General features: G+C 32.9%; 6 protein-coding genes and 3 long non-coding RNA genes across 9 annotated transcripts; 3 read left to right on the top strand and 6 right to left on the bottom strand.

Annotated features, from left to right (window-relative positions):
- The first annotated feature begins 2,867 nt into the window (after positions 1-2,867).
- Positions 2,868-4,068, top strand: LOC108487202 (uncharacterized). The gene has a single exon (XM_017791481.2). It carries the CDS (start codon positions 3,048-3,050, stop codon positions 3,987-3,989), a length of 942 nt encoding a protein of 313 aa, XP_017646970.1. The 5' UTR covers positions 2,868-3,047; the 3' UTR covers positions 3,990-4,068.
- Positions 4,069-16,051: 11,983 nt separating this feature from the next.
- On the bottom strand, positions 16,052-17,656 carry LOC128295501 (uncharacterized). The gene is made up of 2 exons (XR_008285960.1): positions 17,533-17,656; positions 16,052-16,324 (listed from the first exon to the last, which is right to left on the bottom strand). It is a non-coding gene; the product is annotated as an uncharacterized LOC128295501 (long non-coding RNA).
- Positions 17,657-24,766: 7,110 nt separating this feature from the next.
- On the bottom strand, positions 24,767-26,196 carry LOC128295439 (protein MAINTENANCE OF MERISTEMS-like). The gene is made up of 3 exons (XM_053031018.1): positions 25,583-26,196; positions 25,362-25,398; positions 24,767-25,216 (listed from the first exon to the last, which is right to left on the bottom strand). Exons 1-3 carry the CDS (start codon positions 26,194-26,196, stop codon positions 24,767-24,769), a joined length of 1,101 nt encoding a protein of 366 aa, XP_052886978.1.
- A 1,054-nt stretch (positions 26,197-27,250) lies between these two features.
- On the bottom strand, positions 27,251-31,593 carry LOC128295438 (uncharacterized). The gene is made up of 8 exons (XM_053031017.1): positions 31,579-31,593; positions 31,162-31,443; positions 29,585-30,478; positions 29,193-29,444; positions 28,799-29,054; positions 28,496-28,642; positions 28,110-28,228; positions 27,251-27,607 (listed from the first exon to the last, which is right to left on the bottom strand). Exons 1-8 carry the CDS (start codon positions 31,591-31,593, stop codon positions 27,251-27,253), a joined length of 2,322 nt encoding a protein of 773 aa, XP_052886977.1.
- A 204-nt stretch (positions 31,594-31,797) lies between these two features.
- Positions 31,798-35,595, top strand: LOC128295199 (uncharacterized). Its single transcript, XR_008285541.1, has 3 exons — positions 31,798-34,628; positions 34,721-34,874; positions 35,312-35,595. It is a non-coding gene; the product is annotated as an uncharacterized LOC128295199 (long non-coding RNA).
- A 4,794-nt stretch (positions 35,596-40,389) lies between these two features.
- LOC108477951 (flavanone 7-O-glucoside 2''-O-beta-L-rhamnosyltransferase-like) lies at positions 40,390-41,328 on the top strand. The gene is made up of 3 exons (XM_053031016.1): positions 40,390-40,414; positions 40,532-40,989; positions 41,062-41,328. Exons 1-3 carry the CDS (start codon positions 40,390-40,392, stop codon positions 41,326-41,328), a joined length of 750 nt encoding a protein of 249 aa, XP_052886976.1.
- Positions 41,329-48,264: 6,936 nt separating this feature from the next.
- On the bottom strand, positions 48,265-49,744 carry LOC108483623 (protein LURP-one-related 8-like). Its single transcript, XM_017787118.2, has 2 exons — positions 49,157-49,744; positions 48,265-49,070 (listed from the first exon to the last, which is right to left on the bottom strand). Exons 1-2 carry the CDS (start codon positions 49,430-49,432, stop codon positions 48,708-48,710), a joined length of 639 nt encoding a protein of 212 aa, XP_017642607.1. The 5' UTR covers positions 49,433-49,744; the 3' UTR covers positions 48,265-48,707.
- A 6,927-nt stretch (positions 49,745-56,671) lies between these two features.
- LOC108483266 (uncharacterized) lies at positions 56,672-57,396 on the bottom strand. Its single transcript, XR_001871034.2, has 2 exons — positions 57,199-57,396; positions 56,672-56,909 (listed from the first exon to the last, which is right to left on the bottom strand). It is a non-coding gene; the product is annotated as an uncharacterized LOC108483266 (long non-coding RNA).
- Positions 57,397-66,017: 8,621 nt separating this feature from the next.
- On the bottom strand, positions 66,018-68,226 carry LOC108485098 (uncharacterized). The gene is made up of 4 exons (XM_017788952.2): positions 67,701-68,226; positions 67,313-67,423; positions 66,429-66,509; positions 66,018-66,307 (listed from the first exon to the last, which is right to left on the bottom strand). Exons 1-4 carry the CDS (start codon positions 67,959-67,961, stop codon positions 66,233-66,235), a joined length of 528 nt encoding a protein of 175 aa, XP_017644441.1. The 5' UTR covers positions 67,962-68,226; the 3' UTR covers positions 66,018-66,232.
- Between the last annotated feature and the right edge of the window lie 3,863 nt (positions 68,227-72,089).

Raw genomic sequence — 72,089 nt, 5'->3', positions numbered from 1 at the left:
ATTGTAAAATACATGTGTAAAAATAATGTAGAATATATATATATATAAATACTTAATATTTAAGAATATAATATAATATAATATTATTATAATAATTAAAGTAAATAAAAGAAACAAAAGATAGAAAAAGAAACAGAAGGTTGAAACAAAAAAGAGAAAGAAAAGAGAAAGAAAAAGAAAAGGGAAATTAGGGTTCTAAGGATTCAAATTCAAATTGGTAAGTCAATTTAGTTCCTTTTATTGTAATTTTTGAGTTTTTATAATCTTAGAACAAAATACTTCTTGATTTATGTTGAAATTTTAGAAGCTGTGAATTTTTAGATGTTTATGATGAATAAATTGAAGTGTTAGGGGTTAAATTGATAGAATTTCAAGTTAGAATTGAGAAAAAGGATTGAATTGTAAAAAAAAATTGTAAGTTTTGAAGAATAGGGACTAAATTGGGAAATTTTAAAATTTAGGGTTTTAAGTTTAAGTAGAAATTGAATGAAAATAAAGAATAGCTTGTGAAGAAAATAAAGTTAGATTTGATTAAGGATTAAATTGGAATTTAGGCAAAAGTTGAGTATAAATTGAAATATTCAATGTGAAATTGTGTGTATTGATGATTTTTAATTATTTTAATTCTGTAGCTAACGTAGAGACCTCGATTAGGAAAGGAAAAGACAAGGTTAACGCAGAGTAACTCGAAAATTACGGTTTGTATTTCTATAATCCGAATTTAATAGTTAATTGTTGAATTTATTACTTAATGAATATGGTAAGTAGATTTAGGTAAGTAATTAATATTGTGATATTGAATTGAATGGAATTGAATTTTATGAGCATATGTAAATAGTTGAATTGAAATTATGAGAATTTGTGATTGGTATGGATTTTGATTGAAATTGAATTGAGAAATTTGGAATTGAAAACCCTATTAATTGTATCGGGCTAAGTCGAATATAGTTGGCATGCCATAGGATTGGAAGTGTTCAGGGATATTTCGACCACAAGTCGATGAGACGCTGGGTGTCAAATTATTACTTCGGATAAATTCGATAAGGTACTGGGTACCAACTTACTTTGGCATGGCCGATGAGACACTGGGTGTCAATCTATTACTTCGAATTATTCATGAGGCACTGGGTGCCATATTGGTGTGTTTTGGTTAGATTCATGTATCTGCCAAAGCCCGAGTCTTGTTAATAGGGGTGAATAAATAAATTGACAATATGAATGATATTGAATTATTTTGATTAGGAAAATGAAATAGATATTGAATTGAATTGTTCAAATGGATAACATGAACAATGAATTCATGGAAAGATTATTGATATTGATAGATGATTGTGAGAATCAAGTTGAGAAAAGTTATTGAGATAACTATTGATGAAAATTGAATATATGATAATGATTTATCTATGAATTGATTAATTGAATAATTAAGGATATTAGATGATTAAATGTTCATGTTTTATCATTTATTTAAAGTATTCGGATTATAGAAATACCACTGAGTTTATACTTAGCGTACGGTTTATTTTCCGTGCGTAGGTTAGGTTGAAATCAAATTGTCGAATCAGCATCCATCCGAGATCCCGAATTCAAGCGTGGTGAAGTATGTTTTCTTTTGGTAATGGCATGTACCTAGAATATTTTATATTTGTCATTTGAGGAAAATGATTGTAAATAATAACATAAGTTGAATTGGTTGGATATATATGTATCTGAATATATGTGTTATGTTATGACTATTAAATGGTAAGTTTGTTGAAATTAGTTCGATCTTAGATTTAGTTCAAATGGTGATAATAATGGATTGATTAGGATATTATATTTGAAGTATTTATGAGAGTAAATTGGTTAGATCATTAGATTGGTTGTTTTAACATGTCTGAGTATATCTGATTGTGGTTTGAATTGGTTAGAAGATTGGTTAGATCATTAGATTGGTTGTTTTAACACTTCTAATAGTTTTACAAACTATTTTTTTTTTATAATTGTGATGCTACTGCTATCATTAAATACTATTATCATAAAAAAAATTTTGTTGCCAACTTGGCAGGTTCAACATTTGATACCTAAAATCCTGTCTTCTTCACAGATTTTATCAATGCTTAACTGCTTGCTAAGTCTTGGTTACTTGAGAGAATAAGCTTACATTTTAGCATTTCCTTGACGTATATGCATGTGAGCTCATTTTAGCCTAATTACCGATATCAGATAATTGTCTTATCCCTTTTGTTAGAAAGCTAATAAATCTCATATGACATTTGCCTCTTTTTTATTTGGTTTTATTTACTTAGATGCTTGTATTGATATGCATCAATTATGTCTTGTAATTTCTAATATATACATGTATATATATAAATAATTAATTGAAGCATTTATAGATGAACTCTTTATGCCATGAAATTAATGCAAATATACTTTTGTTTCTTTCCTTGTACTTCATGCCATGAAACTCCACTTGAGATTATGTTGTTATCTTTTATACTAAGATGAATTATTATTTGGTCGATGGTGTTTATATTATTTTAATAATGTTATATTTATATAGTTTCGAATCATGATATTAAAATTATTGAATTTTTTTATATTTATACGAGTTTGAATTAAGGATAATTAATTTAAAGTTTTTATATTTTATTTTTATTTAAGAATTTTGATTTTGAATTTGATATAACGAAAAGCTTAATTGACATTGATTATCACAAAAGCGAAGGTTGGGGAATTAAAAGCATAAGTTTTTCCTGCATCTCTCTTATGTTTCTTTAACTGTTGATTGCATATTGGGAATGGGAAGGGATAGGAATAGGTAAAATTACAATTTCATGCAAGTCTTTTCATTATATAATGTTGATATTTAATGCACATATGAACTTGTCTGTTTATTTCCTACACATAAATTTGCTTCTTTAAAACAATCACCCAAAACGGAAAATACCCATCTCTTCTAACCTTCACATCTTTCTTCCTCTCCCTTCAAATCCCCAAAAAAAACCATTTTGTTCCCAGTTTTCAATATATCATCATCTTTAACATTTGTTGTTCATTATGCTACAATGAGAGACATTGTTTCTTGTTTCAGTGAAAACGCAGTAAACGTTTCTCATTCTTCATGTTCTTCAAGCCATTCAAGCAATGATGCTTGTATGCTCTCCCCTACATTAATAGTGCCTTCAATCCAGAACGAAGTCTCTGCTATTTACAAAGTCATTCTTTCTACTAAGAAGCCACTCTTGGTTCGGGTCACATGGTGCAAGAACCAAACCGGTCAGGGCCTTATCTTAAACTTTGGTGACGACGATGAAGATGACCCTTCAACCTGCTTTAAACTCAACACCAATTTGAGGTTTTTCAGGAAGAAGAAAGGCAACAAAGTGATCGAAGCTAACCATTCAAAGCTTGAAGTCTTTTGGGATCTTTCCACCGCTAAATATGATGCAGGACCCGAACCGGTTAACGGGTTCTATGTGTTAGTCATGGTTGACTTAGAGATAAGCCTTGTTTTAGGCGACATTGATGAAGAAACCGTCACCCAAAAGTTCAGAAAGACGACCCCAGTTGCTAAAGTCTCCCTCATTTCCCGACAAGAACATTGTTCAGGCAATACCCTCTACTCCACCAAGGCTCAATTCTCTGATACGGGCATTGTTCATGATGTTTTGATAAGATTTGGTAGGGAAAATGAAGGCCTAAAGCACCCTATTTTATCAGTTTACATCGATAAGAAGATAGTGATTCGTGTGAAGAGGTTGCAATGGAATTTTAGAGGAAACCAGACCATATTTGTTGATGGGTTATCAGTTGATCTGATGTGGGATGTTCATGATTGGTTCTTCAAACCTGTCACGGGTTCTGCAATTTTCACGGGTTCTGCAATTTTCATGTTTAGGACAAGAAGTGGATTCGATAGCCGACTTTGGTTGGAGGAGAAGTTGTTGCAGAAAGATCAAGATAGACATGGATTCTCATTGTTGATTTATGCCTGTAAGAACACATAAAAAGAAGCACACTTTGTTCCATGTTTTTGTTTGATTTTTTTCTTCTTTTTGAAAAATCAGAACTTACCTTTAAGTGTTATTCTAGGCATGTAGTAAGCATAGTTTAATCGATTTATACAATCAATATAATAGCAAACAAATATGAAGATAAACATGGTTTTTCTCCATCAAGCATTAAATAAAGTTTGAACGAGCTTTAAGCATGGTTGGACTTGGCGTTAGCCAGTTTTCAGCAATGACAATGGTTCTCTTGGCCCTCTACAGTTTAATATTTGGTCCACAAGTTGAAAATCTCGAGTTTCTTCGTCGGACCAATGATAATAAACATGATTCAATTAAAAGAGCGTCAGAATGGCTCCACCTCCTTGCTTTTTACATGTGAAATTTTAACGAGGACAACTAAGAAAATCCGATATATAACTCTGAAGAGATGAGTGATGTGTAAAGCAGACAAACTAAGAAAATCCGATATATGACACAGATTTGTGATCTGCTGGCATCTTAAAAAGAAATTCTAAATTTTTATGACAGTTGAGTTGATTTTTCTGGTATTGTTGGGGAGACCTAGTACTCACATTAACTCAGAATTAGGGAAAAAACACCAAATACGATATATAACTCTGAAGAGATGAGTGATGTGTAAAGCAGACAAACTTAAATTGAGGTGTCCAACACCATTGATCAATGTTCCAATATTGCATTATGTAATGTTGGAGGGAGAAATTTTCAAACATCCATCCAAAATGGCAAAAGTATGTGATTCTTTGATATATGTGCTTTTGTTAGTATTTTTTAGCAGAGAATTTATCATTATTTTTTCTCTTGAAACCCAAGAGTGATGCTCTATTTGGGATTTGTTAGGAATATTTTATGTATAGATCTTGGATTTCATTAAAGTCAAGGAAATAATGTAAGCATTCCCAAAGTTTTCTTTGAAAATTCTATCTTATTTTAACATCCAAAGGCAATGAACTTGAAATTTTGCCCCTTCCACGGAGGGTGGGGTTTGAGTTTTTGGTTATGTTAGCATGCAGAAAGAAATAAAAATTGATTTTCCACATAATTTTTTCTTGTTAGGGTGAAGAATCACTTAGAAAAAGGTACAGACATTAAATTTATGACATGTTTGTATGATACAACTGAGCTAAGTTTGGAGTTCCTTTTTCGAAATTTGGACCACGGGTCATAATTCCTCTTTCATTTTTCTTGTGACTTGCTTTTATTTTGAACAATCCGTGAGAGCTTCAACACTCTTGAATGGGTAAAAACAGGAAATGTGTTTTGGTACTGGTCTGTTACATCTCCAACACTGGGTCCAACAAGTTCATTCAAGTTGACAATATCAAATTAATTAGTAATGAAAGCAAAATTAAAATAATAATAATAATAACAAAATAGTCTCTAGTTTGACCAGTTTCATTGTTTACAATTTTCCAGGACAGTTTTCGGGGCAACCAAACACAACATTTCCAAACTCAAAGAAAACTTTAGAAATCCATTGCAATTTCCAGAAGCAACATCGTGATCGTGACTCTTTAACCAAACAGTTTCACGTCTCACCCGTGCACTTCGCATTGAAAACCTTAAAGGATATCTATCTGCTCAATGTTCTTGTTTTCTTTTTCTTTCCCCTTCTATCTCATTCAATTTGCTTTTAACTGAAAAGTAAATGCTATCATTGTAAAGATTTTGACAATACAATGTTTCTTTCTTTTCTTTTCTCTGACTTTGTCTATGTTTCTCTTTACTTTAAGTAAAAACCAAAGATGATGTTGCAGTGCCTGCAAATGGATGCCATCATTGCCATTCAGGCATTCTAGGAATAGGCAAAAGGACTAAATATACTAAAAATTTACGTAAATGTTGAGTTGTAGGTTAATTTGCAACTGCTAGTAGCAATTTAAAATTTAAAAAAGAAAAAGCACACAATGAATACGAATCCATAGATTATGGGGTTTTGTTCAAAAATAATCCATTAAAGAGATAATTTAAGCTCAATTTCATTTAATTTGTTGCAACTTTACTGTCATATAATTATAATGGTTGAACTCATACATGTTACTCTCATGAACAAAACCGTGCCATCTTAATTTCAACACTAACATAAGTTTTGTCTTCAATATACAGCCATTTTTGGCCTTCATCAATTAAGTTAAGTGTGATGAGAACAAGACCTCTAGAAATTTGGTTCATATCAATTACCTATAATACTAAGATATTGTTTTAGTTAAATAAAAACTCTTTTGACCGCATATCCCTTGAGCATAAAATGATAATTATACTAGATCATTTCGAGTTTCTTTATTTGATGAAACATGTAATAATATTTGAAAGAAATGTTAGTTTATATCGATAAATATAAGATTAGATATTGGGTAAGTTGTAATTGAATTAAGTGACAAATGTAGAATAATAATAAATACAAAAACTTTGGTTACATTGTTCAAAATTCCACTTCTACAAAATATTACATAGAGAATAGTCCACTATAAAAATAATAATACAATATATATTAGTGATTAAATTACAACCTTACTTATACATTCAACTAAAATGACTTTCTCACTAAAATTAATTTGAATGCACAGTTGGCTTGCTAGCCATAATTTTATGAAGCACTTAAAAGCTCAAAAATCCTTAAGCCTGATGGAGTTTCTATGGGTTAAAAGTAATATTATGCTCTCAAACTTGTTCACTATTCTAATCATTCAAATTTAGTTTATATGGAGGGATGTCAATGGAGTACGGTGGATACTTATTCCATTTCATTATTGATGTATAAATTTGAAAATTGTCATTATCTTTACAGCTCCACCTTCTTTCCATCTTAATTCGCTTCAATTTAATTTTTGTTATTTATCTTTAATCTTTTCAATCTTTTTAAAATCAAATAAATATTTAAACATAATTCTTCAAAAACATAAAATATATGATTTTTTCTATATTATTCATCATTTTTATATTTTTAATAATTTATATATAAAAAATAAAATAATAATTTTATATATTATATGGGGACGGGACAAACAATTATCAAACGAAAAAAACTCATCCTGCCTCATCCCACATCTACTTTTCAAATAAAAAATCTAGATTTAAAATCCATCAGGATTGATTTATGTTATTTCAAATGGACATCACCTAACGAGTCAGTGAGTTACTGGGTTGATTTATGTAGTTTGAAACAGAGTTTAAATCATGGGTATGATAAAAGAGTTGATAATAAACAGTTGGTAATGGATTTGCCAGGCCCACCAAACAGGAAATCAAAACCTAATAGTAATACTAAACAAAAAAAATTGCAAAATTAACATGTGGAAGGAGATACGTTAGAGATAGAAAGCGATAAATAAAGTTAATATTAATGATTTTAAAAAATAATCATATTTTATACTATAAAATATTTATATTAAATATTTATAAACTGTAATATATATTTGTTATTAAAACATTACTATAAATATTTTTAATAATATATTAAAATATTATTTAAAAACTAAATTTATTTAGTTAAAATTTTAATAATAAATAATTACATTATTAATTAAATGATTTATTAATAATATAATAATATTATACTTGATTCAAGTTAATTTTCATATAAAAATAATATTACTTATAATTTTTTTTAAAAAATGACTTACACATTAATATTTATTAGATGTTATTATTATAAACCCTAAACTCATACTTATAGGTCTTTAATGTCAATATCTTAGGTTGATTACTTAAACTAGTTCAATTTTGTCATTAACATTAATGTATAATTAATTGAAGAATTAATTATCTTAAGTTTGTAATACTAGATATTATTAATATAAACCCATAAATTCATATTTAACAATCTTTAACCTTATGTTTGGATTGCGATAATAGGAAGGGAAGAAAAGAAAAGGAAGGAAAGGAAGATCTTTTTCTTGTTTAAATAAATATTTTAAGGTAAAATATAAAAATAGTTACTAAATATGAAGTATGCCTCGCATTTTGGTCAAATTAAGAAATAATAGAGAGTGACATTGTGACAGAGAGCCATGCGATGTCACGACGACGCGACGATGAAATAGGGGAGAAGCAGAAATGATGTCGTGATGACACAATAGGGGACGTGGCGACATGTCATGCAATTTTCACAGTTTTCTTCTCCCAATCAAATTCTGATTATTTGTCTCAGTCGTACTCTGATTAGTGTAGATTATTTTAAGATTATTTGACCTACAAATTTAGCCTATAAATAGATCATTTTTTACCCTAGAAAGATTAACCCATAACACATTTAAGTATTAACTTTTACAAGCTTTCAGGGAATTTTGTTTTGAGGGTTCTTATTTTCAAATTTTGGGGTTTAGTTTTTTATCTTCATCACCGTACTCTTCATTTTTTCCAATTTAATGAAATTATCTTTACCAGTGATTTTTTTATCCTCTTCAGAGGGATTTTTCTACAAAAAATATTTGTGTTCGATCTTTTCATTTTTTTTCATTATTTTTCTTATTCGTTACTTACATGGGTTTATCCCCAACACTAAACTATTAGTTTCGTTTTATTTTAATCACTCAACTATTAATTTGTTAGTTGTGGTTAGTTTTTTTTTTTTTACGAAAAGCTGATGTGATTTTTTTTAAATTTCCATGTAATTTTCTCAATTTTCTATGTGGGTAAATATTTTTTTTACTTTTGACCAAATATTTTTTCTTCCTTTCTTATGTTGTTTGATAAGTGCTAAAAGTAACATATTTTAACCTCATTCTTAATGCATTTTTGGGTGATTATTTGATGTAAATTGTGAATTTTATACTCCTAATCCCTTAAATTCATGATTTTATACTTAGGAGAGCATTTGAGAGCGAAAAACGAGAGAAAATCGGAGCAAGCTACAGTAGCCACATGGGCTACCACACGGTTATATGGTAGGTCATGTTGATTGCACGGATTTGCACTCTGAACAGGGGAAAATCACGTTTTTTAGGTTTTTTGGGCATTCTAAGACGTATATATGACAAAAATAAGAAGATAAGAGAGGGTCATCATAGATATTCAAGAAAATAACTTGAAAAACACCATTGAAGCCGATTCTAAAGTAGATTTCCATCAAGATTAAAGATTTCCATTTGATTTCTAAGGAGATTATCTTGAATTTCTTTATTTCTTTCGGTTATACTGTGTCTTGGATTTTTTTATTTTCAAGTATGAACTAATTTTCTAAATACCTAGGGAGATGAACCCTATGATGAATTATGTCATTTGGTTTTTATTTTACGCAATAAATACTTAGATCTTGTTCTCAATTATGTGTGCTTAATTCTTGGTTTAATATTTCTAAATTATTGATACATATTTGATGTGCTTAAATCAGATAAGGAATAGACCCTATTTAAGAGTAGATCTAGCATAATTGAGTGGAGTTGCATGCAATCCTAGAAATAGGATGAGATAAATCTACAATATTAGAATCAAATCTTGTAACACCCCTCGCCCGCATCCGACGCCGGGACGGGGTTCGAGGTGCTACCTGACTTTTACTAACACTTCCATACTAAACAGGGCCATGAAATCTCAAATAATTAAAAACTTTTCTTTTCACATGCAATCTATCCCTTATGCGAGCTTACGAGGCCCAATACATGCATTCGGGGCGGTTCGGGAACCAATCGAGAACTCATGAAAAAACTTAGAAAAATCTCTTGCGTTAAGGCTTCACACGCCAGGTGCTCAAAGTGTGGCCGAAATAGGCTAATTATCAAGCCTTTTGTCACTCTCACACCACATGCATAGATACATACTTATCCAATAACATACAACGTGGCATAAATGAGCTCTTAAACATCTACAAACATGTTATGCTCAAGTTATTTTCTTATGTAATAAATATTATAGAATTTGCCCATATCATTACCACATACTAGACATAACTATCATTACATCACAAACCATTCATGAAGCATTATTAACTATTTACCAATCACTTAATCCTGCATTAGTTACTAGCTCATCAATGAATCTCAATTCAATCTCTAGGCATACATGTTGTAAGCCACATCACAAGAGATAATAACATACATGCATAAGAATAATCATATGGGCCCATAATGTCATTAGCCGACATAGGCCAATTTACATAACTAATACTACCTTAATAACAAGCCAATGCCTTTGGCTAAATCATAATATTACATACTCACATTAAAACCCTATACATGCCATAGACTCAATCACTTGAGTTTACTTACTCGATAACGTTAACTCGATAGGGTGATAATATCTCTGACGGCCTCCAACCCGAGCTAACCTGGAAACTCTAGAAAACATGGGAAAGAAGGGGGGTAAGCTTTCGCTTAGTAAGTTCATATGAAAACAATTAGCAACTCATTAACTTGTTTTATCAATGTTTACAACATATTTTCAAGTTCACTACAAGCTGTCTTTCTGAGCAACGGTCACTAAATTATTTATATCTGGAGCTACGAAACTCTGAATTAAGTTCTGTTAATTTTCCCTGAAACTAGACTTATTTTATTTTTTTCCATAAAATTTCCAGAATTTTTGGTTAAGCCAAATAGTACAGTTTATTAGTTAAAGTCTCCCCTGTTTCAGGGTATGACCACTCTGACCCCTGTACACTAAAAACCGAATTTCTCCCTGTACAAAATTCCAACGACCATGCCGTTTATTCCCCATAAAAATAGACTCAATAAGGAATCCATTCATGTAAGGTATAACTCTTAATAATTTTTGTACAATTTTTTGTGAATTTCTAAAGTTAGAACAGGGGATCTCGAATTCATTCAGACCCTATTTCACAAGAATTCAAATATCAAACAATATGGAATTCTTTTTCTTCCTCTGTTTCTTTCATGTGAAAATAGACTCATTAATCTTTAATCTCATATTTTATTCTGCCTCTAACTCATTTTCCACTATTTTTAGTGTATTTTCAAAGTTATACTACTGCAGTAACTCAAATCTGTCAAGGCTAAATTACTCATTCATGATCATTGTTCATAATATTAATACAACACCATTTTATCCATCATGGTAAGAATACATATTATGCATCATAGATCATCACATATCAAGGCATTCTCATAGGATTAGTATACATACTTGCACAACTCGTAACATAACTCGAGTGCATACTCACCAATGACTTACTTCATTGAGACCATCATTAACTCTTTCCTTGGATTGCCCGTTGAACACTTGGAATACTAATTAGATACTGAAAAGCCTTTGCACATAAGTGCTTCAATTGTAGCTAAAGCTACCTCATATCTCATGACATTTCAATGCTCACTCTCGAGCTAGTCATCTAGACTCATAATTCCTAGTGACATGTCACTCAGATCCTATTCTATTCCTAAGGTTCAAACGGGATTTTTCCTTGTCTATTAAGGCTTTGTCTTATCATATTTCTATTAATTACATACACATTAATATCTGTACAATTCATGTAATGATAACATTTAAATACATGTATAGCATGGTATTGTTTACATACTGAACTTACCTCGATACCACAAATGTGAAAAGGACATACTCGTCCATAAATCGATTTCTTTCCGTTCTAGGTCCAAGTCTCAATTTTCATCATCTATAACATCACATTTAGCCTACCAATCAGTCACAATATTCATATGGGTCTAAAAATCATATTTTACAAATTTTCATTTTGACCCCTAAACTTTTGCATATTTTCACTTTTGCCCCAATGCTCGTAAATTAATTTTTATTCAATTTCTATAAGGTTTAAGACATGCTGAACATTTTCTCTTCTATGGCAACTCCAAATTTTCACTAATTCACACACTTATGACCAATTTGTAACTTTCACAATTTAACCCTTTTGACATTTTTACCGAAATTCATTGAATAAAACTCATATTTAACACATCAAACATTCATTATCCACTATAAATCATCAAAACACAACCATATCATGAATGGGTAAATTTTAAACTCTAATTTCTCTTCAATCAATTGGTAGAAATAGAAAATTTAAGCTTCGGGATCTCAAAATACGAAAATCATTAAAAACGGACAAAAACCGTACCTATATAAGCCATAAAAGCTTGGCGAATGGAGCTCATCCATGGCTGCTATTTTCTGTTCTTTCCCACGGTTGAAGAAGAAAGAATGAAAAAAATGATAGCTTTTATCATTTGTCTTATTAGGTTATTTTAATTAATTTACAAAATTACCCTTTTATTTCAACCAAATTTCAAAATACCAAACAAATATCCATTCACTAACTTATTAAAGGAATAATTGTCACATAAGGACTTTCAATTTAAAACTCATAACAATTAGGCACCTCATATATAAAGAACTCAACTTTTGCACTTTTTACAATTTAGTCCTTTTGACTAAATTGAGTGCTCAAACGTCAAAATTTTCGAATAAAATTTTTACAAAATATTTGCATAAATTTATAGACTATAAAATATAATAAAATAATTTTTTTTCATCGGGTTTGTGGTCCCAAACCACTCGTTCGACTAGACCCAAAATCGGGCTATTACATTTCTTCCCTTTAGGGATTTTCGTCCCAAAATCTTACCAAAAAAGTTGTTCTCTACTTTCACGAGTCACTTATATCTTTTCTCACAACTTACAAAATAATTCCACACAAGCTCATACTCAAGATTTCCTATAGCTTTTCCATAGTTGAGGTATAAACCTGAGCTCAATTTGAAACACCGAGACCGACATTCTTGGAACTATAAACTTAGAAACATACAACTCACCATATCTGTTGAATAATATATCTGTACATACTAAAATAATCATGCAGACTTCCATCATCAATCTTTCACAATTCAACTTGCATCTCTCCTTTTTCCCGAAATGAGAGACATCCCGATCTGAAATTCATAATATCCTTTATCATTTTCTTCCCATCGTCATCATCGACAATAATAATCTCGAATACATTTGATATTCGGCTTTACCCTATAGACAATTCGACATCCTTTGAACGAATAAACAAGATATCGCTGTGAACTCAGACTAATTCTCAGATACCCGAGTTTCTCAAGATCAAATCTTACTCAATTAATAGTAATAGAAACCGAAATCAAATCCTCCCGCAATTCCAAATTAAAAGTCGAATCATGCTGTACTTGTTTAATTTACCACTTATAGCCACATTTCTATACTCTGATCATCAACTGTTTAGAAACTTTACTAACATGAATCAAATGATTCCAACTTCATAGATGTGGTCTTTTTATTAATCAGGATAACTATACTTATAGCATCTCTCGAACAAGAGAAATCCAACTAATATGTTTCCATAACATACTTTCAAGAATAAAACCCCATCATTTCTAACTGTACGACTACTTACCAAGGAACACGTAACGGTATTCTCGAACCAGAGAATAAACTTAAATGCACATAACTCAGATTTACTTTTGCAGAATAACCATTCTTTACCCAAGAGAATTTAAAGAAATCTCGACACTAAAATCCCCACACTTCTATGATTGAGCCAGAAGCTTAATCATAACAGATTCTAATATCGCAAGTCAAAGATTACTCGTAAAGATAAACCAAGCTTGATAATTCTCGAAACAAGAACGATAGAAAAGCCAATATAAGAAATTCCAAGATATAAAGATTATACCAGAAATCTGAGAATATAATCCAGAAGAAAATAATAAAGATGATCCAAAAAAAATCCCTTAGAGAAAACCAGAAGGAAACTACTGTCTGTATGCTTTAGAATTTCTCATAATAGAGATAATATAATTCTCACATATATAAACCATAATCAATAGAACATCAGAATAATCTTACATAGATTTTTACTGTCAACTTCATTCCAATATATCAGAATAGAAATCTAAAGAGATGGGGAAATGTAGATCATAACTAACTGGACCAATAGAACTTTTCATCTAATATCACAGTCTCCAAAGATCCTCATACAAGAGAATTCCCACTCGAAAGGAATAACCATACGTATTCCCTGAATAGAGGAAAACATAGAATACTCGTAAGAGAAAGATAGCCATCACTTTTGTTTAATTGAATTCGTCATACTCGGACATCCGTGCAAGTCCGACATTATTCCTCTAACTAATTTCGTCTTCGCTAATCTCATACTATTCCATTTTGTACTCTTCGTTTCACTTTTGCAAGCTTATGCAACATATCTCTCGAGAATCTCATCGATAAATCTATTTCGGTAAGGCGAAGATTGTAAAGCCTCTAAACTTTTGACTCTCAAACAAATACATATTCAACAACAAAGATAGCTTTACGATATTGATTCAAACATTTCAAATTTCCAACTTGTTATAAACACATTTTCACATATCTCAAGAATACATGTAACTTTATTTCATGCGAATATTAGCTAAACATAAGTGAATTTATCATAACTCAAACTTTCATTTCTTTTCTCGAATTACCCTTAATGTTTTATCAAATTCCATATTTAGTCTTAATCACTTGCCAATATTTATCAAATTGGAGAGCGTCTTATGGTTTTGAGTACATCGCTACTTGATGCCATAGTTCAACTATGGTCTTGTACTAGCTCTCATCCATCTGTGTCGATGCCATGTCCTGCATGTGTCTTACATCGACATGTATGTAACCGTTGACGCATGTCCCGGACATGTCTTACACTAGCACATCTCGTAGTCGACGATGTCCCGCACATGTCTCGACATCGCTATCATCTCGAGGCCGATGCATGTCCTGCATATGTCTTACATCGCTCTCATATCGTGGGTGATGCATGTCCTGACATGTCTTACACTAGCCCTCGCCTCAATGCCGATGCCATGTCTCATACATGGTCTTACACGCACACAAATCTCATGTATTGCCATGGTCCAACCATAGTCTTTTCCGTCAATTCATTAGTGAACGATCGTACTCATTCCTGCGCTCCACCCAATTTGATCTTTCATTACAACTTTCATGCTATTGTGACATTTATGATTTCAGAATCGAGATTATAAAGCATAACATTATTGCATATTGACTTCATCAATCTAGACATAAATGTCAACCTCATGTATATACTGATTATTAATCATGCAATAAAAGCATTCATACATACATTCTGTCATTTCAAGAAAATTTCTTTCTTTTCCTAAACACTTGACCAAATCAAGTTGGACATTTAACATTGTATGAATACTAACATGCGTAAAAGTGCTTTTCACAACTTAACTGTGTTTTACTCCACTATTTCACATTCTTTATCTCAAGAGTATCACATAATGAAAACTAGTTCATATAAAAAAAATCATGGATTTCTTTTCATACCTTTCCAAATTTTCAGCATATCATAAGCATGATTCAATAATCTCAACTTTACTCTTATCTCTATCAAGATTTGCTCGGTTGGAACTCATTCTGTCTTAATCAACAGCTTTGTTAGGGCCGAGAGATATCACACTATCACGAGCAATACTATGGCATGTATAACTAGACTCTCTTACGCTAGGTTAGTCCGAGAACCGACTAAACCATGCTCGATACCACTAAATGTAACACCCTCGCCCGCATCCGACGCCGGACGGGTTCGAGGTGCTACCGACTTTTACTAACACTTCCATATTAAACAGGCCATGAAATCTCAAATAATTAAAACTTTTCTTTTCACATGCAATCTGTCCCTTATGCGAGCTTACGAGGCCCAATACATGCATTCGGCGGTTCGGGAACCAATCGAGAACTCATGAAAAACTTAGAAAAATCTCTTGCGTTAAGGCTTCACACGCCAGGTGCTCAGCCGTGTGGCGTAAATAGGCTAATTATCAAGCCTTTTGTCACTCTCACACCACATGCATAGATACATACTTATCCAATAACATACAACGTGGCATAAATGAGCTCTTAAACATCTACAAACATGTTATGCTCAAGTTATTTTCTTATGTAATAAATATTATAGAATTTGCCCATATCATTACCACATACTAGACATAACTATCATTACATCACAAACCATTCATGAAGCATTATTAACTATTTACCAATCACTTAATCCTCGCATTAGTTACTAGCTCATCAATGAATCTCAATTCAATCTCTAGGCATACATGTTGTAAGCCACATCACAAGAGATAATAACATACATGCATAAGAATAATCATATGGGCCCATAATGTCATTAGCCGACATAGGCCAATTTACATAACTAATACTACCTTAATAACAAGCCAATGCCTTTGGCTAAATCATAATATTACATACTCACATTAAAACCCTATACATGCCATAGACTCGAATCACTTGAGTTTACTTACTCCGATAACGTTAACTCGATAGGGTGATAATATCTCTGACGGCCTCCAACCCGAGCTAACCTGGAAACTCTAGAAAACATGGGAAAGAAGGGGGGTAAGCTTTCGCTTAGTAAGTTTATATGAAAACAATTAGCAACTCATTAACTTGTTTTATCAATGTTTACAACATATTTTCAGGTTCACTACAAGCTGTCTTTCTGAGCAACGGTCACTAAATTATTTATATCTGGAGCTACGAAACTCCGAATTAAGTTCTGTTAATTTTCCCTGAAACTAGACTTATTTTATTTTTTCCATAAAATTTCCAGAATTTTGGTTAAGCCAAATAGTACAGTTTATTAGTTAAAGTCTCCCCTGTTTCAGGGTATGACCACTCTGACCCCTGTACACTACAAACCGAATTTCTCCCTGTACAAAATTCCAACGACCATGCCGTTTATTCTCCATAAAAATAGACTCAATAAGGAATCCATTCATGTAAGGTATAACTCTTAATAATTTTTGTACAATTTTTGGTGAATTTCTAAAGTTAGAACAGGGGATCTCGAATTCATTCAGACCCTATTTCACAAGAATTCAAATATCAAACAATATGGAATTCTTTTTCTTCCTCTGTTTCTTTCATGGGAAAATAGACTCATTAAGCTTTAATCCCATATTTTATTCTGCCTCTAACTCATTTTCCACTATTTTTAGTGTATTTTCAAAGTTACACTACTGCAGTAACTCAAATCTGTCAAGGCTAAATTACTCATTCATGATCATTGTTCATAATATTAATACAACACCATTTTATCCATCATGGTAAGAATACATATTATGCATCATAGATCATCACATATCAAGGCATTCTCATAGGATTAGTATACATACTTGCACAACTCGTAACATAACTCGAGTGCATACTCACCAATAACTTACCTCATTGAGACCATCATTAACTCTTTCCTTGGATTGCCCGTTGAACACTTGGAATACTAATTAGATACTCGGAAAAGCCTTTGCACATAAGTGCTTCAATTGTAGCTAAAGCTACCTCATATCTCATGACATTTCAATGCTCACTCTCGAGCTAGTCATCTAGACTCATAATTCCTAGTGACATGTCACTCAGATCCTATTCTATTCCTAAGGTTCAAACGGATTTTTCCTTGTCTATTAAGGCTTTGTCTTATCATATTTCTATTAATTACATACACATTAATATCTGTACAATTCATGTAATGATAACATTTAAATACATGTATAGCATGGTATTGTTTACATACTGAACTTACCTCGATACCACAAATGTGAAAAGGACATACTCGTCCATAAATCGATTTCTTTCCGTTCTAGGTCCAAGTCTCAATTTTCATCATCTATAACATCACATTTAGCCTACCAATCAGTCACAATATTCATATGGGTCTAAAATCATATTTTTACAAATTTTCATTTTGACCCCTAAACTTTTGCATATTTGCACTTTTGCCCCAATGCTCGTAAATTAATTTTTATTCAATTTTTATAAGGTTTAAGACATGCTGAACATTTTCTCTTCTATGGCAACTCCAAATTTTCACTAATTCACACACTTATGACCAATTTGTAACTTTTACAATTTAACCCTTTTGACATTTTTACCGAAATTCATTGAATAAAACTCATATTTAACACATCAAACATTCATTATCCACTATAAATCATCAAAACACAACCATATCATGAATGGGTAAATTTTAAACTCTAATTTATCTTCAATCAATTGGTAGAAATAGAAAATTTAAGCTTCGGGATCTCAAAATACGAAAATCATTAAAACGGACAAAACCGTACCTATATAAGCCATAAAAGCTTGGCGAATGGAGCTCATCCATGGCTGCTATTTTCTGTTCTTTCCCACGGTTGAAGAAGAAAGAATGAAAAAAAAATGATAGCTTTTATCATTTGTCTTATTAGGTTATTTTAATTAATTTACAAAATTACCCTTTTTATTTCAAAAATACCAAACAAATATCCATTCACTAACACATTAAAGGAATAATTGTCACATAAGGACTTTCAATTTAAAACTCATAACAATTAGGCACCTCATATATAAAGAACTCAACTTTTGCACTTTTTACAATTTAGTCCTTTTGACTAAATTGAGTGCTCAAACGTCAAAATTTTCGAATAAAATTTTTACGAAATATTTTCATAAATTTATAGACTATAAAAATATAATAAAAATAAATTTTTTTTCGTCGGGTTTGTGGTCCCGAAACCACTGTACCGACTATACCCAAAATCGGGCTATTACAAATCTAATAGGGGTTTTAATTAGAAAGAAATTTCAATTAATCAAACTAGAGTTAGTTGCTCTTACTTTCAAAAGAGACATTAGCATAATTTAAGAATTTTTACGGATCAAGATACTAAGTGAAGAAGTTGAGTAATTTAGATTGATAGTAACAGATCAAATCTAGGTGAATTCTTTCTTGGGTATTATTTTGCTTCTTGGTGGTTAATTGTTTATTTTCCAAATTTGTTCTTTGTCATGTTCGCTAGTTAATTTTAGTTTTTAATCAATCACTCGAATTTACTGGTTAAATAATAGAAAGACTGTAATTACTAGTACTTTTAGTCTTCATGTGAACGATATCTGTGCTCACCATAGCTATACTATTAATTTATAAATGTACTTACTTTAGTCAAATTTTTAGTTAGTTCCGTAGACATCAATTTTTTTGGATTGTTCTTCTATCTTCTCTTTTCTAGTTGTTTTTCTTTCTTGACCTTCTAATTTTGGGACTTAGGGTTGTTGTTTTTCGTCAACCATAGTTTCCTTCTCCAAGGAACAAAATTTATCCAATCAAAATGTTGAAACAAACACCGAATAAAAATTGAATATTTATCAGTCAAAATGTTGAAACAAAAATTGAATATTTGAAGAAATTTTGTTCATTAGAGAGGGCAACTAAGGCTAGCAAAAGAAAAAAAAATCCAAATCCTAAAACCAGAAGGTTAAGAAAGGAGATAGTAAAAAAAAAAAAGAAGTTACCCCTATGGAAAATTAGGAAAATTACATGGAAGTTTCAAAAATTCTATGTTAGCTTTCCATAAAAAAACTAATGGCAACTAAGGGAAGGTGACCAAGATATTTAATTTTGAAAAGTTTAGAGATTAAATAAAAAAATTAATAGTTAAAGTGGCCAAAATAAAATGAAGTCAATAATTTAGTGGCTATTTTTAAACTTTACCCATTTTTTTATTCAAGTAAGGAAAAAGTAAGGAAGTTGAGTATCCTTACTTTCCCTCAAAATGCCAAATTTTTAATTACCCAAATGAAGGAAAAAGTAGAGAAAGGAAAGGGCAAATTACCAATAACAGCCCCTTTTTTTTTTAAATTTACCTAAATGGGCCAAGTCAGAAATTATTTACCGGAATGGGCCAGTTTTTACAAAATGCGTCCACGTCAGCGCGTTGTCAGGGGAAAAAGCAGGAAAATGCTTCCTCAAGGAAGCGCTTTCCCTGTGTTTTTATTATGGGTTTTCTGTAATTAGGGTTAGGGTTTTAGGTTTTTAAATTTTAGGGTTTTAAGGAAAAAAATTAAATAAATTAGGGTTTATTGTTTGTTAATTAAATTAATTACTAATTTTAAAAAATTAGATTATGGTTTAGTGTTTATCGTTTTCAAGGAAAAAATCAAATAAATTAGGGTTTAGGGTTACTTGAGTAAATTAATTATAAATTTTAAAAAAATTAGATTAAGATTTTAGGGTTTAGAGTTTTAAGGTATTTAAGAAAAAAATCAAATAAATTAGGGTTTGGGGTTTAGGGTAACTTAATTAAATTATTTGTTAATCTAAAAAAGCTTCTACGTGGACGTTCTTTTGCTACTGATAGTCTCGAAAAAATAAATTTGAGAAGACATGTCTGCATAAATAGTGTCAAAACGCTTCAAGCGGATGCATTGTCGCAAAAAAAATCTTGAAAGAAGCTCCCACGTGGACGCTCTTTTGCTACAGTAGTATCTGAAAAAATAATTTTGAGAAGACGTGTCTGTGCAAATAGTGTAAAAAACGATTCAAGCAGGATGCATTTTCAGCAAAAGTACTGAAAGAAGCTTCCACGTGGACGCTCTTTTGCTACAGTAGTCTCTGAAAAAATAATTTTGAGAAGACATGTCTGCACAAATAGTGGTAAAAACGCTTCAAGCAGGATGCATTTTCAGCAAAATTACTGGAAGAAGCTCCCACGTGGATGCTCTTTTGCTACAATGGTCTCTGAAAAAATAATTTTGAGAAGACGTGTCTGCATAAATAGTGTCAAAAACGCTTCAAGCAGGATGCATTTTCAGCAAAAGTACTGAAAGAAGCTCCCACGTGGACGCTCTTTTGCTACAGTGGTTTCTGATATAACTTGGGCTATAAATGAGCCAAATTTTGTTCTCAGGTTGCATAACTTATAGCAAAAAAAAAAAAAAATAGAGAGGCTAAGAAGGATAAAAATTAAAGATGAGTGAACGCATTAGTGCTGTTATTTACTATGATGGTGAGGTTCGTCACACCGAGAACGGTGTTGTTTTTTTCGGAGATACAATACGACTGATTTTTAACCAGAACATAGATTTGACAGAACTTCGTAAAAGGATTAGGCGTAAAATATTCAGAACGACGCCAATGAAAGTGTTGTCTATTAGGTATCGATTTTGTGCTTCTATTGATCCAGTAACATATGACTCGTTCGACATCAAAGGTGCTCGTAGCTTGAAGGCAATGGTGCAGACTCATCTTGCTAATGGAGCACCATATATTGAGTTATATGCACAATTTGCATCGCCAAATGATACATTTGTGGCTGCTGTTCGAGAGGAATACACGTCCCCTGCCCGACACTCCGTTAGTGGGTTACATAACACAGAACCGCCAGTTTTTGGTAGCGGTATGGAATACACAACCCTTGTACGACACTCTGTTAGTGGATGGGACATGCACCTAGGTGGGTCGATGTTTGATGCTGAAAATACGTACTAGGGAACGACATCAACTTATAGTGCTTGGCAATCTACATCCAATTGGGGACGTTATTGAACGCCCAGAAGAAGGGATGATGTACTCCCCATGACGTCCACCGGTGAGGGGACCTCATACGTCGCAGATGATGGTGGGTTAGATGATGAGTCCGATGTGGATCCACCTCAAGAGCCCGGCCGCGATGGTACAGAAGTTGGATTATTTTCTGAACTGGAGCCTATTCCAACTGAACCTGAAGATGTTGAAAGGGGTTCAGATGAAGAAGAAGATCCACGATTCAGGGCATACTCGCCTCCAGCCCACATGCATAATCTTGATCTATCTGTAGATGATGCATTGGAGTTTCCAGATCTACCACACAGAATGCGTGATCATACAAGTTTATTATTGGATTCGAGTGAATTTGAAGTTGGTAAGGAATTTTCCAATAAGGATAATTTTCTTGGTGCATTGAAACAACATAGCATCAATAACAGTGTTAACTACCACGTGGTTAAATCTAAATCCGATAAGTTTGAGGCGAAGTGTGCAGTGCAAGACGAAAGTTGTTCATGGAAAATCTACGCCTCGTTGAGGAAAAGGACAGGGTTGTGGGAGATAAAAAAGTATAAAGGTCCACATACATGTGCTGCAGGTACAATATTTAAGGTTTTTGAATAATACTGTTATTATGTAATATTATATTATTTAACGTACTTCGTTGACAGGTATTTCACAAGATTATCCCAAGATGGATTCAGCTATGTTAGCTAGCTTAATACTACCCACGGTGAAGGCAGATCCTAGGACTTCAGTGCCAGTCTTAATTGCCAATATTCGTAACCAAATGGGGTACATGCCTTCTTATCGCAAGGCTTGGATAGCTAAGCAGAAGGCTTTAGAGAAGATGCATAGTGGGTGGGAGGCTTCATATAATGAAATATGGCAAGTGGTGTCAAGTGCTAGAGAGATACGTCCCAAAGTTGCATAATGACCTTCAAATGTAACTCGCGATACTATAACGACTGATTGCTCCATGGATGCCAAGTATTTAAGCGTCTCTTCTGGAGCTTCAAGCAATGCCGAGACGCATTTGCATATTGTAAGCCATTGGTACAAATTGACGGTACCTTTATGTATGGTAGATATACCCATCGGCTATTGCTAGCAGTCGCACAGAATGGTAGTGGAAGAATCCTTCCAATTGCGTTTGCAATAACACCGGAAGAGTCAGCTGATGACTGGGATTTCTTTCTTTCTAGGTTAAGGATGCATGTTTGCCCCCAACCTAATATATGCGTTATATTGGATTGAGGCACCGGGATAATAGCTGCAATTGAGCGACAGGGAAGCCTATGATATCGCACACACCATCGGTATTGCCTAAGGCACATTGCTTACTACAGGCAATATCCATCTAAAGGTGAACGACGGCAAGTGGCCAACATGGGTATTTAACTTTATCTCTATTAATATAATTTCGTTTGGAATATTGAGTTTATTTTAAATAGAAAAGTGGTATGTAATTTTTGCTATCAACTTATATTGGCAGGGTAGGAGATAAGTAAGGACCGTTTCCATGAGATGTTGGCAGTTTTCCATTCAGTTAACGAAGAGGGCCATGACTACCTATGTAATATACCTTTCGAACAGTGGACATAAGCATACAACGGTGGCTTACGATATGGTCACATGACCTCAAACCTGGCCGAATGTATAAATTCTGTTCTGAAAGGAACACGTCATTTATCGATAACATTAGTTGTGCGAGAAACATATTTTCGTTTAGCGGCACTATTTTCAAAACGAGTAGCGAGTTATGCAGGCCAAATGCAGGGAGGCCATGTATGGTGCGCAAAGGTATTGCAAGAAATTAACAAGGCGAAGGCACGGGCGAACACTATGCACACAGTGTGTCACGATCGAGACAACTTATGGTTTCGTGTGACAGAGTTTGAAAAACTGCACCAAGGTATTATTGGCGGGCAATATCGTGTACATTTAAGAAATAGGACTTGCGATTGTGGAAGGTTTGACGCACTTCGTTATCCATGCGCTTATGTAATTGCAGGTTGTCAAAATCTTCGTCTGGATCCCATGAGTTATGTCAACGACATGTACAAATTGGAATACATGTACAACGTGTGGAGACACATATTCCCACCGGTCCCAGATGAGCATAAGTGGCCCTCTGTATCGCTTGCTCCGTTTAAGCTGTTACCGGATAGAGAGTTGCGGCGTAAACCAAAGGGTCGACCTTGCTCAACTAGAATACGCAACAATATGGATATCCGAGAAACGACCAATCAACAGAAGTTATGTGGATGGTGTAGGAAGCCAGGCCATACAAGTAGATCATGTCCAGATCGCAATAGTTGATAGTTGTTGTAATTGTCAATATGTTGTATTATTTATATTTTATTACATGAAATAATATAAAATATTCAAAATATTGCTTTATTTAAAATAATTTTCATTTTATTAAAAATATAAAAGTAAATTATTATTACTTTATTTAAAACAACCTTTTATATTATCACATGAAATAATATAAAAATATTCAAAATGTTGTCTTTAAAATAATTTCTATTTCATTAAAAATATAAAAGTAAATTACAATTACTTTATTTAAAACAACCTTTTATCTAATTACATGAAATAATATAAAAATATTCAAAATGTTGCCTTATTTAAAATAATTTCCATTTTATTAAAAATATAAAAGTAAATTACAATTACTTTATTTAAAACAACCTTTATCTAATTACATGAAATAATATAAAAATATTCAAAATGTTGCCTTATTTAAAATAGTTTCCATTTTATTAAAATATAAAATTAAATTATAATTACTTTATTTAAAACAACCTTTTATCTAATTACATGAAATAATATAAAAATATTCAAAATGTTGCCTTATTTAAAATAATTTCCATTTTATTAAAAATATAAAAGTAAATTACAGTTACTTTATTTAAAACAACCTTTTATCTAATTATATGAAATAATATAAAAGATTCAAAATGTTTGTACAAATATATTAAAATAAAAATCAATGTCCGTGCCGGTCGGATTCAGTGGCACATGGAGGTCGTCAACGGTTACGCGTTGGATTCCTCCTTTGTCCAGCTTCTGGCGGGGGTTGTGCTTGCTCTGGCGCGGATTCTGGTTGTGGGTGTTGGAAGGATGACCCGCATTGATAGAATAGTGACTGTGGAGGTGTTTGCATCATTAATGGCGGAGGTGTTTGAAACCCATAAGGTGATGGGGATTGGTAAAAAGAAGAGCTCCCCGATGGCCCCTACTGTGATCCCTCGTGCGACGGCTGCCTATAGATCAGCGGTCCACTCGGAGTAATCGAAAATGGAGATGAACCGGGCCATGCATTCCAACCTGCCATAGGACTAGAAAAAGGAAACATGTAAGGGCTAGGATACGTACCTGGCATCATCTGAAGAGGCTATGCTGTGGGTTTCGACGGTTGAACTGTTGGGCCCGGTGACTGTGTAGGTCTTGTTGCTGGGCCGGGTGATTATGTGGGCGCTATTGATGGGCCTACGTCGTCGTCCCTTCTTCTAGGATTTAAAGGGCCACATCGTTCCCTTTGGACACTCAATTGCCGATGCCTCTCCTCTTCTGACTGTAAATATGGCTTGCCATAGATCCTAAACCATGGCATGTATTCTGGCACGCACGCCAACTCTGGAACGATGATCGGTTCCCGAGTAGGTATATAATCATACCGATCTTCCCACATTTGGATATAGTGTGACCAGAATCTCGGCCAATCCGTATGCAATTGCCGTAAGTCGATTTTGTGATGATCATCCAACACCTCAGGTGCCACAGGAATCGGTTGTCGAAATCCAAATTGCCATAATACTTTGTCTAATTGGTGCATATCCACAATAGCAAAGTTGACCAATGGGACCTTCACGTGCCAAGCGTTCGGATTTTTCAAGTATTCATCTGGAATTACTACCTGAATTGCCGGATCCTCGTATGGTGTCCATTGAAACTATATAAAAATGATGGAAATATTAGTTAAATAAAAAATACTAAATACTAAATACTAAATATGAATCCACTATTTTATTATGTATGTATATATATATTTTAATACTTACTTGTGCTTCCAATCGCTGCTCTAATAGAAGTAGATATCTTCAAGATGTAAGTAATCGAGCATAACTTACCAAATAGTTCCACCTAATTAAATAAGTTTTTAGCATACGATTATATTTTAAATCTACGTAATAATTGTAAAATCTAATATAAAATTTACCTCGTTATGAGTGGGAATGTATATGGGTGGTCCACTCGAGGACGTAAAAATAGAAAGCGAAACCGTGCCCATGATTGCAGTAGTGATAGACAACCTCCGATTTTCGCTTTATTCGATCGCAGAGTCTCAAGACATCTCCGATGCAGTGTTGCCAACACGGCAGACCCCCAACTAAATTCACTAGCTGCTCTAAAATCAACGAGTTTCAGCAGCCATCTCAGATGTACATGGTTTCGTGACAAGTCCGGCATCAGATAACCGCCAATTATCTGAAGAATGTATGCTCGAGCATATCGAATTTTTTCTAGTTCGGTAGAATCATCATTCGGCTCCAGAAATGTGTCTCGTAACCAGCCCATCTCGATCCGACCTCCGTTAATATTATCCGGAATAGCACCCAAAAGCTCATAGCATACCGCTCCCCAATCAGCAGAATGAACGGACCCAGTGACTGCATCCCCGTCCACCGGCAATCCTAATTGTAAATGCACGTCTTTCAAAGTGATAATGCACTCTCCACATGGAAGATGAAATGTGTGCGTCTCAGGCCTCCACCTTTCTAACAACGCACTAATAAGTTTCGGGTCCAACTTGCACCCCCGGCCTATCATCGCCACGTACCAAAAACCCGCTTCCCGTAGGTAATCCTCTATCAACGGTGATGGATGACCAGTCATGTTACAGATATAGCATTGCAATATCCGATCTATAGACTTTTATAAGAAATAATAAAATAAAAATTATTTAAATTTGCATAAATGACAGAAATCTTAAATAATATTTAAATATTAAATTTAACACTTACCATTTGCATTTATTCGACGGATATGTGTTTATCATCGAAGCGAATTAATTCTCCGGCCATTGCTAACATGATCAATTTTTTTTTATTTTAAAAAATAAATTTAGAAAAAATAAAATTAGAACTTTTTTGAAAAAATTAAAGAGAGTTTTGAGAGGAATTTAAGAGAAATTTGAGAGATTTGAGAGAAATTTGAGAGAATATTGAAAGATTGAAGATTGAAAGGATTTAAGTGTGAAAAAAATGAATGGGGTCGGGGGTTTTATAGTTTTTTTTTGGACCGTTGGGGGGGTTACCAACGGTCAAAAAAGTAGCCATTGCTACTGTTCAAACACGGGGAAAGCGCTTCCTTGAGGAAGCGTTTTCCTGCTTTTTCCCCTGACAACGCGCTGACGTGGACGCATTTTGTAAAAACTGGCCCTTTCCAGTGAATAATTTTTGACCTGGCCCATTTCGGTAAATTTAAAAAAAAAAAGGGATTTTATTGGTAATTTGCCCGAAAGGAAAGTAAATATATTTTAAATTACCATCCTTACTTTTTACATAATTATATTACAAAAAGAAATTATAATTATTTTTTTGGTGAAAAACAGAAACAGAAAAACAAAGTTAAGAGAAACTAAGAGCCACTAAAAGCTTTATCCTACTGGATAGTCGTACCCACCACGTCAGGAGGGACTTTTAAAATCTGAAGGGCAGTTTGCCAAGAAAGACTGATCTTTTCCATATGGTCAGCAATTAAATTATGCTCTCTAGGCACATGCTTGATTTCCCACTGAACTTCAGCTTGCAACATTCTTTTGATTCTTCTTAGTAAAGTAGTACCAGAGTCCACATTTTCCTCCATATTCAAGGCCCTGACCACTTCTAGATTATCCGTCTAGATCCTTACTTTCTTAAACCTTTTGTTTAATAAAATAAAAGTGCCATCAAGAAGCTTCCAAAGGTGAACAACATCTGCCTAGATAATGCTTGAATCCTAATATCCAACTCCCATCTCTATCCCTAACCATACCACCTGCTGAGGCATTTCCGGAGGCTCTTGCCACTGCTCTATCCGTAAATAGATACACCAAATCTTGTGAAAAGTGATGAAGAATCACCGAAGAGTTTGGTCTATCCTTGTTCCCACGAGAAAAAGGCTCAAAATGATGAGCCCAACTGATCGAGGACTTGAGAACATCATGATCTGTCCACTTGATGTTTTGGAAGATGAACAAATTCCTATTCTTCCAGATTCTCCAAGAAATAAGACCAAAAAGACATGACCACGTAGTGCCCATATCCTGCATCTTAATATGACAACTAAGATTAGTAGAAAACCAAAATTGAAAGGGATTAGAAAAAAAACCTGGCTTGCTTTTCTAGAGGAACTACTAGCTTCCAAACATCATTGGCTGTCGAACAGTTACGAAGCACATGCAAGATGTCCTCCGTATCATGCCTACATTGCGGACACAAACTACTTTGCCCAATACCTCTCCTGACTCGTTCCGAATTAGTGAAAAGTCTCTGTTTAGCCACCATCCAAAGGAAAAGCCGAACCCTCTGAGGAACTTGGTATTTCCAAATGAACTTTCAAATGTCATCTTTAGGGTTCCAATAATTTTCCTTTAAAGCCTAATACGCACTTCAAACAGAAAAAGATCCAGAACCAGAGTGAGCCCAAATAATTCTATCTTCTACACCAGCCGGATGAGGAGGAGGAATACTTACAATACGTCTAATTAAGTCATCGGGTAACCAGATACGAAGCATGTCAACATTTCAAGAGTCGTCCTGAATCACCCAATCCTTCAACGTACTATCTAAATTAAGTCTATCATGGCCAGAGACATATGAGTAAAGAGACCCAACATTAGGTATCCATATATCTTTCCAGCCGCGGATCGTAGAACCATCTCCAACTAACCACATAAGATTCTCACAAAATAGGGGCTATACCTTAAAGAGAGATCGCCAAATATGAGAGTTGTTACTTCTATGAATTGAATCCGGAAGTTGATTTTTCAAACCATATTTAGCATGAATAACTCTAACCCATAAAGCATCCTTACGAGACACAAGGTTGAACCCAATTTTCATAAGAAAAGAATTATTTTGATCATGAAGCTGTCTAATACCTAGACCTCCGCAATATCTAGGGTAACAAATAGAGTCTTATCCAACTAAACCTGTTTTAAAATGCCTAACTGAACCTCCCCAAATAGACTGTTTAGTAATCCGTTCAATCTCATCACAAATTCCTTTAGGAACCAACAAGGACTGCATGAAATAGTTAGGAACAGAAAGTAGAACAGATTGAGCGAGGGTGATCCGTCCTGCCAATGAAAGTTTTCTAGCTTCCCAGTTATGAAGTTTGCTCATCACTTTGTTAACCAAAAAATTCAAAGTACTTTTAGTGACCCGGTCATGGAGAAGCGAAACCTCCAAATAATTTCCTAGGTTAGAAACTTTCTGATACCTAAACATCTAACTGATTTGATCACTTAAGCTGGTATCCACCCCTTTGGCAAAAAACATGTTGCTCTTCCTTACGCTAATCTTATGCCCAGAAAAGGCACAAAACCGATTAAGGATTTCCTTTAGCACAATGGCTTGATTCATCTCTGCCTTACAAAAAATGACAAGATCATCAGCAAAGAAGAGATGAGATAAAGTCGGCCCCAATCCGGATAACCGAATAGGTTGCCACCTACCGCTAGAAATCTCTGAACTAATCAGTTGGCCTAACTATTCCATACAAATGACAAATAGATAAGGCGACAGAAGACACCCTTGTCTAATCCCTCTATTTGGCTTAAAGAACTTAGAGGGAGCTTCATTCCATAGAATTTGCATAGTAGAGGAGGAGATAGCATCCATAATTACCTTCCTAAGGATCTCTAGGATTCCAGCAGCAACCAGGGAGGCATCAATGAAATTCCAACTAATCTTGTCATATGCTTTCTCAAGGTCTAGCTTAATGGCCATCCAATTCCTACCAGCTTTCCTACTTCGCATGGAATGGATGATTTCTTGCACAATGATGATATTATCTAAGATGCTTCGACTAGCAATAAAATCCGCTTGCTCAAGAGAAATGAAATTAGGAAACACCACTTTGAATCTATTGGCAATCACCTTCATCACTAACTTACACATAACTGAGCAGAGGCTAATTGGCCTAAATTAACTAAAATCCTCCGAGCTATTCTTCTTCGGAATAAACATGATAAGGGTGTTATTTAGATCCTTCTCAATACTATTACCAATGAAAATACTTGAACCCACTCACAGACTGCCCTTCCAACTAAGTCCCACTGACTTTGGAAGAAATACACATGAAAGCCATCACTCCCCGGAGCTTTCAACGGAGCCATATCAAAAAGGGCCTTCTTGATTTCAACATTCAACACCGGCTTTTTAAGAAAGTCAATATCATGGTCTTTAAGACGTGGAAAAGTATTCAAAGGAAGATCAGGCATGGGATTAGGAATTTTACCATACAAATTTTCAAAGAACCTGGCAGCCTCATCACTGAGGATAGACTGATCCGAACACCACTCCTCATTATTGATGCGTAAGGCCATAATGCGATTAAATTTCCTCCTTTGCAAAGTACGAGAATGGAAGAACTTGGTATTACGATCCCCAAACTGGAGCCAGTCACATCTCGCCTTTTGCCTCCATAAAAGTTCCTCATGATTAAGGACACTCTCCAATTCATCACGAACCTCCATCTCTAAATTAACAAGTCTCCTAGAATTCGACTGGTCCATAGCCTTTTGGATATTCCCAAGTGATCTCAGAAGCTGTCTTTTCCTCATACCAATAAAGCCATAGACAAACTTGTTCCAATTTTTAACATGTGAGGTAAAATCAGATAAAGAATCCGCCATATTACCCGAGAATCTCCACTTTTCCACAACCAATTCTTTAAAATTTGTGTGCTTCGTCCATCCTGCAAGAAAATGAAACAGTCTCCCTCTCAGGGAACTAAATTCAGGATTAGAATTTAAAAGAATAGGTTTATGATCCGATTTGATACGAGAGAGGTGATAAACCAGAGTCTGTGGAAACGTAGAGATCCAACCATCATTAGTCAGAGCTCGATCACGTCTCTCTTGCGTATTACCTCTTTGACAGGTAAATGATGGACCAATAAAACCAAGATCCTGCAAGTTACATGAATCAACAAAATTACCAAAAAGTTTACATCTCTTACCAATGGAGCGATCACTTTTTTTATCCTTATCAGAAAAGATGGCATTAAGGTACCCCAAAATTACCCAAGGCAAAGGATCTTGAGGCAAAACCTCTAACAACTCCAACTAAAGTGGAGATGATTATTGCCCTAAATACGTAAAAGCATGAACTGGGGATGATTATGAATAATATTAATGGATAAAGAATCCTTCCATCCAACCTAAATGCCACCAAAAAAACCAACAGACTCAATACGATGAGAAAAATCAAAACCCAATTTTTCAAAGATAGAATAAGCTTTTTTACCACTTACTCTCGACTCCAAAAAAATACAATGTCAGGATTATATTCTAAATTATACTCACGAAAAGTGTGGAGAAACTTACTACTCGAACAACCTTGGCAGTTCCAAGAAAAAATAGAAAGATTAGAATACATAAAGAATTAAAATAAAATAGTAAAAATAATAATAATAATAAACCACAATAACAACCAAACCAGAAAAAAACTAGGCAAAATTAATTACTATTATCTTCCCTACTATCACCTGTAACAGGGTCAGAACTCTAAGGAGAGGAAACAGACTGGGCCAACCTAGACATAGAATCACTTAAAGAAATTTTTGAAGAATTTTTATTTTTATTACTAATACCTTTCCCATAAGGGATTTTATTAATTTTCCTAGTGGCCTGGAACCCCATTTTTTGCTCCCCGATAATTTCCCCATATTCTTGCTTTTACTAGCAACCGTATTCAATGGAGAGGCCTTTTTTAAAATGGCATCTTCAAGTGACCCTTTTACTTTAAAAGAAACAGCAGTATGTTTGGAAACACTTAATCCATCTTGGGAATTCACAACATGTACTTCTATTGGTTCTATCGCTGAAGAAACAAGTTTCGAAGTCAATGTAGAAACCCCATTTAAAACCTTCTTCTGGTTATCAAAAATAGGATTAATATGCGTTGAGTTAACAGGAGTTGAAATAAAATTAGAGACTTGTGATTTATTGAAATTTAAGTAATTCGAAGGGTTAAAATTAGGAACCGAAATAGGCGTAATAATACTCACTGGTTCGGTGGACATAACATCCGAAATTGCGGCATTAGGGCCCGCCTACTTAGTGACCTAAAAATGGTTAATTATTGGTGGGTCAGAATTCTACTTGCTAGCAGATGGCATAGTTACTCCAAGGCCCAAAACCCCTTCCTCAGACTTTCGACCCACTTCTCCATTATAATCTGAAAATAAAATTGAAAGGCCCAGCATCCATCAAAACTTCCCCCAATCGCATATACCTATTAAAATTAGGGCTTCCCTGATATACGAGCTTCTGCTTTCCTTCCAATACCGCAGCTTTAAAATTCTCCTGAAAATCAGCCTCCTTCCTTTCTTTTCTTTTATTCTGCTCTTTTCCCAAAACAGTCATACCTTCCATATTAGCCAAGGTACCAAATCTAGACCCTGATTTCCCTTTCTCCTTAGTATCCGTTTTGATTGGAATAGTATTCCGAGAATTTCATCGATTTTCCTTTCGACAGCCATCCATGGACCGTACGCCACCGATTCACCTCCTTCCCCCTTCTCCATTGATGTGTTGTTCCCTTGAATCTTCTCCAAGCCAGAAATCAGTTTCATCGAAACACATAGCTCCTTTGTATGGCCATACTCTCCGCAGGTGAAACAAATGGTCGGTAAAGCTTCATATTCAACCCTCTGATTTCTACCATTAACAAGAACTTGAGCAATCAAAGGTTTGTCCAAATTAATATAAACTACCATTCTAGCGAACCTGCCTCTAGTCCTGCTATCAATATTAAAGTCCAGTCGAACTACCTTCCCAATGGTACCTCCAATTTCGTCAATAATTTTTCTCTTGTATAAAAAAACAAGGAGACCTGATAACCTTATTAATACCAAAACAATGCTTGGGTAAGATTGAGAGGGATTAAAATCTTTTGTCCAAGGTTGAACTGTCAAGTATTGGCCATAAATCATCCAAAGACCTTGGGACAGAGCTTTGGTATAATCATCAATAGATTGAAATTTTACCAGATAATATCAGTTCTCAATATCCATAAGATGGAATGGCTTGATAGGGTTCTAAAGACTGCTAATTAGGTTATTAAGGACCCCATATCCAATGTTTCTCCCAAGTAATTTAATTACTACTTTAAGTTCCATTTCTTTGAAGAGGGTTTTTTAAATCCTCTCAGAAAAATCAATGGCAGGAATACCATTGACAATAGATCTGCGAATGTCTCCTTCAAAAAAATCTAAGTCATCATCAGTGTCGACATTAGGAGAATCCATCTTTACTTTATCAATCGCTCCAAGATTACCCCCCAGAAGTTTGTCATTCCAAGATATCATTAGCTCGAACCAGAGTCCACCACCATATCAGTATCTTGCTCATCAATTCTTTCTTTGAATCGAACTTTCTTGGTTATATGGTCGGCATATGACCGAGCCTCATCTCCATCACCTATAACCAGATGAGAAGAAATGTTACTAGAGTTCAGAGAGACTTCTTCCATAGCCTTTACTAGGAAATTGTTTTAAACGATCAAACTATTTATTTAATTATAATTATAATTATTTCAATCATTTCCTTTCATTTTCATAGTATAACCAAACAAAAATGGTTAAATTCTGTTTCTTTTTCTTTCATTTGCATTATTAATTTTAATAATCCAAACTTAACCTTCTTTTCTTTTACTTTCATTTTCTTTCTTTTCCTTCACAATTATTAATTCAAAAGTGTAAAGTCAATATTGTAGGTTGATTACTTAACATGTTCAGTATGATCATTAACGTTATGTTTGATTAATCGAAGAATTAATTACCTTAAGCTCGTAATTAAAGATGTTATTATCGTAAACTAACAACTAATATATATACATATATATTTTTATCATTCTCAATTTATTTCTCTCGTCCACTGCACATATTCCCCAATGGTTTAATTTATTTATCCTACCCAATGTGTAAATTTCTCATCGAAGTAACTCACCTTTGCATCTGATTTGTCAATGATGGGCCAAAAGCTAGGCTTGGTTCGCTTTGGCTATGTTGAAAATTAGCCTACCATGCTGCTGTGATATTTTTGGCTAAAATGCATACAGCACATGAAGCTACTGTAATATCTCCGGATGAAGTAGCACAAATGTTACAAGGCTGTTTAGCTGTAATATCTCCGGATGAAATAAGTGATTTTTGATTTTTTTTTATTTTTTTTAGGTGCTGATAATGTAATCAGATTTTGTGCAAGTTAACTTTTTATAGTCCCAATGCTGACTAGTTTAGGCGGCTTGTTTATGTGTACAAGCAATGTTTTTAAAGTTACTAGGCTGCTTCTGATAGTAGGTAGAAATAAGTGATGTAGTTGGCTATAAATGTAATGTTTTTCTTATTGAAAAATTAAGCATAACGAAGCATATCAGATTGCTTCCTTGCTGCACGTTTGTGAGCAAGTAAATTTTTTCTTACTTTCTTGTTTTGTGTCCTATATTTCCTCCTCTACTCAGTTTTCTTTTTTTTTTTTGTTGCTGTCAAAATCCCAACATGGTATCGAGAGCTTTTATGATCTTTGAGGGTCTTTGGAATTTTTGCTTCTGCTGTTAGAAAGGCAATGAGCCGTTAAAGTCTGTCACTTTTGTTTCTGCTTCTACTATTTTTTATGAAAGACAAGAAGCTGTTAAAGCCTGTCATCTTTGAAGGCTGCTTGTAGAGAAGACAGCAATAGCTCAACCCTATGATACTCCCAAGCAAGTTTGAATAAGCTGAATGAGGAGTTTCAAGGAAAGTATGTGAGCTCAGCAAAAATGTGCAAGCTGCAAGCTCAGCGAGTAGTAAAGTTGCTAGCTTGTTGCACAGTAAGCAAAGTGCGAGCCTGTCAAAGTGAGAGCCTGTCGAATTGCAAGGCGAAGAGGAGGACGGTCTAAATGCAAGCTCGAGAGGTGCAAGCCAAAAATGGCAGACTGAAGGCAAGCAAACTATACTTGTAAGTTGTTTATGCAAGAAGAAGTAGGACTGTAATTAGGACTGTAATGAACAAGAGAACAAGGCAAGATGTGTTGTCAACTAAGGCTGTGAAGGAGGAGAAGACTCCATTTGCCAAGGTTGAAAATGAAATGCTTGTGCAGGGTTAGCTTGAAACAAAGCATTTTGAGACTGCCAAGCTTAAATTTTTTTGAATGATTTGTATTTGCAGCATGGAGTCCAAGGAGGAGTGTTGAAAATTGGCCTACCATGCTGCTGTGATATTTTTGGTTAAAGTGCATGCAGCACATGAAGCTGCTGTAATATCTTCGGATGAAGTAGCACAAATGTTACAAGGCTGTTTAGCTGCAATATCTCCTGATAAAGTACGTGCTTGCAATTGTGAATATTACAGCACGTATGCTTGCTAGTTGTTTAGTTACTTTGTTAAGTTACTTAGTTCAAAATGAACTAAATTAGTATTGTTTTGATATATTTTTAGGTGCTGATAATGTAATTAGCTTTTATGCAAGTTAACTTTTTATAGTCCCAATGCTGACTAGTTTAGGTGGCTTGTTTATGTGTACAAGCAATGTTTTTAAAGTTTCTAGGCTGCTTCTGATAGTAGGTAGAAATAAGTGATGTAGTTGGCTATCAATGTAATATTTTTCTTATTGAAAAATTAAGCATAACGAAGCATATCAGATTGCTTCCTTGCTACACGTTTGTGATCAAGTAAATTTTTTCTTGCTTCCTTGTTTTGTGTCCTATATTTCTTCCTCTGCTCAGTTTTCTTTTTTTGTTGCTGTCAAAATCCCAACAGGCTAGGCTATGGTAGGAGGCTTGCTTACGATGATGATTCCCAAAGCAAAAGCTATGTCGAGGTAGTCTAGATTGGCTTACGGATATTTGGTTTTGGATCACATTGGATACTTGGTTAAAAAGGTAAAGTCTTTTTTTTTCTTTTGAAGGTAAAAGGGTAAAGTCTTATCTTTTGGATTTTTCAGGTAAATTATAAGAATAGTCACTCAATTATGCATTTGGTTTTATTTTAGTTACCTAATTGTTAATTATTTTTATTCAATCACTCAACTTTTTAAAATTAAATATTTTAGTCACTCTCTCGTTAGTTGCATTAACTAATAATGAAAGTCTAACGTAGGGTTTTTTACTTATAAGTGTTAGGTGCAATGATAAAACATATTGCACTCTCAATGGAAAAACAGGGTTCAAACTTTGAAGATGATATTGTTGGGAGAGAAAACCACGAACCCCGAACATGAACTGTAAAACAGACATGAAAAATATAAAAAAATGTAGGAATTTTTTATTGGTCTAATAACAAATTTAGCCCTCCAATGACTATAAATCCTATCAATTTGATTGTAAATCTAAAAAATTCAACAAATTTAACTCTTAATGTTTACAAAAATTATCATTATAGTTATTTTTACACATTCTATCGGGATAACTATATACATATTTTTCATTCTATAATTTGCATTTGACCTAAATCTCTCTTCCTTTAATCTTAATCTTAAGGTACTTGGATTAGCTTTCTTTCAAATTTGGGGTTTCCTAATATTTGTGTTTTCATGGGACGCTTGATTTCTAATTGATAAAAGTTATACAACTAGTTGTCTTGGGGAGTTTCTTTCTTCCATTGTAAATTTTAACTGAGAGCTAATACTTATAAATTTTAGGAAAAGGAATAGTGAAATTGGAGTAAATTTTCATCTGGCTTCATCTTAAGTTTATGATTTTTTACGTTTTGGATTCCAAGATTTTGGAGGATTGATTATTTTAGTAGGGAAACCTAACAAGCGAGTTGATAGTAAACTCATCTTTGTTTGAAGGAAAATTTTAGGGTTATTTGATTTTTTATTTTTTATTTATATTTTTTATTTTTAAATATATTTTTATCAAAAATAATTTTTAAAATATATTCTTTTTAGAATTTTAGAATTAAAACTAAACTTTTTTAATTGCAGGATAAAAGATTTATATATATATATAGCATAAAAATATTTTTAAAAATTACGAATTTAAAATTAGTTACAAATTAATTACCAAAATAATATATTTTCTATATTAGAGTATGCAACACCAATAAAAATATATCAATCACTATATAAATATTAAAAATAATTAAACATGATGTTTTATACAAAAGGAGTCGCATACCATCAAAGCGACACCCTCTCAAAAGAAAAATATTTTTTTAATTATGTTAATTTTATGTTAAAATATATTATAAGTTTATGTCCTTATCGAAAATTTAGAATTTAATCACTTACTTTTATTTTCAAGAGTTTAATCTTTTTATTTTTAAATTTCAAAATTTAAGTTCAACGGTTAACATTGTTATTTTTTATTAAATTTGGTACTATCACATTTTAAAATAAAAGTTAACATAATTTATTTTATGTAAAGAAATTTTTTATTTTATATGTTAATTTTTTTCCTTTTTTATCTTTATGTTTTTTTTTTGTTTCTTACTATTCTTTATTTTAAAGTTTGAAATAAAAGTTAACATAAGATTTTATTTTAAATTTTGAAATAAAAATGTCAAGATTAAAATTTATTAATAGTAAAAACCAATAATAAAATCAAATTTTTAATTTAAAAATATCAAAGCAACAAATTTAACAAAAAGAAAAACATGATTAACAATTGGATCTTAATGAATTTTGAAATTTGAAAAATAGAGACTAAATTCTAAATTTTGAAAAATTCATAAACTTATAGCATATTTTTAACTTCAAATTAAAATTTTAATAAAAATTTAAAATTAATTTTAATATTTGTATAATTATTACGGGTCTTTTATTTGTGTTGCACAATTCATATGCGGCACTGTAATTTATTGTATAAAACATGGGATTTTGATAATTAATTTGTAACCCATGTTATTTTGTAATTTATTATTATTATTATTATTATTATTATTTATATTAAAAATCAAGTATTAAATTTGTTGAATTTTTAGATATAGGATAAAATTTATAGAATATGAAAGCATGGGAGGCTAATTTTATTATTAGACCAATAAAAATATATGTTAAACTTTTGTTATTGAGTTAACAATAACTAATAGGAGAGTGAACGAAAATATTATATATTAAAAATATATATTTATAAAATTATGGATGAACTATTCAATTGGTTATCCAACTTTTAAGGCGCTTTCATTTTGATTATACAAAAAAAAAATATCCTCACAATTTTATCACCTAACTTTTAGAGCATTTTCATTTTAGTCAATCAAGCGTTAAATCTTTAACGGTGGTTGGTTGTATAGGTCACATCATGTTTTTACGTTTATTTTGGCCACTCAACTTCTAAGTCGCTTCCGTTTGGTCACAAAAAAAATCCTTTTTTAATTATTGATCAAGGTACAAAATATTAATTTGTGAAAAAAGCGATACAAACTAAAATAATGCATTAAAAATTTATCATATTATACTTGCTTACCCCCTTGCGAAAGTTCTAAATTTCTTTTAGTATTGAAATTTTAAATGTCAAAATATCAAAACCAATTAAATAAATTGTTGGAAATTTTGTATCCTTTGATTGTGCCAGACAATTTGTTACTATAATATTAGTATTAATTAATTTAATCTCTGTGACATCTTTAATGTGCAATCAACTTGATATAATAACAGGTCGGGTTAGGAATATTAGAGAATTAAAAAAGAAGAAGAAAGATCTAATAGGAATTTTAGAGCAATAGAATAGAAAATAGTTAGAGCAAGAAGAAAATTAGAAATATTTTCGAGATGAGAAAAATTAATTCGAGGTAATCACTTAATTGTAAGAGAATGGAAAATGATGGGGCAAAAGTACGAAAATCAAAGGCTTGAGATAATTACATTGAATTTGAGGGAAAAGGAGGAAGGACTAGAAGTGAAATTTTACCAAAATAAAGCATGAATCATGCATAGTATTGTAGAGAAAGTTGAAGAGTTAAATAGTAATTACTTAAATTATATAACTATGAAGAAGCTTAATGATTAAGGATAAAATTATGTGGAATAGTGATTGGTGGACTACATTGCAAATCATTATTTCGATTATTTAATTAAGAGCTATTTTAGTATAATTATGTAGAAAAGATGAGAAGAACCCTTCATCTTTCATATATGCTTCACGTCATTCACCAAAACCATCCAACCCAACTTTGTCTTTTATAACAATTAGGTCCTTCCACCATTTTTAAGCTTTTCTAAGCTCAATTTCTTTCATGTTTCCTTAGCAAAATAAATAAAGGAACCTAGTAGTCATCTTAGTTTCATGAAAAGAGAGGCAATATTTGTATTGGAAGTGAGAAAAAATAAGGACTAGATTGTGATTTTAAGAGATTAAGGTAAGGGATGATAAGTTCTTCATGAATTCCTGGTAGTTTCATTAGTTAAGCACAAATATGTTATTTAATTATGATTTTAACAATATTAAAATGAAAAAATAAGAAAAGAAAAGAAAAGGAATTAGAAGATCAAATTGAAGACAAAGGAAAAGGAGCAGCCAAAGAGTAAAAAGAGAAGAAAATACTCCATTCAAGCTTTGGTTGTAAGTATTTCAAGGATTTTATCTCATTTCTTTTAGATTTAAACTATAAAGTATGTTATTTAGTTAATTAGTTATAAATATGTTGTTATAATAGAAAATGACTAACTTTAAAGAAAATAGAACATATCACAAGGACATTAATAAGGACAAAAAGAAAAATAGATGTGACCTACATTAAAGTATATATATTGTGAATGTAAAATGTGCAGTAAAATCATATATTCTTTGAAATTTATGACTTCAAGGACTAAGTTATAAGATGTGAAAAGTTGAATTGATTTTGTTAAAGCTTATGTAGACAAGATAAGAACTACTAGGATATTAATGGCATGCCATTATGGAAATTTAGCACACTCTTTGTTCTATTTAAGAACTCTGGTGCTTTTCTATTCTGATAAGCACTACAGTGTTTTTCTGTTCTGATAAGCACATTGGTGTTGTTCTGTTCCGTTAACACACTCGGTGCCCTTTGTATCTGTTCCAAATATCCTAAGTGCTCAATTTAGTCTACAATGGGCTAAGAAAGACAAACGAGACATCTGGTAAGTATGGTTAACAATGAATGGGGTAAGTGGTTTAAAAGCTATAAGTTGATAAAAATTATTTATTTGGATTAATATGAAGAATGAAGTAAACTTATTCATGTGCTTGTAATTAATATTATTATATTTTAGAAATAAGATTTAAATTCTTGTAGTACTTACTAAGCCGTCACAAAGCTAACGCGTTTCTTGCCAACGCGTAGGTAAAAGCTTGTTTTGACGAACTAGGACAGTGATTGATGGCATCGTATCTTCTAGCTTGAAAGAGAGTAGGGCTTAATATTTTGGTTTTAGATATGGCATGTACATAGATATAGTCGATTCAAATGAAATGTATTATTAGACCTAGTTGTAAATTATGAATACTTGTGTTAATATTATGAACTTTGTTATAATTAAAAGATATCACGATGAGTTATTTGATTATTGAGTTAGAATTGAAAGTTTATATGATTGAATTGTATATTTGGTTGATATACTTGTGAATTGAACAGGGGATTAAAGTGATAAGAAATTTGAAAGTGCAGAAAATCGTGATAAAGTATCGATACGAAAACCCAAAGCTTATTATCGCAAGATTGGTTGGATTAACATCGAAGAAGTTCCATCACCAAATTTTAGGATGACTTTCACGTTACTTCAATTCACGATGATGTCGGTCAATTTATAAATAAAGAAACAACAAAGAGAATTCCAATCACTTTTGCCATCTATTTCTTCTTTTATATGCACTTCAAACATCTTAAGGATAAAAAACAATAATACGAACCTTGCTTGCGGACCAAGAGTAATGGAATTCCAACAACAGAATCCAAGTATTCTGATGCTACCATGGTTAGCTTAAGGCCACATATCACCCTACCTTCAGCTTGCCAAGAAACTTTCCGCCAGAAATTTCATCATATATTTTTGTTTAACTCCCATCAATCTAGATTCCATAAGAAAAAGTGGTAATGTTCAAGTTGAGTCATCTTCAATTCAACTCATATATCTTCACCTTCCTTCACCATCACAACTGCCTCCACATCACCACACCACCAGAAGTCTCCCTCCTCACCTCTTCCCTTTTCTCATACCAGCCTTTGATGCAGCAAAGCCTAATTTCTCTAATATCTTGAGTACCCTTAAACCCAATTTAGTGATCTATGATTTTTTGCAACCATGGGCTGCAGCAGCAGCTAATGAGCAAGATGTTGAATCTGTCATGTTCTTAACCACTGGTGCCGATGGTATCTCCTCAGCGGTCCATTATTTTAAGAACCCCAACGTGGAACACTCTATCCAAGAGGCTGAACTCAAAAAATATATTCTCCAATGGTTTGGTGGTACTGAAAATGGTGTTAGAAACAAAGACAGATTTTTGGAATGCTTGGAAAGATCTTCAAACATGGTGCTGATCAATACCTCACGAATGATTGAAGCTTAGTACATTGATTATGTGTCTATTTTAGTGGGGAAACAGACAGTTCCTGTTGGACCCCTTGTTCAAGAATGTGGCAACAGAAAGGAAGATGTTCATATCATGGAATGGCTTGGAAAGAAGGAACCTGGTTCAGTTGTGTTAGTTTCCTTTGGAAGTGACCTTTTTATTTCAAAGGAAGATATGGAGGAGATAGCTATGGGGCTAGAACTTAGCAAGATTTGTTTTATATGGGCTGTGAGATTTCAAGGTGGATATAACATGTTTTATTGGAAGGCTTTTCAAAGAGATTTGAGGAGAGGGGTTTGATGGTGCAAAAATGGGTTCCACAAGCAAAAATACTTAGCCATTCAAGCATAGGTGGGTTTGTGAGTCATTGTGGGTGGAATTCAACACTAGAAGGCATCATCAATGGTGTACCAATCATAGCAATGCCAATAAAAAATGACCAGCCCTTTCATGCCAAGGTGGTGACAGAACTGTTGAAAAGTCAAATAAGGTAAGTGTTGAAAAGTCAAAAATGGTGGGAGGTGCAATTGGCACCGAAAGAAAAAAAATAGTTGGCAAGTTGTTTAAAGTTGAAAGGGATAATTGCAATTTTGGTCCCTAATTTTTAGGCCATTTGCAAGTTAGTCCCTAAACCTCAACTACAAATAGGCCTAACCATTTCTCAATTCAACTATCCCAACCAATCTTTCTCTCTTAGTTTTCTCTCTTCTCCCATTTGAGAATTCTTAAAGAATTCTATTTGTTTGTAATATTTTGGAGATAGTAAAGTTATCATCTAGTGTTAGTGCCCGAGGACGTTGGTATAATTTACCGAACCTCGTTAAAAATCTTGTGTTCTTTCTTGTCTTATTTTTCTTTCAATATTTGAGGGTATAATAGTAGTATTTAATTGTGCTATTAAATTACGATAGAAGGAATATTCTGACTAAGGAAAGACTTGGTATTTAAGAGATCCTTGTGATCCACCTCTCTTTCTTGGGAATTGAACTTTGTGTGATTTTTTAGTACAATAATTTACACGCTTCCGACCCTATTGGAACTACAAGTGGTATCAAGAGCCGAAGGTTAATCGTAGTATGCTCTGTGGTTGTAGTTTAAACTGATCTTCCACATCAGAAAAGATTTCCTTAGGTATATTGAAAGATTATGGAAAAAATGGTCGGTGTAGGAGCTTCAACATCGTCCATATGGACAAGACCGACAATTGCAAATGCAAGATTGGCCGTGGAGATCTTTGATGGCACGGGCCATTTTGGTATGTGGCAAATGAGGTTCTAGATGCCCTTTTTCAGCAGGGTTTAGACATTGCCATTGATGAAGAGAAACTAGATGATGTACAGGAGAAAGATTGGAAGGCGATCAATCGGTTAGCATGTAACACAATTCGATCATGCCTTTCTCGAGAGCAGAGGTATGCTTTTTCAAAGGAGACTTCTGCAAATAAGTTGTGGGTGGCACTTGAAGAAAATTTTTTGAAGAAAAACAGTCAAAGTAAGCTCCACTTGAAGAAAAGACTGTTTCGCTTCACTTATGTCCCAAGTACCACAATAAATGATCATATCACCAAATTTAATCAGTTAGTCACTGATTTGCTAAATACGGATGAGACATTCAAAGATGAAGATTTGGCTTTGATGTTGTTGGGGTCACTTCCTGAGGAGGTTGAGTTCCTAAAAACTACTCTACTTCATGGCAGGAATGATATATCTCTGAGCGAAGTTTGTGCGGCCTTATACAGTTATGAACAGAGAAAGAAGGACAAACAAAAAAACTTAATCAAAGATACAGAAGCTTTAGTAGTCCGAGGTCGTTCATACACTCGGAAGAAAACTCAGAAAGGGAGATCAAAGTCAAAGTCCAGACTCGGGAAAGATGAATGTGCCTTTTGTCATGAGAAAGGCCACTGGAAGAAAAATAAGCTGAAGAATAAGGGAAAAGCTGCTGTAGATGCTTGTGTTGCAAAGCATGATACTAGTGACTCTGAACTATCACTGGTTGCATTATCATTGTCGTTCCATTCAGATGAGTGGATATTAGATTCGGGTTGTACCTATCATATGTCCCCTAACCGGGAGTGGTTCTCTGATTTAGTAGAACTAAATGGAGGAGTTGTTTATATGGGCAATGACAATGCCTGCAAAACTGTTGGGATAGGTTCAATCCAATTAAAGAATCAAGATGGATCAACCGAGTTCGATCGATGTTGATGCGTGCCCGGTTTGAAAAAATCTCATCTCATTGGGAGCCTTGGAATCCAATGGTTCGGTTGTTACTATGAGAGATGGGATTTTGAAAATGACATCCGCACACTTGTGATATTGAAGGGCATCGGGAAAAATAACTTGTATTACTACCAAGGTAGTACAGTTATTGGAGCGATCCAACGCAGACTTCCTAAGTAACAAAGAATTGGACTCAATGCGGTTGTGGCATATGAAGTTGGGACATGCAATGAAAAATCCTTGCAAATTCGCAAAGCAAGGATTGTTGAAAGGTGCAAAGGCTTGCAAATTAAAATTTTACGAGCATTGTGTTCTGGGAAAGCAAAAGAGAGTGAAATTCGGCACTGCTATCCATAATACAAAAGGTATTTTGGAATATATTCACTCAGATGTATGGGGGCCTTCCAAAACACCTTCGTTGGGAGGAAAACACTACTTTGTTACTTTTGTTGATGACTTTTTCAGAAGAGTTTGGGTGTATACCATGAGAACTAAGGATGAAGTGCTTGGAGTTTTTCTTAAATGGAAAACTATGATCGAAAACCAGACTGGCAAGAAAATCAAGCGGCTTAGGACGGACAATGGAGGGGAATATAAAAGTGATTCGTTCTTCAATGTGTGCCAAGAGTATGGTATTGTTCGACAGTTCACAGTTAGGGATACACCACAGCAGAATGGAGTGGCAGAGCGTATGAATCGAACATTCTTTGGAGAAAGTTCGATGTATGTTGTCCAATCTTTGGGTTGGGCAAGCAATTTTGGGTGAGGTTGTGACATACGCCGCCATCTTGTTAATCGCTTGCCATCATCTGCATTAGAAAGAAAAACTCCTATGGAGGTATGGTGCGGAAAACCGGCTCTGATTATGATTCCTTACATGTGTTTGGATCCACTGCATATTACCATGTGAAGGAGTCAAAGTTAGATCCAAGGGCAAAGAAAGCTCTCTTTATGGGAATCACTTTTGGAGTGAAGGGATTTCGTCTTTGGTGCTTAAGCACAAAGAAAATGATCTGTAGCAGAGATGTTACCTTTGATGAATCTGCCACATAGAAAAATGTAGCAGATGAAGATATTCAAATAAGCGATACTCCACAGCAGGTGGAGTTTGAGCAGATGGGGATTTACCCAGTTAATAAGTCTAATTCTCCAGCCACAATGGAGGAATTAGAGGTTGAAGAGGTTCTGACCCAAGAACCATTAAGTACACCAGAACCAGTTGCAGTTGTAAGGCCACGGAGAGAAATTCGTAGACCTGCTCGATTTACTGATATGGTGGCCTACGCCCTTCCCATTGTTGATGATGATATTCCTATCACTTATCAAGAAACAATGCAAAGCTTAGAAAGTGATAAATGGAAAAGCGCCATGGATGAAGAAATGCAGTCTCTCCGGAAGAACAATACTTGGGAGTTGGTGCAATTACCGAAAGGTAAAAGGGCAATCGGATGCAAGTGGGTATTCGCAAAGAAAGATGGATCTCCTAGCAAGAAAAATATTCACTACAAGGCAAGATTGGTAGCTAAAGGCTACGCTCAGAAGGAGGAAATTGACTACAATGATGTATTTTCCCCTATTGTGAAGCATTCCTCCATTAGAATTTTGTTGGCCTTGGTAGCACAGTTGAATTTGGAGCTAGCTCAACTTGATGTTAAGACGACTTTCTTGTATGGTGAGTTAGAAGAGGAGATCTATATGACTCAACCCGAAGGCTACACAAATGCTGGTGGTAGAAATTGGGTTTGTAAGCTGAACAAATCGCTATATGGATTGAAGTAATCCCCAAGGCAGTGGTACAAGCGATTTGATAGCTTTATGAGAAGGCAGAAGTACACAAGAAGCAAATATGACAATTGTGTGTATTTGCAGAAGCTGCATGACGGATCTTTCATTTATCTACTATTGTATGTTGATGATATGTTAATCACTTCGAAGAGCCAAAAAGAGATAGATAAGCTGAAGGCTCAGTTGAATCAAGAGTTCGAGATGAAAGATCTAGGTGAGGCCAAGAAGATTCTCGGCATAGAGATAAGTAGAGATAGACAGAGAGGCAAGCTTTGTTTAAATCAGAAGCAATATCTGAAAAATATATTACAATGTTTTGGTGTAAATGAAAACACAAAACATGTAAGTACCCCACTTGCTTCTCATTTGAAACTTAGTGCTCAATTATCTCCGAAAATTAAAGAAGAAAGAGAATATATATGCTAGTGCAGTTGGGAGTTTGATGTATGCGATGGTGTGTACGAGGCCTGACATTTCACGAGCTGTTGGAGTTGTGAGTAGGTATATGCATGATCCTGGAAAAGGACATTGGCAAGCTGTGAAATGGATTCTACGGTATCTTCGAAAAATCGTAGATATTGGTTTAATTTTGAGCAGGATGAAGCACTTGGTCGGGTTTGTAGTTGGATATGTTGATTCCGACTTTCTTTGGTGATTTAGATAAACGTCGCTCAACTACGGGTATCTGTTTACTCTTGCTAAAGCCCCAGTGAGTTGGAAGTCTACCTTACGATCTCTGATGGTGTGTCTACTACAGAGGCAGAGTATATGGCAGTTACTGAAGCTGTTAAGGAGGCTATTTGGCTTAATGGATTGTTGAAAGACTTGGGAGTTGTTCAAAGTCACATTAGTCTATATTGTGACAGTCAGAGCGCTATTTATTTAGTGAAAAATCAAGTCTATCATTCAAGAACCAAGCATATCGACGTAAGATATCACTTTAAAGGGAAGTCTTTGAAAAGGAAAATTCTACTTGAAGATTCCGACAGCAGATAATCCCGCAGATATGATGACCAAGGTGGTAACAACAATCAAGTTTAATCATTGTTTGAACTTGATTAACATATTGAGAATTTGAACACCTTCAGGTATATGGCGCTCGAGAGCGCATTTGGAGGCACTACAAAAGATAACTTTATCGAATTTGGGGAGTTGAAGGAAATGTGTGAAGATGTGATTATCCTAATCAAATCTTCAAGGTGGAGATTGTTGAAAAGTCAAATAAGGTAAGTGTTGAAAAGTCAAAAATGGTGGGAGGCGCAATTGGCACCGAAAGAAAAAAAATAGTTGGCAAGTTGTTTAAAGTTGAAAGGGATAATTGCAATTTTGGTCCCTAATTTTTTAGGCTATTTGCAAGTTAGTCCCTAAACCTCAACTATAAATAGGCCTAACCATTTCTCATTTCAACTATCCCAACCAATCTTTCTCTCTTAGTTTTCTCTCTTCTCCTATTTGAGAATTCTTAAGGAATTCTATTTGTTTGTAATATTTTGAAGATAGTAAAGTTCTCATCTGGTGTTAGTGCCCGAGGACGTAGGTATAATTTACCGAACCTCGTTAAAAATCTTGTGTTCTTTCTTGTCCTATTTTTCTTTCAATATTTGAGGGTATAATAGTAGTATTTAATTGTGCTATTAAATTACGATAGAAGGAATATTCTGACTAAGGAAAGACTTGGTATTTAAGAGATCCTTGTGATCCACCTCTCTTCCCTGGGAATTGAACTTTGTGTGATTTTTTAGTACAATAATTTACACGCTTCCGACCCTATTGGAACTACAAGAACTTGGTGTGGGTATAAAGGTGCCAAGAGAGAATGGCAAGCTTAAAAGTGAGGAAATTGTTAGGATTATCAATGAAGTAATAGAGAAAGAAGGGGGGGAAATATTGAGGACTAGAGCCAAAGAGGTTGGCCAAAGATTGAAAGGAGAAGAGGAAACAAATGTAGCAATGGACCGAATACTGCAGCTTATGAAACCAGCAAAGACTACATAACTATAAGCTAATGAAATCACAGATCAATCAAGCCTCTAGGAAACAGAACTCATCTATGTAATTTCCCTTTTTTTGGAGAGGGGGTTCAAATAAAAACATGGAACTATTTGGTGACATTGCATGTTCTGCTGTCATTGCTAGCAGACCATAGCAAATGCTTTAGATTGTCGGCAGATTCTAGGTTCCGAAAAAAACAAAATCGGCCAGGGATAATAAGTTGATACGTACTTTGCTGTAGCATGAAAGTCAGTGTCTCAACATATATATTTTGGTAGATAAAAACAGCCTAAGGAGAAAATAATACACTAATTTTTTAAAAAAGTAACATAATTCGTTTTAATTAAGCTTTCTAGCAGATTGTGGGTGTTCTTCAAACCAATGAATTTAAATTTGTCGCTATACACTTGGTCATATGATCAGCAATCGTATTTTGGGATCTCGGAATATAATGAACAACGACCTTCCAGTTTCAACTCAACAAACGATAAACAAAACGTAAATCAGCCAAGTATATAAAGAATTTAATATCTTGGTATGGAATTTTAAAGGTAACAATTTAGTTTCAAAGTATTTATACTAGAAGTCGAATTACAATTTTATCTTATTTACTTAAAAAATTAATAATTTAGTCATTACATGTTAAAAAAAAGGTAAATTAGTTTTTTTAGTTAAAATTTTCATCCAATTTTTACTGTAAAAAACCGATGTGATTGACAGAATAAGCAGATAATTACACATGGTGTATCAGTGTACCTCATATAGACATATAATTAAGAACCAAATTTTAATAGCAGAAATGAATAAAATTTAAAAAGAAAAAAAAAAGACAAATTTACTTTTTTTATATAACCTATAAAAACTAATTTATTCAAAGGATGGTAAAGGGAACTAAACAGCAGTTTTACTGAAATCCCGAAGCTTCTAGGCAGTGTTAGAATGTATAAGACGAGCTCAGCTCTGAAATCATACTCTTCTAACTTGTCTTGCACATATAACTCCCTTTTTATAGATAAAATATACTTAGCTGTCCAAATTATTTAGTTTCTTTTAACATAAAATATTTAGTAATTTTAAAATTCGATGAAAAATATTTAAAAATAAAATAAAATAAAATAATATAGGACTTCCAAAACATTTTTAAAAATTAATTTCTAAAAGAATATTCAATGTTACATCTGTGAGGCACCTACTTAAGTCTTGATTTTGCTTTCCTTATTTTTCAAAGGAGTTTCGCTTTCTATTCCTTTTTTTAAGCATGACCGACAATGAAGTTTCGCATTGGCAATATGGTCTGTAAGCTTTTTATTTTCCCTCGTGGGCTAAGATCCCATCTCTATCGTCACTAATACGATATATATAGAAAACCAACTTATCATGTTCTTGGATTTTCCTTTTGATTTTATCTCTACAAAGAACAAACCCAGATCACATCATAACAATAATGGAGATTGAAAATTTTTTATTCTTTGATCTGTTGAACGCATGTACATCCCCATTGGGACCTTTGGTTTTTTATCTAAAACGAAAAAACCAAGCCCCAAGATCAATAAAACCAACTTCAGTTTCTTTTTTTTTCTTTTTTTTTTTGGTTCTAACAAAAGTGAAATGATTTACTGGGGACGACCGGAGAAAGTTCATAGAAACCAAAGATGTTTTCGGTTGAAGAAAAAGAAAGTTTTATCGTCTGGAAGATCCGAACATTTGATCGAGAAGGATAAGTAGAGCCATGGCGGAGTCCGTTGTGATATATCCCGGCCAAACAATAAGGCGGAAGACGTCGGTTCCAAAGGCGACACCGCCAACAGCTTCTTTCCGCTTGATTTCGGCTACTAACCGCCTCTTATCATCGAAAACAGCGCAATTTCGTTGCGAATACGAGCCTTCAATCTCGTACATGATGTTATTCCGACTGTTATTGTTGCCGGAGCTAACGTAAGCCAAGCACTTGCTTAAGATATTCACTGATTTCTTAACGCAAAGTCGGGGCTTCTCCATGGATTCTCCCTCGTAAACCAGCCAACTATCACCGAGGCTCATTTTCTGACGATACCCAAACATAGCAACATCAGTAAAACTGCAACTAATTAACTAATAATAGATTTAACCATTTTAAACTGATGTTTTACCTTGCGGCGGATAGTGAGGAGAGGGTTGCCACTGGCATCCATGAGAAGGATCTCACCCTTATTGCCTTCCATGTAATTATCGACCCTGAAAACCAAGTCACCTTTAGAATCGAACACCGTGAAGCCATTACAGTTGAAAAGCAATGACTTTTTCCAAACGGTTAGAATCGTCTCCTCACTTGTTTCACCCGCCGATAACAGCTTATTCTGCCGTGGCTGTTTCTCCGAGATGGCATCACCGATGGTAAAACTAGCGTTGGGAAAAACCTTTGTCATTCGTGTAAAAGGTTCCAGCCTTGAGAACAATAAGATTACGAGTCAACCGACACTAAAAGATCAACTCAAAGAGATGATACAAAAAAAAAAAAAAAGAACCTTGGGGAATTGATCTTTGCTTAGGTGAATGAGTTAGACTAAAAGGCAGTGCGTGCATATATATATATATGAAGGGTTAGAAAATGGCATTTGGAGGGAGAGAAAAGAGGCGCACCAATTGGGTTTAGGTTAGAAAAGTCTAGCACGAGTGTGCCTTCATTATTTCCATGACGTCAAACCTGCAATTGATTGGACGACGAAAATAGTTGAAAAAAGTAGCTAGGCTGCCAACTCGATATTATGTGATAAATTCCGGAGTGGGAATTTGGTGGATAGAAAAATAATATTACAATTTGATGATGTGGTTTAATTATGTGGCTCGAAATTTGTTGTTGATTTATGAGAATGAATGAAACAAATTTTCTAAAAAATGATAAAATTAAAAATATAAAAAATTAAAAGAAGGTTGGATGAAAATTGTAATTATAAGGAAAAGAATAAATCTTAGCCTCCAAACCCTATCTTGAGCATTGAAATGTAGGAGATATATTACTATAATAGAATAAAGATAAAATTTGTGGCTCAAAACTAGTTAGCGGTGAGACTTGTCCTTTAGGCAATGCTTTTGCGTTAGATATTTATTTTGGCTTTGACGACGATTTCGCTGATTTTATTAAACAAGAAATTTAAATGGGGACAGGACGGATTTGGGCGACTGTGACTCCCTCCATTGCCAGGAGCCATTTTTATTATTTATTATTATCCGCGTCCGTCCTCTCCACCCTTTTTTTCGTGAGATATTAACTTTTATAAATCCAAAATTATATTAGGAATAAATACAAGGACGGTTTGGTTTTGTTTTGTTTTGTTGTTTATGTAATTTATAATCTAAAGAATAATATTTTTTTATACATATACATGAAGCATTGAAGGTTAGAGGCAGTGTTCCAAGATTTTCACCCTTTCGAGAAAGATGAATAAACTTAGTCAAACCCTAAACTCAATTGTGGTCGAGATGATCATCATCATATTAAAATATATAGAGTCAAACATGGAATTAAATTTTGAAGCAACTATGAATATACGAAAATGGAGGAAGAGACTTATGTCTATATCACTATAATTAGGCATTCAGAGTTTCTTTTCTTTCTATGAAAGGCATTAAGAATTTTCTTTGCAGATATCAGTACATTGTTTGATGAGGAAACTCTACAAATAACCTGCTAATTCTCCTATTTACTACATGCATATTATATTCATGTCTTTTCCTTTTTATTTTATTTTTTAAAAAACTAATTTTGTTAACCAATGCGATTAATAAAGAAGAAAAGATGGTGGTTGTGATTGTCATTTACCCTTGATTGAGACCGAGAGACATTAAATAAAGTGTCTGGTAAATTTGTTTGATGAAATAAATTTAGATAAAAGGAAGAAGAGGAAGAAGGTCAAGTGGTTTCTATATCTTAGTCCCCTTCCTCAGGTGTTGTGGTGAGCTTATATTCGAGATACAAAAGACTCTGCGCATCTTGAATCCTACTGATAGTAGAATTAGATGTTATTTCCTTATAGTGGAGGTGATCTATGGCTTTTTAAGGAAAATCAAACAATCAATAAATCTAAGATCCCACGTATGTAGATATATTAACTTATAACTTATAATTTGCTCATTGATGACACATGAAGGGACACAGAGAGAAATATAACAAATTTTATATTTAATTTCTAATCAAATATGAATATTTATTTTATAAATTCTTAAATATATATATCAATCAAATAAATATATTACACGTAGAAAGATCCAAATAAAAAAGATTAATTAATAATAAGTTAACATAGCTTACCTAACAAAAAAAATCAAAATCAAAGGAAGAGAGAGGCTTAATGTTTTACTTGACTAATTTAACTAAACCAGCTTGTTCTTTAGTGTTTACTAACAACTTGTAATATATAATATATACATATGAATACATATAGTTTGAGTTATAGTGTAGGACATAACAGGCAATGACATATCATGAAGTTAGCTTGGCTGTCCCTGCCATGAAAAATAATTTACAGATTTAAGAGAACAAAGCATTTGGAATATGCCCTTTGTTTTTCCTAAGCAAATATCCAAAACTTCACTTTCTACATATTGGCTCGTTTATATAAATTATGCTTATATACAAAACTAACTCTTCCTATATAGGATGTTTTATACAAATTAGGGTTATATATAAAATTAGTCTTTCTGATATTTTATTTTTCAATTTAGTACCTAATGCTTCTTCTAGAAACTTGGAATTGAGTTGAAAATTTTGAATTTGAATTTTTAAATCCTACTTCGTTTGGATGTCCATTAAAAAAAAAATTAGATTTGGAAAAATCTAACTTGATCAAACTTAAAATTTGAATTCCATTTAAAAGTTGGAACTTGTAAAATCCAAATCAGTATAAAAGCAAAACCATTATTATAAATTGATAGTGAATATTCAAAAATACATTAATGATTGTTAATAGTTTAAAATATTGATAAGCAATAGTATTTTATTGTTTAGAAAAATCTAACAAATTATAATTATTGATTAAATAGTTGTATTGTAAAAACTTAACTTTTGAACCTTATTTTATAATGCCATAACCTTGCAAAACAACATAATTCTATTAAAGGGTATTTCATTAAAAGATATATCCCTATATAAAAGTGTATCTCATGGAAATATGCAATTATTGGATGTCTTTGTAAAGGGTTTTTCTATTAGTCATGTTGGGATTTTTTACTTAATGGAGAATTTCAAGTTGTACTTCATTCGTGTAGGGTGTCTTTCAGTTTCATAAATAATGTTTTTTTTTCTATACAATGCCTACAAACTACTCACAATCTCACCCAACCCTTAAATAGGAGGATAATGCACTTCAGTACACTCGAACCCACAACCTCTTGCATTGGCAATAATATCGATGTCAATCGAGCTAAGACTTTATTAGCTTTTCAAGTCATTTTCACTATTATGTTTGAAGTGTTGAGAGTTTTGTAGTATTCTAGAGGCATATTAAGTCCTCAATGAAAATGTTCTATACGCTTGAAGACCATCATATTTTACTAACATTAATTTTATCTTTTCTTGCTATTGTCTCTATTTATTTTTTAATAATTTTAAGAATTTAATATGATTTTCATATGAGATTTAAAATTAAGACAATAATAGCGAACAAAATAAAAATAATAGTTTATAACCAAAATGATTGTTTTAAGATCGAGTCTAAAGCTAGAATTGTAAATTGCAAATATTGTTTGATCTTTGGTTACTATGATAAATAAGTCAACTAATTATTTCAATTTATTGTTCGAATCTTATTTCATGTTAAGAATGCAATTTTATTAATTGATAAATTCTGAAAATTGTATTAAAATGGACAAATTTTCTTTTAATTGTCGAATAAATTTTTTGTGGTGGCAAAATTAATTTTAGTTTTAAATGAAATTTCTTTAGGAATGCTTTTAGGATTTTTGATTGTATGTATATAATTATGAATTTTGAGGATGCTCATTTTTTTTTAAGTAAAAATAAAAACAAGCTCACAATTCAAACTAATTACACAAGAAAACTCTATAAGCAAGATTATCTCTTACTTGAACAGTAGGAGAAATAGTTAGGATTTCGCTTGGAATATCTTTAAACACCATCAGGCTATAATTTGTATCAAAGGCCATTTTGGCCATGCAATCAACTATTTTGTTGTGGTCCTTGGGAATATGCTGCAAATTTCATAATCTTATATTCTCCAACGGATGATGAATGCGTCTAATAAGGGCGAATTTTGAATTCGTCAGTGAGGATTTCTGAATGGCCTTAACCGCCTCCATGCTATCCATTTGAATCATTACTGCATTGTATCTCCTATCTTGGATAAGATTCAAGCCATCAAGAATACCCCACAGTTTAATATCTAAGATGAAACATGCACTAGATACATATTATGTCCCATAATCCACTCCCTACGACCATTCTTCAAGACTCCTCTTGCTGCAGCCTTACTAGAATCTACCTAAACTGTACCATCAGTACAAAGGCTGATCCAATTCTCCAACATTTGGTATGTTGGCCTTGGTACCTGTTGTCTAAGTAATTCCTTCCTGTAAAAAGAAACAAATTGTTTTGCCCAGGTGTATGATACTCTAACTATCTCATTTGCAAACCAAGAAACCCCCTGAAAAATAAAAAGATTTCTTTTTTTTCGTATTCGCAATTAAACCAAATAAACTTAACCAACTTACATCACCAATGGCGAATTTGGCAGAACTGTGCAAATTAGACTTAAACCATTGAAGAAAGTCGCCTACAAAGAAATGCCCACTAGCTCTATCAGGAAGGACTTACCTTCAATTTTCTTTAGATGCAAGATAGTCTCTTATAACATGCAAAATATCTTCAGAGTGGTGTTCATACAACATGTTCTTCGCTTCTAGTTTTATAAATTCTATATTTAGAGAATGTGTGCCCTCATATTTATTTTTTTGGAATCAAACATGTAATTGGATGATTAATCAATCAATGAAATGATTTATAAAAAATCTTTCAATCTAAAATCAGTGAAGCATAAGGGATTTATATATATAACTAAAACGATATTTACAAGTAAATTGAGCAGTGCGAACTGTTTCAAGCATTGATGAATAATAATAATAAAACACAACGATATGATTACGCAACTTTGTTTTTCTATGTTTATGAAGCCTTGTCTAGAAATATAATCCACTATCTGAATATCTTGTATAACAAGTGATTACAAGCTCCAACACTTACTATATTAAAATCTCACTCTTATACTTAAGATATCGATCACTTTTGTTTTCCCCCTAAAAACTTAGGACAAAAACTAACACATTTTGATTTTACACTTAATGCACTCTAAAAAGAAGTCACTTAATGAACAAGAATAAGTGCTCTCAATATAGTTCAACAATTATACAAGTCTTTTCAATTTATAAGGAATCAAGACTTGCTAACATATTAGACCAATTACAATCAATCTTCCTGTTAAAACAACAATATAATCAGCTCTAAAAATATCTTTAATAAGTCCAAGATACGTCTTGAATCTTTAAGATATACTTCCAAGTTTACTCAATCCGATCTAATATCTTCAAAATAGGAAAATTGGTTTCCTTGGTCCAATTTGTAATATCTCGTTTTTCAGTGGTGATGAAATAGTTGTTTTGGGACCACAAATTCCGGTATGTCGATTCGTAAATATTATTTATATAATATGTTCGAAGTCATTAAGGTCGTGTTAAAATATGGTTAATAAATTTTAATGTTGGATAATCAAATAAGTAAAAAAGGACTAATTAGTAAACATTGTAAAAGTTAGTTGTTATTAGTAAATTGGGTTTAATAGCTTTTGAAATTTAATTTGAAGGCCTTAAATAGTAATTAGACCATCACTATCCATTATGGATGGTAATAGGTTTAAGTTTGGCCTAATTGAATGATATATTCAAAGGTAAAATTGTAATTTAGAATTAAAACTATAATTTAATAAAATAAAAAGAAGAAATTTGTCATCATCTTTCGAAGAGCTTTGTGTCGAAAATTGGAGGGGAAGAACACCATTTTTGGGTGTTTGAGGTACAATCAAACAATTGGGTGCATGCATGGTATGAATTGTAAGCCTATTTCTTGTAATTTTTACGTTTTTGATATCGTTGCAACCAGATCCTGATAACCCGAACATTTATTTTTAAAACTGTTAGAGATTTTGAAAGGTAGCATTGATGAGTTATTGTTGTTCATGATGTTAAATAATAGATTTGAGTTATTAGGTATTGACTATGAATTTTTTTATTGAATAATTTTGTTAGTTTTTGTGTTAAGAAGTAATTTGAAACAACATCAAAATGGACATGGTATTCTTGTGAATTTTGAATATTTTTGGGTTGTACTAATATGTAAATGAATTCGGAAAGCTTAGGGTATTTAGAAATTTTAATAATTTTGAAATTTTGGATTAAAGGGCTAAATTGTGAGAAATGTAAAAGCTTAGGGAAAATGTGTAATTAATGGAAAGTTAAGGTTCATGTGCATTAAATTGAGTATTAATTTTATATGAAATTAATATATGATATTTAATTACTATTTTAGATCAAGATTTGAATCCAAAAGACAATAACTGAAGGAAAGAAAAAATTGCGGACTAGTCCCTGCGTTTCAACCGGAAGTGAATAGTAGGTAAGTTCATAGTATTTCAATTTTTAAATATAATTTTCTAGTGAATTATATTAATTTTATTTAATTACTTGATGAATATATGTAAGTAGGTATGTTTAGTTTGGATAATTTTATATAATTATGAAAGTTACAAATATTTTGTATCTATGAAATTGATAGAGAATATTGTATTGTTTCTCTTGGAACGACGTTAAAAATATATAATAATGAAATGAATTAAGTATGTATTCAGAAATGAAGAAAATATTATTGAATGCACATATGTGCCATTGTTTGTACTTCGGTACTTCTGAATGCACATATGTGCCCCTGATTATACTTCGGTACCCCTGAATACACATACGTGCCCCTATTTGTACTTCGGTACCCCTGAATGCACATACATGCTTTGAATGCACTTTAGGGCCTTGATATTGCATCATTGATGCCATTGAAAATAGAGTATTGACCTATTGTATAAACCGAGTTTAATTAATTTAAAGTAAAAGTTATACTATGATCTTACTAGGATATGTAAGCTTATGTTTTTCCTATTGTTATTTTGTAGATAATTGTTGTTGATCGTTTGGAAGGATTAACCATAAAGCTCTGTGGCATGTGTATATAGGTTTTGTTTGTAAGTTATTAAGGTTGATGGTAATTGATAGATAAAAAATTTGTTAGCTTCTTTTGTGTATGTTTTGTAATGGTGGAATACAAAATCTTATGAATAAATGGAAATTCTAATGTCTATTTGCTAAATTTTGAAGCAAGTTCATAAGGTAATAATATAGTTAGTTTTAGGAACTTAAATCCAATAAAATTGGAAATAGACAAAGTCTTGTTAGGTTATTTAAATTTTTAGTTATGAATTGAGGTACCTATGAATGGTACATTGGTTAGAAGTCTAGGTTACTAATTTTTGTAATAGGCCCAATTCGCCTGGCCCATTATAAACCAAAAATAACAAATATAAAAAAAACAAAAGAAAATAAATGGCCCAAAATTAGTCAAAGTCTAAGTTCTTTTACAAATAATAAAATAACCCAAATAAATCCCCAAACCCAGTAAAAATATATAACCCAATTAGCCCAAATAACCCATTACCCCAAGCCCAAAACACTAATGATTTTTCAGCAAACCTTAAACACTAGAAACTTCAGCCGCCAGCCTCCATGCTCCACAACGGCTTCCACGCGCGCCACGCTCCACGTCCACGAACGGCTTTTCCACGCCATAAACACCTGCAACGGATTAACAACCACAGCAAATAACAGCAAAGCAATAACAGGAAAAAAATGAAAAGAATTTGTATTTATTTTTTTTTTACCTGAGCTCGGCTATAAAAGGCCATTGATTATACTGTAAAATGGATCTTTTTTTTCCCAGAAATACAGACGCATATTGAAAAAGAAATAAAAATCGAAAAGGTGACTTGAGTTTTCAAATCTTGTTTTTCTTTTGATTTTTTCCCTCTTCTTTTCTTTTCTCTTATATTTTGCATGAAGTGAATAAAGAAAGGAGAGTACTTACCTCTGGCCTCGGATTGCGACTCTTCTACGCATGGTCGGCCACCAAGTGTGATGGTGGTTCGGCGGTGTCTCCAAGTTGAAGCCCTAACAATAGAGATTTGCTTGGCTATTATATATGGCAGATTGCCATTATGTTTTTTTTTTCTTTAATTTTAATTGCAAAGTGAAACAGTGCCATGTTGGAGGGGGGTGAGATCCGCGCATTAACCCATTTTGCAACCCGGATCCTCGCCCTTTAGCTTCGAATGGTCAAATTCGCGATTGGTCCTTCGTCTTCGCGTAGATATTTAAATTGATCATTATTTCCACTTTGCTTCATTTTAAATTTGTCATAGAATTTGCGCGTCTTTGCAATTGGGTCCGTGTTGCAACACTGCATTTTAGGGCCTGGATTATTTCTGATTCTAGTCCTCATTCTTTTACACGCATTGCATATTGATCCTCTTTAAGACTATCTATTTGTGAATTGTCCCTTTTATTTCAATTTTGTTAAGATTTTTCCCCATTTCTTTATTCATTGCACATCCATTTTTCTTTAATGCTTGTTTACTTGCTTTTGTATTTTAAGTTGTTTTGATAATTGAATTTAGCTTTTAAAAACTGTTATTATAGTTTTTCTCTTTTATTCTATCATTTTAACATTTTGTATACTATTTTATATGTATAATTTGTAATAAAATTTATTTTAGTTTATGTATACTTTTAATTTTATCTTATTTTATAATTTCTTTTGAATCTATTCACCTATTTTAATGTATATATTCTTTTTGTTATTTAAAGGAAATCCACCTATTTTATGTGCTATTTAAATTATTATTAGGTATAGACTTGGTTCTTTGACCTATACACATTATTAAATCCATGTTTTTATACATGTAGTTTTTTTAGGAAAATATATATTTATATATATAATTGTGTTTCTAAAATTTATTACATATATAATTTAAGATAAAATTAATTTAATCTTATAATTCACCTTTTAATTCCATGTTTATCTTAGCATACAATTGTTTCTAAAATTTATTTATATGTAAATAACTCATATTAGATTTTTTTTTTGCTATAGTCCACATCATTGATTTCATATTATTCCATGTAAATAGTTTTCTATGTATTCCTTTAAAGTTATTTATGTGTATAATTTATTTCTTTGAAGGACTATATTTAAGTTGTACAATTTACTTATTTTACGAACTTCCATATCTTATTATTTTGTGCATATACTATTAATACGTATCATTAATCCAAAATTAATTTATTTCATATAAAACTATTTTGTACATTGCTTATTTCAAAATTCTTTTTCACACACATACATATATTAAAACATATGCTTGATTTATAAGCATCACTCAATTCATACATTTTATACATATAGTTTTTGCATACATAATTATTATATACTATTAATCTCATGCTTTTTTTACAAATAATTATTCCTATGTACATATGCAAGTTTTGTAAATCTATTATCATGTATTTTATTATTCTTTTATATTTTATATAAACTATCATGTATATTGTTAATTTTAAATGAATTTGTGTTTAAAATATTTTGCATGTTATTCAATTCAAATATTTTAATACTTATTTCAATAATTATATATTCCTAGTTTTTTATGTAAATTAATTTACGCATATAGTATGTATATTATGTGTTCATAATTCATAATTATTATAAAATTGTCTTATACTACATCTTTTGCTAATTTCCGCTTTATTTTGTACATGTTTTGTGGGTTGTTTTACATTTATTGTTGTGATATATTATTTAGTAACTGTTTTATCAATTGCTCTCTCGTCATGATTAAGAATTTGGTTATATTTTACTTAGAATAGTTGTACATAATTGTTGGATTTATTAAATTGTGGCTTATTGTATCATATTATTTCCTGTTCATGAATCCTTTTCTATGCAAATGTTTCGATACAATGCATTAAGTGTTCTACCTATTTTGAAACAAATAAACTTGTTTTGAGCGAATTTTCAATTTTCCTTATTATTCAAAAATTTTGAAATAAGATAATATCCAATATTTGGGAATTCGAAAAATCATGTTCAATCGTGCTGGGTATGATTTTTTTGGTGAACTAAATATTTGGATAACCTTTTTATAATTTTATTGTACGAGTTTTTGAAAGTAAAAAATCGATCTATTTTTGAAAGTATAAAGTATCGTATCCAATCGTGCTAGGTATGATGCTGCATATCTTTGAAACGAGAGAATTTTGACAGTTAACTTGAACTATTCACACATTTTAAAGAATCATGCTTTGAAAGATATTTTTTTTTCTTAAAATCTTTGATATAAGGATAGCATCGAATCAACTTGGTACCAATTTTGGGGCGCAATGAGGGTGTTCATCCTTCCTCATGCGTAACCGACTCCCGAACCCATTTGTTTTTGATTTTGCGTGAATCGAAATTGATTTAAATAGAACAAAATGTTTTAGTAGGTGACCCAATCACACCTAAACAAAAGATTGGTGGCGACTCCACACTCAGTTTTAAAAGTCGATCCCTGTTTTTTTCCTAACTCAAAAAAATGGTTTCGACAATTTTGATATGTTTTGAGTTTAGAATTTTGTTGGTTTTGGTCATGGGATGGTTATGTTTTATGTGTACCTTATTGGGTAAGCTTCGGCTTGATTTTAACTTGTTTAATGAGTCTTTTTGGAAGCACACAGCTTGAGACACGGGTTGTTACATGGTCCTGTGCTACACACGGTCACCTCACACAGTCGTGTGTATTCTGTTAGTTTTAGGGCAGGTTTTATACGGGTTGAGACATGACCGTGTGTCTCAAGTCACTGAGTTACACTAGCTAGCGCACAGCCTGCGACACGGTCGTGTGTACCAAGTTAGTGAGTTACATGATCTATGACATGAGTTGGGACACGACTATATGTCCCTACTTCGAATACTCAGATGGTCTGATCTGTGTCACACGGCCGTGTGACCCCTGTTTTCCAAATTTTCTAGTTTATCCAAAAACTTATGTTTTGATACAATTTGATCCCAATATACCTTCAATCAAATTTTAAGGCCCCGTAAACCTGAAATAAAGCCTAATTCAATAATTATTCTATGAATTATTATATGTTTATATTTTAATTGAATATTTATTCTGAATTAAGATAAATTGTTCTGTTTGTTTCTATATCACTTGAATCCTTAATCCGGCAACAGAGCTGGGATTTGGTGTTACACAATCCAAATCAATCTTCAAGATACATTGCTATAATGGTTTGAATATCATAAATGCACTTGCATACACTTAAAATATTAACAAAGATCAAAACCTAAAGATTTTATTACCAAAATTTGCCAATGACAACTTTATGAGTTTGAGCAGTGTTATACACTAGTAGGCACTCCTTATATGCTACCTCAACCATCTCCACATTTGGAAAATGCTACCTCAACCATCTCCACATTTGGAAAATTTTTGAACAAAACTATAATGAGAGAACATATACAACAAAAGAACCAAATGCTCTCCCTAAGTAACCCTCCCCTTAATCAAACAAACTTAACTATTAACATAGTCAAACAAATCAACAACTGATGCTTTTGGTAGAGATGAATACATTAACAATCAAAGTATTTAGAATTGTTGAAAATATGCTTCAATTATCATAATCTAGCTGATTTTAGATATAATCATAAGTATTTGATTTCAGATTTTTTAGAGATTTCTTTTAGAGATTATGATTATGTTAGTAGCCTATGTTTAGTTTGTAGTTGTTAACTTGTTTACTATATAAACACTAGTTTCAGTTCAATAAAAAGTACCTTCTATTTCAATTACTTGTCTTATTGTTTTCTCTTTTTAATAAGTTCTTCTCAATTCAGTTTTCTTCATTATTTTAGTTTTTTTTTATAAAATACCAACAATTGGTAATCAAAGCTTTCTTCTTAATGGACCTGTGTTAGTGTTTGTTGCATTATGGAAGCTGAAATTAATTTCTCTTCAATTGTGCCACCTATTTTTTATGGAGATAATTATTAGATTTGGGCAGTGCGATTCCTACGTTGCCTACCAACCCCACGTGGCACAATCAAAACACAAAAAGAAAAGAAGACAAGAGAATCAAAGCTGAAAGCCTGTTTGTTTGCTGCAGTTTCACCAACTATTTTCATGCGAATTATGTCTCTAAAGTCAGGAAAGGAGATATGGAATTATCTCAAGACTGAGTACAAGAGAGAAGAGAGAATTCACAGAATGCAAGTGTTGAATCTTGTATGTGGTTTTGAGCTGCAGAAGATAAAGGAGACTAAGACAGTCAAGGAGTATTCTGAAAGGCTCCTTAACATAGCCAATAAGGCCAGGCAGCTAGGTTCATCTCTAGCAGTTCAAGGATTGTGGAAAAATCCTTGTAACAGTACCTGAAAGGTTTGAGGCTACCATCACTCAAAGATTACTTCGGTGGAACTCTTAAGTGCTTTACAAGTACAAGAGCAAAGGCATGTAATGAGGCAAGAATGGGCAGTTGAATGTGCTCTACCAGTTAAGTATCAAGATGATAGAAAGAACAGGAAGTCAAAGATCAAAAATTTTCGCGCTACGAGTGGAGAAAGCTCTGCATTTGATAACCAAAGTAAACTGAAAATAGAAGATCAGGAGTAAAAAAGGATTATCCTCCATTGCAACATTACGACAAGAAAGGTTACACTCCTTTCAAGTGTATGAAAAGACCAGATGCAAAGTGCAGTAAGTGTAGCCAAATGGAAAATGAAGTTGTCATTTGTAAGTACAAAAATCAGCAACAAGGAGATGAAGCGCAAGTGACAGATCCACAAGGGACAAATCAAAAAGAAGAAAATCAGCTTTTTGTTGCAACTTGTTTCACTAGTCACGAAGCAAGTGAAAGTTGGTTCATTGACAGTGGTTACACTAATCATATGACATATAGCAGAGGGTTGTTCAAAGAACTGAAGAGTACCGAGTCCAAGAAGGTCAAAATTGGGAACAGTGACTACATTGCAATCAAAAGAAATGGCACTATAGCTATTACAAGCTGTTCAAGTACCAAGTTCATTACTGATGTTTTATATGTATTTGATATTGATCAAAACTTGCTTAGTGTTGGTCAATTTGTAGGGAAAAGATTCAAAGTGAAGTTCATGGAAAAGGAATGTGTGATAGAGGATGCTACAAAACAAAAGATGTTCGAAGTTAAGATGGCAAGAAGGAGTTTTTCCCTCAATCGAATGCAAGAGGAGCAATTAGCTTTTCTAATCAAAGAAATCCTCATAATGTTGTGACATAAAAGGCTCGGACGCTATCACTATCAGGGGTACTGCAGATGAAGTCCAAAAAAATGGCCATTGATATTCCGGAACTTGATGATTACATATCGACATGTAAAGCTTGTCAATTTGGAAAGTAAAATTGAAAGTCATTTCCCAAGACAGCATAGAGAGCCACTTGTAAATTACAGTTGATTCACACAGACATTTTTGGACCTCAAAGAACTCCTTCATTAGCAAGTAGTCGATATTATGCTACTTTTATTTATGATTTTACAAGAATGTATTGGATTTTCTTCTTAAAATTCAAGTGAAAAGTGGCTGGAGTATTCTATAAATTCAAGAAGACTATGGAAAATCAAAGTGGCAACCACATTGAAATATTGAGATCCAATAATAGCAATGAGTATACATCAGAAAATTTCAATGCATTTTGTGAAGAAGCTGGCATTGAACATCAGTTAACAGCTCCCTATATTCCGCAACGGAATGGAGTTAGTGAGAGGTGAAACAAATACATCTTAGACATGACTAGATGTATGTTGCATGCGAAAAATTTACCCAAAAAGTTCTAGGCAGAAGCAGCTCATACCGTGGTTTTCCTATAGAATAGATTGCCCACAAAAGCGATCAAGGATCAAACACCCTATGAGGCTTCGTATGGTCATAAGCCATCTTTAAATTTTCTCAAAATAATTGGTTGTTTATGCTTCACTCACGTTCTACAGATCAAGAGGGACAAGTTAGAAAAAAATGCACTTTTAGGAGTCTTTATTGGCTATAGCAGTCTGGAAAAATTGTTATAAGCAGAGATATTCATTTCGTGAAAAATGAAGAGCGGAACTAGGATGAGAAAAGTGGCCAAAGCACAGCAGATCTGAAGTTTAAATTTCCTGTTTCAACCATAGATAAAGATGAAAATTGGCTAAATGAGTTGGTGGATGATGCTCTAAAAAAAGGTACTAGATTACTCATTGACATTTATGCAAGATATAATATAGCTGTATGGGAACCTGCAGATTTTTCCTCGAAAATGAAGGATATAAAATAGATGGTTGCAATGAAGGAAGAGTTGTCCATGATTGAGAAAAACAAAACATGGGAGTTGGTTGATCGACCCCATGATAGGAAGGTGATTGAAGTCAAGTGGGTGTACAGAACCAAGCTTAATACTGATGACTCAATCAACAAGCACAGAGCAAGACATGTAGTCAAAGACAATGTATAAGTTTTTGGCGTAGACTATTCAAACACCTTCGCACCAGTTGCTCGTTTGGACACCATAAGACTTTTATTTGCTGTAGCTGCTCAAATGAATTGGAGAGTGTATCAGCTTGATGTAAAATCATTTTTTTAGAATGAAATTTTTCAGGAAGAAATTTATGTTGAGCACCCTGAAGGTTTTGTGAAGAAAAGAGAGGAAGACAATGTGTTTTTTCTCAATAAGGCTCTTTATCGGTTGAAACGGGCTCCAAGAGCTTGGTGAGTAAGATAGATGATCATTTGCTGAGCTTGGGTTTTGAAAAAAAAAATTCGAGACCTCTTTATGTAAAATGTCAAAGTAATGATATTTTGATAGTCTCTCTTTATGTTGATGATCTTTTACTAATGAGAAATGATGCACTGTTGCCTAAGGAGTTCAAGCAAGAGATGATGAAGGTTTTGAGATGACAGATCTCGGATTGATGTTCTTTTTTCTTAGAATGGAAATTAAACAAGCTGAGTATGAAGTAATCATCTGCCAGAAGAAGTATGCCAAGGAAATATTGAAGAAATTCAAACTTGAAGAATGTAAGGAAGTAGGTACTCCTATGAATCAAAAGGAGAAGTTGTGTAAAGAAGATGGAGCTGATAAAATTGATGAGGGATATTTTAGAAGTTTAATTGGTTGCTTAATGTATCTTACAGCAACACGTCCTGATATTTTAAATGCTGTAAGTATTTTGTCACAATTTATGCAATGTGCCAGTGAATTGCATCTCAGGGCTGCCAATAGAGTAGTTCGTTATATCAAAGGCACGAGTAATTTTGGTGTTAAATTCACAAGAAGCAAGGAGTTCAAGCTTGTTGGCTTCTCTAATTGTGATTGGGAGGTTCCATTCATGACATGAGGAGCACATCAGGCTATTATTTTACTTTTGGATCTGGTGTCTTCTCATGGAGCTCGAAGAAGCAAGAAACTGTGGCTTAATCCACTACTGAAGCAAATTTATTGCTGCAGCAGCCGCTATTAATCAAGCTTTGTGGTTGAGAAAATTATTAAGTGATCTTAACCTTGAACAGAAGGAAATTGCACAAAGATTTTCGTTGATAATCAAGTTGCCATTGCAATTTCTTATAATCCAGTATTTCATGGGAAGACTAAGCATTTCAACATTAAGCTTTTCTTTTTAAGGGAAGTGCAAAAGAAGGTAACGTTATACTGGTTCATTGCAAAACAGAGAAGCAGGTTGCAGATATCTTCACCAAGTCGCTCCTAGTAAGCAAATTTAAAGTTTGAGAACAACACTTGGTGTTTGCAGCAACTGAAGCAATGAGGAGTGTTAGCAGTTATCACAACTCTTTGATTTGGTTCAGATTTTTTAGAGATTATATTAGTAGCCTATTTTTAGTTAGCAGTTGTTAACTTGTTTAATATATAAACACTAGTTTCAGTTCAATAAAAAGTACTTTTCCCATTTCAATTACTTAACTTATTGTTTTCTCTTTTCAATAAGTTTTTCGCAATTCAATTTTCTTCATCATTTTAGTTTTCTTTTCTAATAAAATACCAACAAGAATTATATCCTAATAAGTTGAATGATTGCAATATCTAAATATTAATTTAGTAAAAATAAAATTTGATAATTACAATATCTAAGTATAAATAGTATTGAAATATTAATTAAATAAAAAAATACTTAAATAAATATAATATATAACAAATTGAGTATTTAACTTATTTTGTTTTTCCTAAATTTAGATAATCCAAATTATTTCGAATTTAAAAAGTAAGCTTGATCCTCATATAGTTTACCTAAATACCCCGCCCCCTCTTATATTCCCATCTGGCCATGGAAACCATATCATGTCGATTTACTTGTTGGAGGTTTGCATTGGATCATGCAAGATTGTTGTTGTCGTCGTGCTCTTTTTGGTTGCTTGATGCATACTTTTCCCTTCCTTTTTGTGGGTTTTTTAGTTTTCTTTGTTGGTTGAAGGGGTTTGGTTAGGTAGATCATAAGCCTGGTCTTATGATTTTGTTAGCTCATGTGCCTAATGAAATCTCGAATGATTAGTATATAAGAACTTACCCACTTAAATATGACAACCCTTTATTCAAATATATCTATCAATATCAAAATCCTGCTTCTTACTTCTTATCATAGGAAATTGTCCAATAAGTACTCCATAAATCTAAGAAATACGTCCGATGATTTGTTATTAAATTATTATCATATGCACAAATTCAATTATATTTTTTAAGTTTAAACTATTAAAAGTATGCAAGAGTTAAAGTCAACGATGAGCCATTTGTATTGGTTGGTTGGTTTTTTGAGTAAGATTGGTGGCTTAGAAGCGAAGAGTTATTAATTCAGAATGCAATCATAGGTCAGCAATTAAGGATATTTTCATACATCAAATCCAGCCCAAGAAAGTTGACCCATTTCGGTGACAAAGCTGTTCAGGGACTACTTTCCTACATCATAACATTTCCCATTGAAAGAACAAGAAGTAAAACGTAAATCAAAACATAAGAAAGGAATACAAAAGCATATGGTGGTGTTGTAGTCAGCAGAATTTAGTGAAGGGTTTCGATGTTTTTGCTGAGTTCCTCCAGTTTCTTCATCCTCAGTTTCTCGCTTTCACTCACCAGCTAACCAGCATTTCACAAGCACCACCAAATATGTTACTCACAAATTCTAAATATTCAAGTAAATGAATGCTCCTACGACACTATAAAGCATATGCATATATATATATATATACACACTGACCTCCATTAATTTGCTAACTAGTTGTGCTTTCTCCTTGTTCTTGTCATTGAAGGCTTCAAGGGCTTCTTTGTACTCTTTTTCCTGTGATTATCAAAACTATTGACAAGTTAATAAATTAATTATTTAAATTTAACTTGGAATCAAGTTTCAATCAACTAGAATTGTTGAAAAAAAAAACTAAGTTTAATACATCATTTGGTACTTGAGTTTGATACTTTTTTTTAATATGGTACTTATGTTATGTTTTGGTTCAATGTGATACATGTATTTGGCCCAAGTTATATATTTTGATACCTCAAGTTAATGGTGTTAACTTTTTAGTATTTAATTCGGGTTTTGTGGTTGTTTTGATTAAAATTCATAATTAGCTAATAATATTAACAATTAACTTTCATTAAATCAACCTTAAAAGCTAAAAAAATCAATCATCAAGTTGTATTTAACAAATTAAACACAAAATTAAATAAATACACAATTAACACTAAAATTATTTTGTTAACAAAATAATGAGAATTGAACCTAATATCATTAGCAATTAACTTTTATCAAGTCAACTATAAAATTGAATTAAACACAAAAATCAACATTGTTATCTTTTAGTACCAAAATATATAACTTTTGTCAAATATATGTACCATATTAGACCAAAACATAATATATGTACCACATTAGATAATAATAAAAAGTGTCAAATTCGGTACCAAATAATGCAATAAGTCAAAAACTAATAAACTAGAATAAATTTGATAAAGAATCCACATATTCACATATAGAATTGCAACGAAGAACCTAAATTAAATTATAATTTTAAGATAATTACATAATTAATCATCCAACAATTAACATTAATAAACTTAAATTGGAAATGGGAAAGATATTTGTACCTTCTTCTGGCAGGTCTGTCCTAGTGGTTTCATCTCCCTGTTAATGGTATCGATCCTCTTGCGCAGAATTGCAACATCCTTCCTCATTGGATCGACAAGGTCATCAAGCTCCTGCAACATTATATCAATCCAAATGAATCCCCATTATATTACATTAAATATTACTGAATAAGAAAAAATCATAGATTTGAATCCAACTCAGCTACAAGAAAACTTCTTCACTGTTTCCTTTTCTCGTTACAAATTGTATCTTTAGTATTGATAATGATAAAGCTGAATCTCAATTTTGTTATAGTTTTCAGATTTCTCGATGTAAATGAAATGGGATTCATTGATTAATTCAAAGTTTGAAAAAGTAGGATAGGATCCAAGTCCAACAATAACTTACTTCACGAATGTCTGCCAAGCGCCTGGTTGCTTCCTCGACGCGGCCCATATAAGCCTGAACTCTATCCCTAACCTCCATCTTCTTCCTCTCGATCTCTTCTTCTTTCGCTCGAAACAACGCCAATGCAGATTCCGCCATTTCCTCTTCCTTCTCATCGTTTACTGGGCTCTCACTCATCATCATCATAACCCCCGAGTTCTTCACTCGCTGCATCGGTGATTGCTGTTGTTCCAACATCTGCTGCTGCTTTGGCGTCGCCATGCTGCTATATTCCTCCCTTGTTTTTTTGCTTGATGGGTCTCTTTAGGTGGTTATATTGGAAGGGCTGGTTAGCTTTAAAGCTATGAAATCAACCAAATACCATACTTTATCACAAAACAAATAGTGATTACATTATATAAAAGATGGAATTTTTGACCCATTTGTCTCCTTACTTTGTAATCATGAAGTTTGAGATGATTTTTTCACCTTTAAATCAAATGTTCTTTTCTTCTTCTTCTTATCTCTTAATTTTCTGTTAAAGATTAAATTTTAATTATTGTACGATATATAATAATGGTGCTGTAAATATATATTGGTTGAAGGGTCGTAAAGGGTATTGGTAAAGGAATGCTTGGGGGTGAAGAGTTAGTGGAGCGGGCATGAAGTGGTGACCTCCACAAGTCATGGGGGGAAAAGCCTTAATTGTAAAGACAGAGTAGGACAGATTTGGAGCCGCCGCCTAGTTTGCAAATTTTGTAACTTCCAATACAATATAAATAAATTTAAAGCATAACATGAACTATTTTTTTTAAACAAAAATAAATTTTTTGTCAAAAACAATTGAAGCAATTTAATCATTGTCAATTTTAAAAGTATACAATTAAAGATAATTAATCATGATGTTAATATCTTCCATCAATTGTATAAAATTTTGATTGGTATAATAATAAATTTAACTCTTGATATTTACATATTTTGTCAACTTGGTCTTAATTTAAAAATTCAATAAATTTACCTCAACATTTATAATGATACGGGCTAAATTTGTTAAATCAATACTAAAATGATATAATGTGTAAATTTTTAAGGTTAAATTTATTATCATACCAATCAAATTTATATACAATTGATGAAAAATTAACACCATGATTATTTGTCCTTATATGCTCATTTTGAAATTAATAGAGATTAAACTACTTTAATTTTTTAAAGTGATCAGTTTATTCAATTTTAAAATTAAGAAACACTAACATTAATTTTATTGGTTTATTTTTCCTGTCTTATTCCATTTTGGGATGAGAAAATAACCAAGATTAAAATTTTGAATTTTTCTTTTAATTTTATTGGTTTGTTTTGGATAAGAAAGTAAAGTGGTTGAAAATGGCGAATTTTGCGGATGTTAAAGGTAATAAATTTTGCCTATGATGTTGTTAGTTAATAAGAATTTGGGTACCCAATTGATTGGGTGTGACATGACATCATATGTTCATATTTATATTAATTAAAATTTATTTAAAAATAAATTTTAAATTTAGCAATAATAAAAATAATAGTATCTCTAATCTGATATATACTATAGCAACATCAAATTATATATTAATAATGTGTAATTATATTTCAATTTTGAATATTCATTATTAAATTATTTTAATTAATTACTCAAATTTAAAAACCTTAAACATGTACTTTAGATTGTTTACATTTGAACATACTTAATTTTAACATTTTGATTAAAAATCTTAGCATAAACAATTCTTTTCCAAATACATTATAATGAATAAATCTTTAATAATTGACTAATAATTCATTATATAATAATAAGTCCCTTCTCCAAAATCAATTTATAATAATGGATTCATTGCCTTTTTAATTTAGACTATTACTCGGCCATTTTACTTAAAAAGGCCCTTTTCTAAATTTAATTATGGAAATGGGTCGTTTATTGGGTTATTTATCGGATTAGGCCATTTTTCACGAAAACGCGTCCATGTCAGAGCGTTTTTAGAGTGCGTGTCAGCAAAACGCTACCCTGGGGGAGCGTTTTGTCCATGTCAGCAGAAAACGCTTCCTTGAGGGCGTGCTTTGCTAACATGGACAAAACGCTCCCCCAGGGGAGCGTTTTGCCCTTTTCTTAGGGTTAGAGTTTTTTAAGATTTAATTAATTTAGGGTTATTGTTTTTAGGATTTAGGGTTAGGGGTTTTTAGGTTAGGGTTTTTAGGGTTTAGAATTTAAGGGTTTTAGGAAAAAAAATTAATTGAATTGGGGTTTAAATTAACTATTAATTCTAAATACTAAATACTAAATTAGAATTAAGGGTATTAGGGTTAATTGATTTAATTAGGGATTGATTAACTTAGGGTTAATTGATTAATTTAGGGTTAATTGATACATAATAGTTTAAACATACTATTTTAATATTTTATTTCTTATAATATTTTAGTAAAAACCCTTAAATAACTCTTAACGTGTAAACAACAATTTTGTAATTCGATTACTTCATCGTTTAGGTTTTTTTTCCTTATCAATGGCTTAGATCATTTTATTTTTGATCTACTGGCTAAGTTTCTTTTACCTTGTAACAAGCTCATTTCCGATTTTTTTTAATTATTAATTTCCAATATGCATACACGAAAAAATAATTCTCAAAGATAACATGATTGTAGCATATATACATACTAGCGCTATGCTAAGTTTAGGGTTTCAAGAAAAAAATTAATTGAATTAGGGTTTAGGATTTTAAATTTAGAGTTAATTCATTAAATTAACTATTAATTTTAAATACTAAATACTAAATTAGAGTTTAGGGTATTAGGGTTAATTGATTAAATTAGGGTTTAGTTTTTTAAAATAAATTTGTGTTTAGGGTATTAGAAAAAACATATAAGCAATATAATTTTTTTGTCTTAGGGTTTAGGGTTTCTGCAAGAATAATTTTGAGTAGACATTTCTGAACAAATAGTGTCGAAAACGCTTCAAGCACTGTTAGCAAAATTTCTGAAAAAAGCTCCCATGTGGACGCTCTTTTGCTACAGTAGTTCGTAGAAAAATAATTCTTAGTAGACATTTCTGAACAAATAGTGTTGAAAACGCTTTAAAAAGGATGCACTATCAGCAAAATTTCTGAAAAAAGCTCCCACGTGGACGCTTTTTTGCTACAGTAGTTCGTAGAAAAATGAGGCTATAAATGAGCCAAATTTTATTCTCAAGTTGCATAACTTACAGCAAAAAAAACTAAAGAGGCTAAGAAGAAAAGAAATTGAAGATGAGTGAACGTATTAGTGTTGTTATTTACTATGATGGTAAAGTCTATAACACAGAGAACGGTGTTGTTTTTTTATCGGAGAACACAGTGAGACTGGTTTTTAACCAGAACATAGATTTGACAAAACTTCGTAAAAGAATTAGACGTAAAATCTTAAGAAGGACGCCAATGAAAGTTTTGTCTATTAAGTATCGATTTTGTGCTTCAGTTGATCCCGTGACATATGACTCATTCGACATCAAAGGCGCTCGTAGCTTAGAGGCAATGGTGCAGACTCATCTCGCTAGTGGATCACTCTATCTTAAGTTATATGTACAATTTTCATCACCAAATGATACATTTGTAGCTTCAACATTTACTGCTGGTCGAGAAGAATACACGGCCCCTGCCCGACACTCTGTTAGTGGGTGGCAAAACACGGAAGCACCCCATGTTTAGTAGCAGTATGGAATACCCAACCCTTGCACGACACTCCGTTAGTGGATGGGACATGCCTCAGTGGGTCGATGTTTAATGTTGGAAATACGTACTGGGGAATGACATCAAATTCTAGTGGTTGGCAATCCACATCTGATTGAAGACATTGTGAAACGTCCATAAAGAGGAATAATGTACTCCCTACGATGTCTACCGGCGAGGGGACCTTCTACGTTGCACATGATGATGGGTCAGATGATGAGTCCGATGTGGATCCACCTCGAGAGGCCGTCCTAGATGGTGCGGAAGTTGCATTATTTTCTAAACCAGAACCTGTTCCAACCATACCTGAAGATGTTGAAGGGGGTTCAAATGATGATGAAGAATATCCGCGATTCAGGGCGTACTCGCCTCCAGCCCACATGCATAATGTTGATCTATCTCAAGATGATGCGTTGGAGTTTTCAGATCTACCACACAGAAGGCGTAACCGTACAAGTTCTTTATTGGATTCGGTGAATTGGAAGTTGGTAAGGAGTTTTCCAATAAAGATAGTTTTTTTGGTGCATTAAAACAACATAGGATCATAAACGGGGTTAACAACAACGTGGTTAAATCCAAATCCGATAAGTTTAAGGCCAAGTGTGCAGTGCAAGATAGTACATGTTCATGGAAAATCATGGCCTCGATAAGGAAAAAGACAGGTTTGTTAGAGATAAAAAAGTAC

The sequence above is a fragment of the Gossypium arboreum genome, chromosome 7 (genome assembly GCF_025698485.1).
Source record: "Gossypium arboreum isolate Shixiya-1 chromosome 7, ASM2569848v2, whole genome shotgun sequence".
NCBI classification, from domain to species: domain Eukaryota; kingdom Viridiplantae; phylum Streptophyta; class Magnoliopsida; order Malvales; family Malvaceae; genus Gossypium; species Gossypium arboreum.
This window is presented reverse-complemented; position numbering and strand designations above follow the sequence as displayed.

Coding starts and splice junctions, on each gene's coding strand:
- LOC128295439 (XM_053031018.1), bottom strand. CDS start 26,196: ATGACTGGTCATCCATCACCGTTGATAGAGGATTACCTACGGGAAGCG. Junction 25,399..25,582: donor CTACTGCAATCATGGGCACG/GTTTCGCTTTCT, acceptor TACATCTTGAAG/ATATCTACTTCTATTAGAGC. Junction 25,217..25,361: donor AGCAGCGATTGGAAGCACAA/GTAAGTATTAAA, acceptor CCGGCAATTCAG/GTAGTAATTCCAGATGAATA.
- LOC128295438 (XM_053031017.1), bottom strand. Junction 29,445..29,584: donor CAGTCTGTGAGTGGGTTCAA/GTATTTTCATTG, acceptor TTAGTGATGAAG/GTGATTGCCAATAGATTCAA. Junction 28,229..28,495: donor AGTTAGGCATTTTAAAACAG/GTTTAGTTGGAT, acceptor TTATGTGGTTAG/TTGGAGATGGTTCTACGATC.
- LOC108483623 (XM_017787118.2), bottom strand. CDS start 49,432: ATGACAAAGGTTTTTCCCAACGCTAGTTTTACCATCGGTGATGCCATC. Junction 49,071..49,156: donor TCCTCACTATCCGCCGCAAG/GTAAAACATCAG, acceptor GGGTATCGTCAG/AAAATGAGCCTCGGTGATAG.
- LOC108487202 (XM_017791481.2), top strand. CDS start 3,048: ATGAGAGACATTGTTTCTTGTTTCAGTGAAAACGCAGTAAACGTTTCT.
- LOC108485098 (XM_017788952.2), bottom strand. CDS start 67,961: ATGGCGACGCCAAAGCAGCAGCAGATGTTGGAACAACAGCAATCACCG. Junction 67,424..67,700: donor GCTTGGCAGACATTCGTGAA/GTAAGTTATTGT, acceptor ATAATGTTGCAG/GAGCTTGATGACCTTGTCGA. Junction 66,308..66,428: donor TAGTTAGCAAATTAATGGAG/GTCAGTGTGTAT, acceptor AATGCTGGTTAG/CTGGTGAGTGAAAGCGAGAA.
- LOC108477951 (XM_053031016.1), top strand. CDS start 40,390: ATGGAATTCCAACAACAGAATCCAA. Junction 40,415..40,531: donor ATTCCAACAACAGAATCCAA/GTATTCTGATGC, acceptor CCATCAATCTAG/ATTCCATAAGAAAAAGTGGT. Junction 40,990..41,061: donor TGGAAAGATCTTCAAACATG/GTGCTGATCAAT, acceptor GTGGGGAAACAG/ACAGTTCCTGTTGGACCCCT.